Source organism: Wolffia australiana, chromosome 2 (assembly GCF_029677425.1).
Source record: "Wolffia australiana isolate 7733 chromosome 2, ASM2967742v1".
NCBI classification, from domain to species: Eukaryota; Viridiplantae; Streptophyta; class Magnoliopsida; order Alismatales; family Araceae; genus Wolffia; species Wolffia australiana.
The window spans coordinates 5,602,056-5,673,906 of NC_135836.1; the positions used below are offsets into that span (position 1 = coordinate 5,602,056).

The 71,851-nt window shown below is 43.5% G+C and overlaps 4 protein-coding genes and 1 non-coding gene across 5 annotated transcripts; 2 read left to right on the top strand and 3 right to left on the bottom strand.

Annotated features, from left to right (window-relative positions):
• Positions 1-23,309: 23,309 nt before the first annotated feature.
• Positions 23,310-35,617, bottom strand: EDA7 (embryo sac development arrest 7). The gene is made up of 16 exons (XM_078591805.1): positions 35,347-35,617; positions 35,086-35,184; positions 34,514-34,605; positions 33,644-33,744; positions 26,665-26,755; positions 26,475-26,533; positions 26,267-26,372; positions 26,126-26,194; positions 25,789-25,841; positions 25,605-25,713; positions 24,923-25,102; positions 24,676-24,831; positions 24,507-24,599; positions 24,255-24,440; positions 23,940-24,169; positions 23,310-23,859 (listed from the first exon to the last, which is right to left on the bottom strand). The coding sequence occupies exons 1-16, from the start codon at positions 35,474-35,476 to the stop codon at positions 23,544-23,546; spliced, it is 2,070 nt and encodes a 689-aa protein (XP_078447931.1). The 5' UTR covers positions 35,477-35,617; the 3' UTR covers positions 23,310-23,543.
• LOC144700341 (U6atac minor spliceosomal RNA) lies at positions 33,846-33,960 on the bottom strand. The gene has a single exon (XR_013580716.1). It is a non-coding gene; the product is annotated as a U6atac minor spliceosomal RNA (small nuclear RNA).
• A 24,413-nt stretch (positions 35,618-60,030) lies between the features above and the next one.
• Positions 60,031-64,672, top strand: LOC144716623 (homeobox-leucine zipper protein HDG1-like). The gene is made up of 7 exons (XM_078591806.1): positions 60,031-61,018; positions 61,092-61,357; positions 61,434-61,551; positions 61,678-62,358; positions 62,440-62,541; positions 63,114-63,866; positions 63,943-64,672. The coding sequence occupies exons 1-7, from the start codon at positions 60,848-60,850 to the stop codon at positions 64,378-64,380; spliced, it is 2,529 nt and encodes an 842-aa protein (XP_078447932.1). The 5' UTR covers positions 60,031-60,847; the 3' UTR covers positions 64,381-64,672.
• A 132-nt stretch (positions 64,673-64,804) lies between these two features.
• On the top strand, positions 64,805-66,309 carry RPD1 (Ubiquitin carboxyl-terminal hydrolase family protein). The gene has a single exon (XM_078591808.1). It carries the CDS (start codon positions 64,874-64,876, stop codon positions 66,017-66,019), a length of 1,146 nt encoding a protein of 381 aa, XP_078447934.1. The 5' UTR covers positions 64,805-64,873; the 3' UTR covers positions 66,020-66,309.
• Positions 66,310-66,894: 585 nt separating this feature from the next.
• On the bottom strand, positions 66,895-70,859 carry MAG1 (Calcineurin-like metallo-phosphoesterase superfamily protein). The gene is made up of 3 exons (XM_078591809.1): positions 70,505-70,859; positions 67,396-67,533; positions 66,895-67,256 (listed from the first exon to the last, which is right to left on the bottom strand). The coding sequence occupies exons 1-3, from the start codon at positions 70,634-70,636 to the stop codon at positions 66,960-66,962; spliced, it is 567 nt and encodes a 188-aa protein (XP_078447935.1). The 5' UTR covers positions 70,637-70,859; the 3' UTR covers positions 66,895-66,959.
• Between the last annotated feature and the right edge of the window lie 992 nt (positions 70,860-71,851).

Below are 71,851 nucleotides of genomic sequence, written 5' to 3' on the forward strand. Positions count from 1 at the left end.
TGGGTGGCATCCAGGGCACAGCTGGATTGGACGTACCCGGCACTGTGTTTTTGCCAATAAAAAAAATCAATGAAAAATCAAACTAATATTAAAGTATCCATCTCTCATTTTGGATTAATCAATTTACTTTTATAAATGTTATTGTAACTACTTACATACTAATATTTGTCCAATTCAGTCTAGATTAACCAAGTAGAGCATTTTAAAAGACAACCCTTTCTCTTTATGTATTCAAGTTTATAATTTATTTTTATCAACCACATGAATTTCACCCATCATATTATTCTATCTGCTTCAAAATCACTTCAAGCTCCATATATTCTTACGTTTCTCTATACCAATCCTTTGGAAACACTCCCCCGCATCAACATGACGGACAATCATAACTCATAATATTTGATTATTCAATGAAAAAATTGCATTATATTTGATGATCAAACAAAAAATTCTTATTCATCATGCTTGTTCTTGTATTTTCCCACACACCCTTGCTCCATTTTTCCCTCGCACTTTGGTACTACATTGGTTGCTTACACTTTATGACACTCACCCTCAAGCCATTAGATCCCTGTCTTTACATGGAGCTCACATGAAGCTATCTATCTCTTGCTGCCTCTTGTAGCCTTGTGTCTCTTGATAAACCTCGTTCTCTGATGCGCTACCTTGCACTTGCATGTGCTTACACTAACCCAGTCACCCACTTTCATGTCGCACTTTTTACTCTCACATCCGCAACCTTGTCCTCATGTCCATAAGCATGACCTTGAAACATTTTTTACACAACAAATCTTCCTCCCCAAGCTCTCTGTCACACACAACCTTGTTCCTTGCACTCTCCCATGTTTCCTTAAATTCAGTTTAGCCCTCACACCCTCTGTGTGTTGTCATCAAATGATAGTTCATCCCCTTATGTTTTAATGATGGAGCAAGCAAGCCTACATCAGAGATGTCTTCAGAGCCATCGTCATCATCATCGATGGCCCCGCCGATTCATATCCAGCCCGATCGGCATGCGAAGATGAAGGTGAAAACACCCATATTCAAATACCCCAAGTAAAGCATGTCGGCACTGATGTACCAAGACGCGCCAGGATCAAACGGCTCGTGTTACACCACAAGGAGAGGAGGGCTGATTGGTAGAGCAGCAGCACAGGGCGGCCGCGTAGGTAACAGTGACCGGGTGGGCATCGGACTTCAACGATGATGAATTAAGCAGTTGCTACGATGTTGTTGGTTGTGACTGACTAAATCTAACTATCAGCAGACAGAAGTAGGCATCGGCGGCAACGACGGCAGTGGTTCATCGTGCGGCAGCATGTACTTCACGGCGGTGATGTGGCGGCGACGGTTCGTTTGGCAATTGCCATCCTCGAAACTACTCTAGAGAACAGTAGGCACACGTGTGGCGCGTGTAGACATGACAACGGGCTCGAAGGCAAGCGTAGGAGCGAGGATGGTGGCAGCGCAGCTAGGTGCGGTGACAAGCTCAGAGGCGAGCGCAATAGCAAGGATGGCGGCACAACCAGACCCGTGATAGGCTCGTAGGCGAGCGCAATGACGAGAACGGCTGAGGTGCAGCTAGGTGCGGTGATGGGCTCTGAGATGAGCACGGTGGCACGGACGACGGTGGCACTGGTAGGCACAGCGATGGCTCAGAGGTGAGCGCGTTGAAGAGAACAGTGACACAACGAGACACGGTGATGGGCTTGGAGGCACGCGTAAGGACGAGGATGGTGGCGGCGCAGGAAGCCGCGGCGTCAACACGCCAACACAACGTGGTAGTAGATGTAGCCAGGCAGGCGGATGCGGCTGCTACATGGTTGTGCGGCTACGATTGTGGCTTGGTTGTGTGGCTACGTGGTTGCGCCTGCATGACTGCAGCTGCGCGGTGGCATGGCTGCGCGGCAGCGACTGTGGCTGCACAAATGTGAATGCAGCTGTGTGGCCGCTGCTCTGGCTATGGGGTTGTGACTGTAACACGGTTATGCGGCAGCACGATTGCCTGACTGTGCAGTTACACGGCTGTGGCTGCGTCGGCTACAACTGTAGCTGCACAGCAACAATTGTGGTTGCGCAGTTGCACGGCTTCATGGTTGTGCTGCTGCCCGGCTACGGCTGCGTGGCTGCATGGCCTTGTACGATGACTACAGCCGCTACGAGCGGCTACAGCCGCTGTAGGCAGCTACGGCTGTGGTGGCTGAGGTCGTTGCAGCGGTTGCGGTCGCTATGGAAGGCTACGGTTGTGGCCGCTACGGGCGGCTTCGGCGGCTACGGACACTACGGGCGTCTGCGACTGCTCTGGCGATTGTGGTTGCTGCAGGCAGCTTCGGCTGCTGCTCGCGACTGCGATTGCAAATGCGTGGTGGTGGCCACAGCTCGCGGTTGTGACCGTGGAGCGTGGCTACGGTTGCTGTCTGGTTTGGCAACAATGGCTGCGCCCACCTGCTAGTTGCTCGGGCATGTCTGATGGCGGCAAGGCAATCCCAAGGGCGGCGATGGCAGCACTGGCAATGTCGATAGTAGTGCTCTTGTGAAGGCTGTGATGAAGCCCTAACCCCTCTCTCTCTCGAAGGGGTATTTTAGTAATAAATAAAATTAAAAAACCAGAAAAGACAAAGGGGCTACATTGTTTCTTTCTTTTCTTCACTTTTTCTTCTCTTTCTTACGATGGGCATCCCCCCCTCTTATAAGGGAAATATGGGCCTTTTTGTCAGGCTGGTTACCACCATCGAGTGTCGTGCTCCGTCGCTTTGGCATCTTCGTTGGCCGCTTGTACCATTCATTGGTCACACTACATCACCGTTGACCAGCTGCGCACGACTCCACCCGGCCAAACACCAACCAGTCACTCACCCTGCCAAACACGTTCTAGTCAGTCAGTCAGTTCCCACGATGATGCTCAGACACCGTTAACACTACCTCATCGCCCTTGCTACGCGCCAGCCCCTTGTACTGCACTTTTGCCAGATGAGCGTGACACTACCCAGTCCTTCATGACACTGACATCCACCCCTGATTACGTCGCCTCAGCCATTCGTGTTGCCACCCAATCATGCACGTCACCCATTGGACGACTGCGATGATCTAACACCTGCGCACTACACCTACTTGCTAGTGCACCCACTCTACCACTTGCGTTACTGCGTGGTCTTAACTTCGCGGCCCACCCACTTGCATGGACTGTATGAGCGCCCTTGACGCTGCTTGATCGCCACTCTAGTTGCCTAGTTTCCTGCCGCGTCTACAAGATCCACACCGCATGCATCGAATCGTGCCGCTGGCATCGTGTCACATCATCACCGTGTCGTGCTGCCGTGAGCCCTTTCTCAACTTTCTCCTCCCCGTGTCATGACTCTTGTGCAGCTCTGCTGCCACCAGTTGAGCATTATCGTGCCCCTCTCCGGCATGTCTCCACCGCACCTATCCGCACTGGCAAATTGCACCAACGAGGTACGTCGTTTCCCTTGCTTGCCAGTTGAATTATCTACTTCAGTATACTTATCAGCTGCACTCCACCACACTCACGTTAGAATAGGTGGGAAACATGTCTAGAGTGATTTCTTTGGTACAGGTCAAACATGTCTGTTATGTGTGAGGGCCGACAGAGTTATTCCGCTCTACATTGTAGTCGTCATCAATCTGATGAGGATTAGAAGGTCACCATCACTGTCATCGGCCACCAGACAAAAGCTTGGAGCACGACAAAAACCCATGAGTTGGGGCCTGCACGTACATCCACCTAGGACCACTGCATCACATAGTTTCATAACCGTAAGAAATTACCCATCAGACGATGTCAATGATGACGTCAGGCATCAATTAATCTGTTGCTAATTGAATTAATCCAGTGAGTTCTGATTTTCAGATGTTAGTCAAAAAATATATAATAAAAACATAATTCATGACTTAGAAACTTTGTACATATTTAAAATACTTTTACTTATTATTACATTAGTTAATCATTTCAAAGTTTTTAAAATGCATACTATTAAAAGGCAGGTATCTCTTTTATTAGTGATGAAAACCAGCTCGCTTCACTAGAGACGTCTTTGAGCCCCCATCGTCCTCATCAACAGCCCTGTCGGTTTGCATTCAGCCCGACCAACACGCCAAGGCGCAAGTAAAGGCACTCAGGCTCAAATACCCAAGGTGAAAGCACGTTCGTATCTTCCTCGCATTTTGATTTCTATCTCCTTTGTCATTTTATCATGTTTGTGTTTTCATTTTTGTCGTGTCGCATATGTGTTCGTATCGTTGCATGTTGTGTCGTCCTTGATGGAAATATATGTCGCCGGCAAGTCAATCACACATTCCACATCTCGTTCCATGTTGACTAATACAACATATTCATTATAGTACACGTGTGATGCTTATAATGATGTCCATGAATACATAATTGGACTTAAATGAATTATGACGTGATCGTAATACAGAGATCACTAGTCTTAAAGCATGTGTTCTAAACATTCCTATTCGAAGGATACGTGAGAAGGACATCGAAGTATCTGGATAGAATAGCATTATCTAGTTTCACTCATATCATGAGTATGGCCAGTCCCGTAGCCATTAGTGTGGGGACACTAAGGACAGATAGTGGGTGCTCTTTAGTGGAAAGAGTTCACTGAATTGATCCGTATGAATCTCTGAATGGTATTATACCGAACTGTCAATTTGGTCAATTCACATCACTATTGTGTAAGTCGTCCTTAGACCTGAGACACCAAAGACGTCTCGTGGACGAACGGTTGTACTTTGGCTATGGCCAACGAGTCTCTAAACATGGGATTCAAACGCGAGTACATCAAGAAGTTCACGAAGACAATTGAGTGGTCAAGATGGGATTGTCCACCCTCGGTATAAGAGGTGACATCTCAAGGAAGATGATGCAATGAAGTCCTTGGCCATGGTAGTAAAATATAGGAGAAGAGTTCTCCAATGATTTCCAAATGCATCAGTACTAACTCGGATGACTTGATAGGGTTTGATAGTTGACCATACCCTACGTCATCCAAGGAGCGCCAAGTTGATAAGAGACTATACGTAAACGATAACTGATAATGAACATGTTCCATAAGTGAGTCGATACACAAGTCAATTGTGTTTTCTAGAGCACGAGGTGTACCCTAGCATCCCACGTGTTGGAGACTCAACATATCAATTGGGTTAAATCGGTTCGACATTAATTAATATATATAGATTAATTAATTAGTCTTATATAGATTAATTAATTAATCTATATTAGCTAATTAATTTGGAAGGCCAATAAAGGTTATTGGGCCACTAGAAGATATACTGGTACATGGGCCTAGAGGGCCACACACAAATGGTCTTTTGGACATTGGAAGATATACTTAAGTTTTGAGGTTTTTTTAAAAGTGGTAGATTTGATGTGACCACGTTCAATTGAATCAAAAAAGGAATTAGGAGGGGTACATCGATATATAGAAAAGAGAGAGAGAGAGAGGTGTGGGATGAAGCCCACTTACACAACCCAATATGGACCTTCTGTTCTCACATTCCCCCTCAAGCTAGAGCGTAGATGTCATATAGGCCCATTTTGCCAGAGAAGATGTTGTAGGACATCACACTTAGCCCTTTAGTGAATATATCTGCAAGTTGAGCTACAGAGGTCATAGAGGTGTGTAAATAAGTCCTGCGATGATACGATGATGAATCACATGGCAGTCGATTTTGATGTGCTTGGTACACATGGAAAAGGTTTGGTTGTCAGCAATGAACATGGTTGCTTGGTTGTCGCACCTCATAGGCATAGCTCCTTTAATTGGAAAGCCAAGTTCAAATAAGAAGTTACATACCCATAACATCTAGAAAGATGTCTCTATCATTGCTCGATATCCTACCTCAGCACTTCATACCGATGGGACAGATTACTTGTGACTTCACCAAATGATAAGATTACCACCTGCGTACACACAGTACTAGTCATAGATTTGTGGTCCTGACGATCGCCGATAAATCCTACATCAGAGTACCCGAAGTCCTATAGTTGACAATGACATCGGAAGATAAGTCCTCGTCTTAGGGCATATTTAAGATATGCAAGCAGAAGTAGAGTAGCCTCCAAATGAACTTCTCGAGGGGCATGCATAAACAGGCTCAGAACATTTACGGTGAAGGTGATGTCTGGTCGAGTCAGCGTAGCATAGATAAACTTCCCAACCAGGCGTTCCGCATAAAGTGGAGACATAGTACTCCAAAGCTGAGGCTTGCTATCTATCGGAGATGCGTAGGGCTTGCATCTAGAGAGACCAGCTTCTTGCAAAATATCAAGGATGTACTTGCCTTGGTTGAGGACAAGAACGCTTGGTCAAGATGCAAATTTGATGCCAAGGAAATACTTAGGTTCCCCTAAGTCGCGAATATCAAGATGCCGATGTAGAAAGGTCTTGACATGTCATCCACATAGAAGGCTAGAATGATACAACCAGCCGAAGTAGTCTTGCGGAATACAGTTGGCTCCACATCACAAGCCACTAGTCCACATGTCGGGATAAATTCACTTAACTTCTCAAACCATGCATGCGGATTCTATTTAAGGCCATAAATAGTGCGACGAAGAAGGCATACCTTATCGTTTTCCCCCTCAAACGAATAGCCAGGAAGTTGCTCCATATAAACACTCTAAGAGAGGTTGCCATATAGAAAGGCATTGGAAACATCAAGCTGGTGTAGTTGCCTAAGAACGTTGACTGCCATGGAAAGGAGTATGCGGATGGGGTAAAGCCGAACTACCAGAAAGAAGGTTTCCTCATAGTCAATGCCATGAACTTGTGAGAAACCCCGAGCGACCAACCGAGCTTTGTAGCGATGAATAGTGCCATCAAGATGATATTTGAGGGTGAACACCCAGCGACAACTGACGACATTAGTAGTAGCCAATCAACCAATGAGCTCCCATGTACCTCGACGAACTAGGGCATAATACCCTTCATCCATAGTGGATTTCCAATGAGGAATCAATAATGCAGCATCATGAGATTGAGGAATAGTCTCTGCAGCCAATGCCTCGGCGAATGCACGATAAGGAGCCGATAGTCTGGCTTACGAGATCACATTAGAGCGGGAATGAAAAGTGCAGGAGCATGTACCTTTCTGAAGCATGATTGGAAGATGAAGATCATCTGATGGGGGACTCGAGGAGGGTGCAGATTGGGCTTCAGTAGGGAGCTCGCAGGGAAGGGAAGGAAGAGGCAGAGCCGGCAAAGAGGTGGTAGTAGGTTCCGGGAGCTAGAGTAATGGTGGGAGAGGAACGGAAGGTAGTGGAAGATGCAAGTCGGGCACAAGAGAGGGAGTTGCCAGGTCCACCAGGGAAACAAAAGGAGGTGATCCCGAATGCTCCCAAGATAGGGAGAGCGTGGATAAGTAGGGCGTCGACTCATGATATGTAACATCCGCTGAGATGATGTATCGATGACCCTTGGGTAGGTAGATCTGTTAACCCTTTTGCGTGCGAGAGTAGCCCACAAACATTCATTTGGTCGCCCAAGGGGCAATTTTGGATTTGGTGGCCGAATGGTCGTGAGCAAAGGCCACACACCTAAATATATGGGGCGATAAGGGAAACAGCTCCCTATCTAGATGAAGCCGATGAAGAGGAACATCACCGCCAAGAGGTATGGAAGGAAGGCGATTGATGAGGAAGGTCCAGGTCATGATAGCATTAGCCCATAACTCATGTGGGGCATTCATCTCATATAAGATTGTCCAATTCGTGTCAAGAAAATGACGATGCTTTTGCTCAACCACTCCATTTTGCTGAGAGGTGTGAGAACACGACGTTTGATGAAGAATACCAGTCGCAACACGCAATTCTTGAAATTCTCGTTGGACAAGTTCCGTGGCACTGTCTGTACGTATGATCTTTGGAGTAGATGAATATTGAGCCGATACCTCTTGGAGAAACTAGTGGATCATTGGGAGAGCATATGTGAGGTTGGCTAAAAGATAGACCCATAACACGTGGGAGTAATCATCAATAAGAACCATGTAGTATCGAAAAGCAAGTTTTGACGAAATGCGTGATGGTCTCCGAATATCACAATGCACTAAATCAAAAGGTTTTGAACTAATAGATTCAGTACGTTGAAATGTAGCATGGTGATGTTTGCCCATTTGACATGACTCTCAAACAAAATCCTTAATTTGCACCCATGGGAGAGCTTGGTGAAGCCTGGTGATACCGTGATGACCAAGTCGACAATGCCACTCAAGAGGTAGAGGAATGGGAGAGGTGATAGGTAAGGCCCGTGGATGGAGTATTGGAGACGAGCTCATGAATGCCACCCCGAGTCTTACACCCCAAATCAATCTGTGCGCCGGTCTCCAAGTCCTGAAACACACAATAATAGGCAAAAAGGTCACTGAGCAAAGAAGGTCTTTAGTCAAAGTGCTAATGGAGATAAGATTGACTGGAAAGCTCGAAATATAGAGAACATCATGAAGCGGAAGCTGAGATGTAGGTGATGAGATGCCTTTTCCATTAACCAAACAAGAGCATCCGTCTACAACAAATACGGATTCAGGGTTGGTGAGTTTTAAAAAGCATGAAAGCATGGTGTCGTCACCCCTCACATGACGGGAGGCATGGAAGTCAATAATCCAAGACCCCAAAGAGAAAGATTGAGAGGTAGTACCTTGGTTAGATGAAGAGGTCTCACGCATAGCAATGGTAAGGGTGGCAAAGTTGGCCGAAAGCCTAGCAGGAGAAGTATTTGCCGCATAAGATAGGGTGACAAAAGAAGTAGAATTAATAAGTGCTGAGGAGTCTGATGAGGCGATAGAGGTGACAAAAGAAGGTCCCTTGATAGAAGTAAGGCTGTCCACGCGTTGAGACACATTAAAGACATCAGCCAAGGAGAGAAGAGTCGCGCCACTCAGAATAGAGTCACAGATCTGCGTGCTTATTGTTGTAGGAATAGAGTTAATGTATAGTGATACTTGTAACTCTTCTTGATAATGTTTTTGCTCTGACAGATCTGTAGTATACGACTGATACACTTGTAGTTGAGAATCACATCCATAAAGAGTGGCATAGACCGTCTCGAGGGGACCCTCAAAGCCTTGAAGTTTGAACATCTTCTCGAAGATGTCAATCGTAGAGGCTATATTACTCTTGGGACCATACATCCAAAAGAGCTCATCTCATATCTTCTTTGTAGGGAGATAAGTTGTAGTGAGTTAGCGAGATCAAAAGAAAGCATCTTGAGAAGCTAGGTAGTGGTCGTACGAGCACAAGTGATCTAGTGCACCTAATGACGATCATCGAGCGGAGGTGGATCTTTCATCAAAAGAAACTTGTGCTGATGTATTTGTAGAAATTGACAGAAACTTGCCGACCACGTGATGTAATTGGAGACGCGTCCAAAGAAAATTGAACACAGAGCCTGCAACTAGGAGATGAACAGATTGAACGGTCTGGTGTTAACTAGTGCACGCATATAGGTAGGCAAAGGAAAGTCCGTAGAAGGATCCATCTTGTAAGTGTTATGCTATCGGCCAAGAGAGAAAGCAAGGAGATTGCCTGCAATAGGAGGTCACCGAGAGATCAGTGGTAAAGAAGATAAACTCAATCAAGAGGAATATCACCTATCTCCTATTCAGGCAATGTAAGGAGATCGCCTTGAGTAGCTGGCGATAAAAAGAGAGGTGGCCGGGATTAGAAAATCGCCGACAGGATGACCAAGGCGTCGTCAGGAAGAGAAGACCGCTGTGAGAAAAAAGGAAAGAGGTTCAGAAGCAACTGACAAACTGTTTGTAAGAATAAAATGAGCCCGCGGATTAGACCTGAGCTCACACCAAAGACCTCTTGTGGATGGATGGTTGTACTTTGGCGATGGCCAATGAGTCTCTAATCATGGGATTCTAAATGGTCTTAGTTCGGGTACATCAAGAAGTTCACGAAGGCAATTGAGTGGTCAAGATGGGATTGTCCACCTTTGGTATAAGAGGTGACAGCTTAAGAAAGACGATGCAATGAAGTCCTTGGCCAAGGCAATGAAATATCAGAGAAGAGTTCTCTGATGATTTCTGAATGCCTCATTACTAACTCGAATGACCGATTAGGGTTTAACATTTGACCATACCCTAAGTTGTCCAAGGAGCATCAAGTGGAAGGGGGACTATACATACACGGTAACCGATGACGAATAGGTTCCATGAAGTGTGGCGATACACACTCCTTTGTATCTCTAGGACACGAGGTTTAGCTTGGCACCCCACGTGTTAGAGATTCGACCTATCGATTGGGATAAATCGATCTAACATTAATTTATCTATATGATGATATAGTTAATTAATTTGGAAGGCCAATAAAGGTTATTGGGCTGCTGGACTCATTAACTAGACTGATACATGGGCCTAGAGGGTCACACGCCAATGGTCTTTTGGACGTTGGAAGATATACTTAAGTGTTGGGGTATTTTATGAAAACTACAAACTAAGTATAAATAGGGGAAGGCCTTGAAGGAAATTCACCCAGGCCAGAATTATTCAGGGGCCTTTTTCCTTCTTCTCCCTTCTCCCTGCACCCTCTCAACCCGGAAGTGATCGGGATGACGCAACGACGAAGACGGAGAAAGAACGGCGCTTGTCAATGAGGAGGAGATTCAACATGTCGAGGATCGTGTGGATACGTCTAGAGGCTGCACACTTGAGCAGCTTGACTCGTCTCACTCTGGGATCTAAGAAATCACGGATGCAATCCATGGGAAGGTACTTTGTTTCATAGTTTTATAGATGTCGTTTGATTCTGTTAAAGTCTTCGGCTGCGGAATATTTTGATTTATTCATCCATATCAAGGCCTCTAGAACTGAACATGGAGAATGATGGAGCCCTAGAATTTCAGACCAGACTAACGTCGGAATTTTTTTGTTTAATCTGTGGTGTCAAGAGAGGAAGAAGAAAAGAGAGGAGGAGGAGATAGAAGGAGAAGAGAGGTAGGATGAGGGAGGTGGAGCAAGTGATAGGGTTGGCACCATCAGAATGCTGCCACCCTCGTGCCCTCAAGTTGACCAGCCGGCGCATTGGTTCTCGATCTTCACAATTGATACCTTGCAGCATTCTATGACCACCGCGACCCTAGTTCTCGTGACCCCGATGGACAAGTCGTGTGCCTCGCTCATCGCAAGCCATCAAGGCCTCTAGTCCACATTCGCGCTTACAGACCTATAGCAGTCTGCCCCCATGTGGTCACGTGTGCGTGCAACCTTTTGAGTCTGCAAAAATTATCAATGGACGCCCACAAGGTTTCCGCAGTCAGTCAACTGACCGGTGCACGACCGCGCGTGTAGTTGTTGCAAACTGCGACACCACCCTGGGGTGACGTTACAGTGTCATTGACACTCTACCCTCCGACCGCAAATGTTACAAACGCTACCCATGTTGACCCCGTGCCTGAGGTCCCACTGCTTGGGTTGCCACAACTGCGCTTGTCACATCTGCTGGCATTGTGATCGCCAAGCACCACCACCGGCTTTCCTGCAAGCTGCTCAGAATGCCTACATCTCTCAGCATTGTCACCGGCACTCTGCTACCACTGGTCCTGCCCTTGTGCCCCGCCTTGCGTGCAGCCATCGATGCAACTATGCCACAGTTTGCTGCATTGACTCGCGTAGTGTCTACGTGCCGCCTGTGCCACCGTGACCTCTAGGCCATTGTCTATGCCTGCGCGCAAGCCATGTTCCACTCGTGTCGACTCTGTCAAGGTCATGCTGCAAGACTCGGCCTCCGCTTATGCCACCATTGCGATACCTCCATCCACTTGTCTTCATCCTTTCCTCTATTATTCTGATACTGCTCATGTGCCGCATCACCGCCGCCAGTCGAGCAAAGCCATGCTCGTCACCGGCACGCCTCCACCGCACCTGCCCATACCAGTTCACGCTGACGACGCCAATGACTAGCAATGCCACCGATGAGGTACGTTGTTCCCTTTGCTCGTTAGTTATATTATGGTTTTCAGTATATTTTTGGCTGCACTCCACACGCTCGAGTTAGTTTATGTGAGAGATTATATCATGAAAACTACAAACTCGAGTGAATTCCCAAGGGTCGAGCCCGTTTGTTTTGTGTGAGCGTCAATGGAACTATTTCGTTCGACATCATAGTCGCCATTGTCGCTTTGACGAGGGTCAGAAGGTCATTGTCACCATCACCGATCGCCCACACTGCAGCTTGGTGAATGCCCACAAGTCAGGGCATATGCGTATGTTGGCCTAGGATTCATCGTATCATGTAGTTTCATCCCTTTAGGAAATTTTCCATTGGACAACGTCATTGACGACGTCCGACATCTCCTAGATATTGATAACTTGCAAATTAACATGATTAATTAATGAATTTTACATTATATTTATGTGTTTTAATGACTATATTTGCATGTTATCATATAAAAAGGAAGATAAATCACTTACACTTTGATTTTACTATTATTTCTGATTTTTTATCATTTTTTTATATGGAATTTAACCACATTTCAGTGAAGAAATATTTTTTACAGGGCCCTAATACTTGGCTAAAGGTTGGTAAGGGCTTTCCTAATTTTTCTGGAATTTTTCTATATTTTTATATAATTGTTTTACCATTATAGACAAGAAATGGTTTTTATATATTTAATAATATATTTATATATTTATCAAGGGGCATTCACGTCATTCGTCTGAAATTCGGGCGAATAAATGAACGTATTTTATTTAAATAAGAATAGAGAGAGGGAGAGAGAATGAGCATTATTGGCTCATTATGGCATCGCAAATCGCGATGCCATAACGAGCCAATCATTAGCTCATATATGGCGTGGAAGGCGACAAAAGAAAATAAAAGAAGACGAACGTCAGTGTCGGCAGGTATTTTTTTAATTACTTTGTTGGTTAGCCGCATGCATTAAATGCACGCGGCAACCGACACGCGTGTTCCATTTTTTTTGCACGTGAATCGGTTAGCCCCGTGCATTTAATGCACGCGGTAACCGACCTGCACGTGCAACTTTTTTAATTTTAGGTTGTTAGCGTGTGCATTTAATGCACACACTAACCGACACATGTGAATACGTGCATACGGCGTCGATTCGCCGCGTGCATTGAATGCACACAGAATCGACGACGCATGTGGGTCCAAAATTGCAGCTGAACAATAAAAATATATATATATATTTAAGCCTTTTGTCCTTTTATCTTTTTCTATTATTTCAGGGTGACGTGGAGCGTTTCTAGCCATTCGAACTTCGGAATCATTTGCCAATGATTGCGCACTGTGGACGCGCACAACGACGTGTCAGAGCGCGATCCGAGAAGGCAAAAAACGAGAAAAAAATATGCCGACCAATAGAAAAATGCCAATTCCTACCTTCTTGGAGGAGAGATAAATAAATCCAACGGCCTAGATTAATCCTCACTAAAACCTTGATATCTTGAGATCTAGACATCCGATTGGGCTGAAATTTTGAGGGTAGATTCGTCTTTTCTCCCTCTACAATCCAGATGGCTGGATCTTTAAATAGTCTGGAACAGGGCAAAAATTACTTTTTGAAACTCTCTCCAAGGATTTGGCCAGGAAGGACACAAGGGATGCTTTGTAAGTTGACAGTTCTTGATTCTGCACTCAAAGTTGTAAGTTTCTGAATTGTATTTAAATCTTCTTCTTGAACAATTCTAAAAAGCCAAGGCATGGGCGAAATGTACATGCCCTAGAAGTTGGTTTTGAATGAATTAGCACTGCATTTTGATTCTGATTCAAGATCTGATTTTTTATCTTTAATTCAACATCAATTTAGAACCTTTCTGCATTATTAGGTTTTTAATTTAGGGTCGGATTTCATCTTTTCCCCAAATTCTTCACTATCTTTCTCTAGGTTTCAATTTTTATTGTTTAGGAATTTAACATAATATATAAAAAACCTAAAAATAAAATTTGATTTAAAAATTCATCCATCTTGAAGTCCAATTTAAAAATCCTTTTCTTGATTATTTAATTCCCAATTTTAATTCATAAAAATTGTCTTGAAATTTTATAATAATTGGGAAATTAATAATCTGAATTAATCTGATCTTATAATTGAAATACTTCTATTTTGAGCTTTCCGAAAGAAATCTTTAAAATCAAAATTAAGTTTTACTTGATTTTGATTAATTAAAAACACTATTAAGCATAATTAAAATTTATTAAGTGCATAATTAATTCTTCTTTGAATTAATTCATTGAGATTTGATAAAAATTCTTACTTGATGCCTCCCTGTGGTTTGACCCCTTGCTTGCTCTATATTCTATATTTAGTAATTAAGGGTATTTATAAATTTTATTGTATAAGTCTAAACATCAAATCAACGACATATTTACACGCATTTTTAGGCTTATCAGGTATCAAAGCATCATCACGATACCGTCAAATGACATCCTCGACGATGTCTGACATCATCTTGGTATCAGAGCATTGTCTTGATACCCCACCGGATGACGTCTCGAACGATGTCCAACATCAATGAGTTTTACATATTTTTACAGAATTAAAACTAATGTCATAATAACCCAATAAGAAAAAATAATTCAATATAATTCTAAGATTATGAGACAATATTTTCCTATTTAACAAAGTTTCTTAAAATTTAATGGAATAATATTGGATTTTTTAAAATGTTTTATACTAATCAATACATATGAGTTCTAATTCAACACTTTACCCAGCCCTTTGGTAGCGTCGGGTGAAGATTGAGGATGGTGAGTTTGAATGGAGTGAAGTGGTTAAATAAAATATAATAAATAATTTCAACAGAGATAGTAGTAGATGCAAGTTTACGAGCATCAGAGAATGTGAGCGATACTGCCTTATTGACATAGAATGTGACAGAGACGATGACAGAACCAATGGAGGTGTACAAGATGGTAAAAACCTATGTTATCCTCAACAAGGATAACCAATGAAAAAGGACAAATATGTAAGGCTAAAAAAGTCAAAGATCTCACTAACCTTGTTGTCACATGCCCAACAGGGTGAGTCGTGCTTTCTATTCACAAATCCTGATCAGATTCCTGCTCCTTTTATCCTTTTCTCTTTACACTCAAGAATGTACCTAAAAAAGATATTGAATGAGAAAACCACCCTACTAATCATAATTCGGAATGAAACAACTGATTTTGTTTACAAAGATGGGGGGCTCTTAATAGATCCACTGCATGGATGGAGGAGGTAAATATATAACTACCAATAAAATTTCAGCCCATAACTTCTTCTGGCTTGTTAGTAGGGAAGGACATGGTCCGGTCTCGGTCCAGTTTTACCAAAAACCTAAACCTAGACCTGCAATTCGGTCCGGTCTCGGTCTCGGTCCGGGCTCAGTCAGGTCCGGCTGGTCATGTTGACTTGTCAATGCTAAGTTGACTTGGTCATCCCACTGAATATTGTCAACTCTGGTGCTGAAGCAGTGTTGAATAATGAAAGAGTGAGAGGGGGATAGTGAAAGAGTGTGAGAATGAGCGAGGGAGAGAGTACCATTGAGATACTGCAAAGGCTGAGAGAATACCATAGGAAGAGAGTGAGAGAGAGAGAGAGGGAGAGAGCGGGAGCAGGTAAGAAGGAGAGTACAAGAGAGAAAGAGGAAGAGAGTGAGAGATGGAGAGAGGGGGAACGAGAGGGGGAGAGCCTGAGAGGAAAGTGAGGGAGAGGGAGCAGGAGAGAGGGAGGGAGTTCAATAGAGAGAGAGAGGGTGTGAGAGAGAATGAGAGATGAAGAGCAAAAGAGAAGGCGTGCGAGAGAGAGGACTAGCGGGAGAGAGGCGGAGAGCAAGAGCAGGAGAGAGGAAGACAGAGAGAGGGAGAGAGAGGGGGTGACAGAGAGCGGGAGAGAGAACGAGAGGGAGAGAGGAGGAGAGGGAGAGCAGGGGAGGGTTTGAGAGAGAGGGGGATAGTGGGAGAGAGGGTGTGCGAGAGAGAGGGCCTTGAGAGAGAGGAGGAGAGGGAGAGAGGGCCTTGAGAGAGAGGGAGACAGGAGGAGAGGGTGAGAAGGGTGAGAGAGAGAGAAGAGAGAGAGAGGAGAGGGAGAGCGGGAGAGAGGGAGAGAGGGAGAGAGGGAGAGAATGAGATAGAGAGAGGGGGAGAGGGAGATCGGGAGAGAGTGTGAGAGATTGAGGGAAAGAAGAAGAAAGAGAGAGGTGGAGGGGGAGCGGGAGGGAGAGTAAGAGAGAGAGAGAGGGAGAGAACGAGATAGAGAGAGGAGGAGAGGGAGATCGGGAGAGAAGGTGAGAGAGAGGAGGAGAGAACGAGATAGAGAGAGGGATAGAGGGAAAGAAAATGAGTGGAAGAGAACGAGAACGGGAGCAATTGGAAAAGGGAGCGAGGGATGGAGAACGAACGAGCGAGAGAGTAAGACCGGAAGAGAGGGGTAGAGAGAGAGAGAGAGCGAGAGAGGAAGAATTGAAGAAAAGAGAAGAGAAGAGGAGAGAAGAAAGAAGAGGGCAAAAAGACACAAGTAGATCAAGATCGTTGTATTAATCCACAAAGATTATCGTAACATTGGCTGGAAATTTATACTGTATATAGTTAGCTAAAAAAAGTAACTAGTGTAACATATATATCCGTTGTAACAATGTACAACAAATATATAAATTCAAATTACTGTTTTTAATCTTGACCGTTATAACACCTTGGGTGCACCGATCACAACCGTTGTTCAGTGCCGTGTACCTTACATTGTAACGGATATATTTATTTAATCTCAACAGTTATAACACTTTGGGTGCACCAATCACAACAAATGATCGCTGGTGGGACCCATAATTTATAATGGATGTGTGAGATCTAATCCTGACCGTTATAACTCCATATTGTTTAATCCTAACCATCTATATTTGATCCTATTCCATATTTAATCCTATTCTATCTTTGAACTTATATTGAATCATATTTTATAGTCTCTTACGAGTACATATTATGTATTAGATTTTACTAACTAATCTTCATTAAAGTCCCTATCAGAAGGTCTCTGAGCTGACTGCTTGAGACGCCGAGGTCGCTGAGTTGACTCGGCGAACAGCGAGGCGAGTAAAACTCCTCAATAGAGTGGGTGAAAGAGTAAGGAAGAGAGGAAGGAGAACGGGAGAGAGGGCGAGAGAAAGAGAAGGAAAAAATGAGATAGGGAGATGGATAGAGGGAAATAAAATGAGAGGGATAGAGTGAGAATGGGACAAAGGGAAAACAGGAGGGAGAGCGACGAGAGGGAGAGTAAGACCAGAACAGAGGGATAAATTCAGTGGGAGAGACAATGAGAGACAGCAAGAGAACAAGAGAATGAGAGAGAGAGAGGGAGAGGGAACCCGCAGGCGACAGGTAAAGAGGACGACAGAGAGAGAGAGAACGATTGGGAGAGAGGACGAAAGAGAGAGAGGGAGAAATAACGGGAGAGAGAACAGAGGGAGAGAGGGGGAGAGGGAGCAGGTGAGAGGGAGAGTAACGCTCTTCGGTCCGGTTCGATGTGCGAACTGGACCCGGACAGGAAGGTTTGACCAACCCTAAAAATGCTGACCGACAGTCCGGTCCGGTCTGACCAAACTTCGGTCAGACCGTCTCCTTCCCTACTTGTTAGATACCTCAATTTGAAATTAGACCAATATAGGCTGTTGGTTTCGTCTCTTTCATCATCATACATTGTGAATGTGTACCATATCTCATATTTCTCAATAAATCTGCATCAAAAATTGTGTTAAAGTAGAAGCAATAATATTTCACTTTTCATTTAAAATTATATTCATTGAATATTATTTTCATAAAAAATTCACCATTGATTAGAATGAGAGATCATGCTTTTTATTATTTGTCCTCAAAAGCACCAAAAAAATGATAATGATTGCGCTCAAATATGTCCCTTAACTACCACATGAAATTGGATAATGCCACATGTACCTGTAAATCTGTTTTTTTCCTTTCATTAATCATGTTTTCTCACGTTAACTTTCTACAAAAACTTACAAGTGCATTTATAATTCGTAGGGGCATTTGCCACAGCCAATCAATTTTTCTCATTTCAAGCAATCGGATTGCAACACCAAGCTGAGCATTGTGAAATAAATCGAATCAAACAAATTTTCATTTTTAAATGATATAATTAATTGATTAATTAATTATCTTCTGACTCAAAATTGTATTTTCTATGAATTTTATGTTAAAAAATCCATAAAGATCATAATATCATAAAAAACACAATAAACCCCTAAAGTTATTTAATTAAATTTGGATATATGTTCTGAATTGGTAATTTTTTGTTTCCAAATTTAATGTCAAAATATTCTGTAAAAACACCATAAAGTTGGGAAAAATTCAAAGGTAGCAACATAATAAAGATACATCCTCACAAATCCAATGATAATTTGCATGGGGTGACTACATCAGCTTTGAAATTGACTTAAGGCGACTGAAATCATTGTATCTGCCTTTCTGGTTCACTGAAAAAACTCACTATGTTTCTCTTATGTGAACAATTTATCTTACAACTCGGCCTTCTGGATTTGAGTGTGGTGCTACTTACAATACTGATGCCCTAAAAGTCTAAATTAAATTAATATTTCATAGCACTCAGAAATTTGGAGAGCTGATGATACTCTGCAAACAGTTTCTGGAATTGATAATATAGAGCTTTAGCCAATTTTTGCTCTCACACATGAATTATATATTTTAAAACTTTATGTTAGTTGAATCTATGTTCAAATATAAGTCAAATTTTGATTTTATAATATGATACTTACATTGGGTTGATCCATTGTATGACATTGTTGAGGGCATGAATAATGAGCTTTCTAGAATCAGGGATAGGGTTTATTACTTGTGATCTATCAACTGATAAACTCAAAATTGGGGTAATTTTACGTCGTTGTAAAATTCAGTGTATTCAATTATATTTATAAACCTATACTCGTAAAATAATTTAGGTAGCTAGTGACGAGTAAGGGTCATCTCCACAGGGAAGAGGTATTAGGGAAGGAACTCTCTTGATTGTGTGAAGTAGAGAAGATGAGAAGAGAAATGTATAGTGAAGGGGTAAAGATAATGATTATGATAGAGGTAGGAGGAATTCGAGAAGAAGGATGAGAAGCGTGTTAGTACTAGTAGTGTATTGTAGAGTAAGACAAGAAGATAAAGGTTGATGGGAATGGTGGGGTGAGACAAGATGGGGATGAATTATTAATAAGAGGTGGCTAATTAGAGTTTTATAAGTTCGGGTGAATAATAGAATATGAGAATATGGAGAGAAGAGAAGGGACGATGAAGAGGATGTAAGGCGTACTGATATGGATAGTGATAATGAGATAAAATGATGATTAAGATGAAAAACATGATGATGTGTATTATCTTAAATGAAAGGGGAGAGATAGGTGATGAGATCATAATGGTTTAGGGGCCACATGAAATGAATGATAAATGAGGATGGATAGATAAGACGATGGGTGAGGATGAAGGTGGACGAGTGATAGTGATGGATGAAGATAGGCAACTACCTAAGAGTGTTAGAGAAGACTCAATCTAAGGCAAAAGGTTAACCTCAGATCCCTATATTCCACAGGGATCAAAGCATCTTCCTGATTCCAATCAACCGCCCCACTTCTCTGTTAAGCCTTCCCAAGCACTAGAGACACCAAGAAACACTTGATGGACCTTCCAAACTTTACTTTAGTTTAATTTGCCTCTCTGGGGGAAGTGAGTTTAAAGATGTTTTTTACATAGATTGGCCGCTCAATTTATAGATCCAGCCATTGGATGGATAGCGGACAAAAAGACGAAGCTACCCTTAAAATTTGAGCTCAAGCTGAATTCTGGATCATCGGATATTAATCCTAAAAATCGGACTATTCGTAGACGTTGATTTAATCCAAAGATTTTTCTCTCCTCATCCTCATCAGCTCCGTCACATCATTAGGTTAGGGTTTTCTCTCGCCCTAGCATTTAATGTGATCATTAGCTGAGATTCTTCCTCATCATCTGCGATCGACGCCTCTCATCGTGCCACGTGTTATCCTGGAGAAGAAGACAAAATGGAAGAGGAATAACATATTATTTAAATACATTGATTTATTATCTAGTTCGCAGCTGATGTGGTGGCGCACCGGCATTTGCCATGTCAGCCATTTTCCCTTTTATCAATGGAAGGAATGATACATGTGCGCCACGTACACACGTGGCGCCATGTGTTACGTGACACCTTGGCACTGGCTCCAATAGTTGATGAGACAGCTGAATTTAAAAAATCAAAAGCTATAAAAGTCGAGCCTCAGTCTCCATTTGCATTTATAACAAAAAAATGGCATCTTTTTTTTATTGGGTCATGTAGTGTTTGCCCGTCTCGATACCAGTACCAGATGACGGTATCGGGATGGATGCTGTATCGGATACCGGAAAGGGAATTTCCGGTATCCATTTTGTTTTGATATCCAGATATCGAATATTTGTATCGGATGTCGGTTGCTATAGTGCCGATATCCGATATCGATATCCGTCTCAATGTCGTCATATGCCTCCATCTCAGGGGGGAGGATGACGATATCGGCTATCGGTGTTGGATATCGGATTCCGATATCCAACTTAGAGGGGTTGTATAAAAATATATTTTAATCATTAGTAATGAGCGGTTAAACGAACCAACTTGCGGAAGAGGGTAGTTGGGAGCTTTTTAATTTATTTAGTGGCACGTTTAATATAGACAAGTCGAACTTTTTTTTTCTTCCATATGGGATAACAGCAGGATTCCGAGTTTAACAAACTCCAAATATTTTATCCCATATGGAAAAAAAATAGAAATTTAGGGCTGTATTTATTAGACGAAGTATTGATATATTCAATATATCACATATATAACCAGTTTAAAATATAATGAATATTTATTTAAAATATAATTAATATATACAGCGCACGATTTCGAATAACTTCCATATGGGATAACAGGATTCGAATTTAATGTGAACTGTGAATCCTGTTATCCCATATGGAAGAAAATAAAAATATTACACCGTATATATTAAACGAGTTTGATAACATATTAAAACGTAAGTCGGATTTAAATAAATCATTGAAATGAGATGAATAGCATAATTTTTTTCAGTCGATACCGGATATCGGTATCAGGATACCAGTTCCGATATCCGAAAATCGAAATCCAATATCTGGTATCCGATATCCGGATCGTCCTTACCCCTCTGATATCCGTCCTCGCTATCTGTCTACACCTAACGGACGGATATTGTCCGATATCTGATATCAGACACCATCCCGGTTTTTTCTGGATATCGGAATCAGTTGTCCAATACCGGATATCGGAGGGATATTGGTTGGACAAACACTAGGCCATGTAACCTGCGCTAGAAAAAAGGTAGAGGTCATTTGTTGGTCTTAAATGCCATCATGGCATCGCAATGCTATAACTGTTGAGTTAAATGATTGGTCGACGCCAATCATTAACTGGGCTTAAAGGTTGGTTGTTGCCAATCATTATCCCTAACTCTGATTTGTCACCCTTCGACAAATCGAACTATGACCTGTGACGTCGTGAATTAAAGGCACCAAAATACTATATAATTACTATTTAATAAAATAAGGGCGCAAAATATAAATATATGTATATCAACTTGGGAAAATCATATATTTACAAATTTAATGTCAAAAAATTCCAAAAAGTTTATATTCTGACTCAAAAAATCATATTCTTTCAGAATTTATTGTTAGAAAAATCCACCCCAAAAATACTTTAAAATGCAGAATTTTCAGAATATCATTTTAAAATAAATTTAATCGTTTTAAGTTTGATAACATGCATATAGAATTAATTTAATGCTAATAAAAATATAAATATGGTCAGTTTAAGCTACTAAAACCGCAGGTTATCACCAACCAAGGTGGATATCGCATCCAGAACATCATCGCCAATGGCGAAACATGATAAGTCCGAGTAGCCCATCAACAATTGGGACACCCCTTCTTCCGTCTCTTATTCATTTGATTGGTTGGTTAGCACAATATTTGATCTCATCCACTGTGACATATGGGGGCCATCTCCCGCAAATGATTTACCTGTCTCGAATGATTTTACCTGGATCTACTTAATGAAACATAAAAATGATGTCTCCATTATTGCCAGAGAATATGTAGTTATGATATACACAGTACTGCACTCAAATTGGGCAATTTAAAACTAATTGTAGAACAGAATTTCTGAACATTTAAATTACTGTTGTATTTAATGACCAAGCCATCATACATGAATCCTCTTATCCACACACTTCAGCGGATTAGAATTGCTAAACGAAAGTTATTTCTTAGTCTAGAGTAATTACATGCTTTAATTATCAACAAGAATACCCCAAATGCTTTCTGAAGAGAAGCCACCATGTCATCCTCTTACTTTAAAAGGGGATGTCCATTCCTTTCCTAACTGGTCAAACACCCCTGAAGTAGTCACTACCACCTATTCTAATTCTGAGACAAAAAGTGGTCGGAACTATGTATATTTGGATCCGAATTCTATTTAAATTTACGTCCTCATCAAACTAGTAAACAATATCCATAAGTTATTGTGTATTTTTGTTGGATTCTTTAAAACTCAAAAGATTTATAGGTGGACCAATTAATTCAAATTCTGTTTGGGGGTCTAATCTATTGTTTTAATATTAGTTGGCCGAACCAAAACCATGTTGACTTGGGTTGATCATAGCCATGCCAGCCTTGATGGATTTTTACTATTCATCCAAACGCTAACATATGCATTTTCAAGTGAATGTCTTGGCCTTCCATCTTCTGTCTCCCCCTGACGAGTTTTTCAAATCCACTATATCTTCTTACTACATCTATGATATCAGGTCATCTGTGGCTTAATACTCCTTGGTTTCAATTCCTTCCCACTTGTTTTCGTTCTATATTACACAACTTATATCTAAAAAAATTAACTTAAGTCCGATATGGGACAACCGGATTTTAAATTAATCTAACTGGACAGCTGATACAGCCGACCCAATGCTAAGTCACGTTGGGTGCATCTCAAACTCAAACCAGACTATAATACAATCCAACTTCATTCAAAATAAAGAAAAAAATACAATCCAACTAAACTGAAACGGGAGAAAGAATAGAAACCATTCATGAACCTGCCAGTGTACCGTCAAGTGTTAACTCAAGGAAAAATAAGAATGCCCATTGCTCAGTAGAAGATAACGGGAGAAGATACCCATCTCTACAATCTGCATCAAATTGACCATTGGACGACTAAAAAGGTACCCATCTCTACAAAGACAGGAAAAGATCACTGACTGCCTTCATGAGGACATCTTAAAATTCTGTCTTGGTAAGACATGTATTTCTATTAACACTAGAATCATAAATGTAGTAGCTAATTGAATGGTGAGTAAAATCATAAATAGTCTGTTACTTAAGGAGCTCAGCAACCACATGTCAAAGAGACCAAAGAGAGATCCTGATGCTCTGAGGGACAAGACGCACCTCCCCTTTGTTTTAATTATCCAAGAAATCGAAGCTCATCCAAAAGCCGGTATCAGTTTGATCATCGTCTTCGGCCACGGCCTCTCGCGGGGAGTTGCTTGAGGCGCAGGCTGTGGACACTCCTACGTTTACCCTCCCTCTCCATGCCATGATCGCCCCTCCCTTCAGCTCGACTGCCACCCCTCTTCTTAGAGAAGAAGGTGATCTCTCGAGAGCCGCCAGGGCCATGTTTCACCTCGGTGCCTCTGCCGCCAAATTCTGTTTGCCGGCGGCCTCCACGGAGAGCTCGTTCTCCCAGTGGAAGGCTGTCCTCTTCTGCCAGAGAGACTCTGTTCAGAAATGCTTCTGCATGACGCTCATCCTTCACCTCATATAGCCTGCCACCCCAAGAATTATTTGAAACGATAATTTTGAAAGAATAGATGAAAGGTTTAAAATATTTTTAATGTTTGTGAACCTTGGATTCTTGGCTCGGTTACAAAGGTCGCCATTGGGAGTCTCGGGAGCAGAAGAATCGGAATCGCTCCGATCACCTCTTCCGTCATCTTGGCCCTCGGATTCATCATCCTCAAGGACTGGGTCGAAGTGTTCTTCGATCAGAGATGGGACCGCCTTTTTCTTATCCCCTCTCAATGCATGGGCATGCCTTGACATGTACTCCTCCGACTTCTCGTCCACCTCGAAGTCCTGCCAAGTATTGAACTTCAATTAATTTCTTACTCAAGAAATTTAAGGCGTTTTCTCATGTCTGGATCAAGCCCCAACGATTTACCTTGTCCTCAAACAGTGCAGCGAACCGATCATCTTTGAGCAATTCATTGCGAACAATTTTCTTTCTGTTTGATGACTTCTTCGCAGCATCATCATCATCCTTGTTAATATCACCTTCATCGGCTTCTGAGTTCTGAAGAATACTCGCGGCGTATGATCTGTTCACTTTAGGCAGTTTCCGCTTAATCTAAGACGAAATCAGATGAATAGTTAGATTTCAGAGTATCAAACAAAAATAAAAGAAGAGACTAACCGTGATACGGGCAGCACGCTCAGCCTCGAGCTTATCTTCCTTCTTCTTCTCCACATATTCTTCGTACTCAAATGGGTTTGCCAAAGCCCGGGCCTTCAACAAAGTAATTGAGCGCAATTATACAACAAAGATAACAGCTCAAAAAAATAGAGATCCACAGAGGCCGTACCTTTCTATAGAGATGAAGTTTGACGATGTAACCATGCAAATATGGGGTTACCATGTTGGAGGACTTTAGAGATGCCAGATTCAATTTTTCGAGCTCCTCTTCAGTTACAAATTTTACATCCTCAAAGATCATAGTCTCCGCATTCTCCTCTTCATCCTATCATTAGAAATGATTCAGGCGCTGTAACTTTTTGCCCATAAGCCAAATATTATCTGAAAATCGAGAATAGGATGATTTGTCCTCTCACCACTATCCTATCGAGGTCTTTAATCCACTTGGGAGCAGGACCAAGAGCAGGTACAAAATAGGATGGGATCTGACTGTGATCAAGCGCAAAGAGCATCAATCCGCTTTGAGGAAAGGTGCAAAAATCGTTGATTTTCCCACTGCCACCTCCACTCGGTTGAATTGCTGTCAAATTATCGCCCTGGGAAATTGCAAAACGAATAAGCAATTGGAAAGAAGTATGATAAATTAATGATGTGGACAAGGATCAAGGCGAAAGTTTTTCCATACATCAGTAAGTTTCTGACACATTTCATACACCCTGTGACCTAATTTATGCTTCATTTATCCTTCATAATTTAGGGAAATGCATTGAAGACAAAAAAGAATGGAAATTTTCCAAACACTACGCAGGTGATTTCTGATGAAATATTGACTTGGGAAAAAGTCTGGTTGCTCTGATTTCTGGCGAAATATTCATTCTGTAGACTAAAGGAATAAAGAACCCATAAAACCCCAAGCCCGAAAACGGAAAAAAATTGTCCCAACTTTTAAATTGTTGTTTGCAAGAAACACACTGAGGAAACCGCCCTCTGTCTCATCAGAAAATGAAAAAAAACGAGAAAAAGTCTCATGTTTTAGTACCTAGTCTACAACGAAGAGAGAATAAAAGAGAGACCCAATGCATTATCGACCAACATTACCGTATCAGGATCCCAAATGTTGACAATATGACAATCGGCAGTGATCAATTTTGGCTTCACCGAATTGAGGGTCTGATGCCAATTTATGTTCACTATAGGGCTGTCGTTTCTAAATTACATAAAAAATAAAAATTAGTCATTTACAGAGCATGAGAAAGTACAATGGACTCTACGGACAACTTACTTATGGTCCTTCACTCTGATAGGATAAGAAGAACGCAAGTCATAGGTTAGCACCTGCACGCAAAGAACTTGACCAATGAGGTTTCGCAGATGAGGCCTTATAATTCTTACAGAATCCCCAAGTAAAATGCAAAATTCCTAAAAAGAAAATATCCACCGAGACTTTCATTTGTTTGTCCCTGTAAAAAGAGAACAAGGTATAACCCTTTTCCAGTTGAAAATAATAAATAGAAAATTACTTTTATAATAAAAACTAAACAAGGCGAATCGCATATATCTTCGGAAATATATGCATGTTTGCGAATGAAACATTACAGCGGAATAACAAGCTGCCTCACCTTTCCAGTACTGCTGCCAACAGCTAAGTAGAAGCCGCTGTCATCATTAAACCGCAAAGCAGTGACCTCCTGATGAACCATGAGTTAAATGGTGCCCAGAGTAAAACCCAAAAAATGAGAGTTTTAAACAACTTTCAATACCTCGCTCGGGCAAGCATCAATTTTCCCAACAGATGATTTGGCCCTCAAATCAAAACATTCCACAGAACCATCTTCTCCTCCGCAGGCAAGGAGCCCATGGACAGAACTGGACAAATAAAAAAAATGGGGGGATTATCAGAGGAAAGTCTGTTGAATGGGCAACAACAGAATGAAACAGACACCAAAAAAAACTTGACAGGTCTCAAACCTTCGCGTGACCTTATTTATAGCAGGCGCTTCGGTGTTGAGAGAGGAAAGAAAACGACCCTGACAATTGTCAAAAAAGATTGTACGAGATATGAAGAACAAAATCCCCCCCCCGTGTGAAACGTATGGTGAACTGAACCATTGAAAACAAACAACCGTCACCAGGAAATGTCGAATCAAAAATTAAATACCTGTTCCAAGTTGATTCTGTAAACTTCTGGAGAAGACGCAGAACAAAGTAAATCACAGGACCAGCAATCATAAGTAATATCTCTCCCCATTCTGTTGATTATCAAAAAGAATGGTGATGTCCCCCACATACTCGTTAATAATTTGAATTAGCAGACATAGATAACGTAATATTTTACTGATGAAGCAGAATATATTGAAAAGGTGCAAACATATCAACAACGACATCACAAATTTTAATGGTATAATGGTATATCTCCACAATGTGCAACGTTGGACAGAAGTAAGAAAACAATGGCACACTTTCATCTACGAAAAGGGATAACGTAAGGAAGAGAATGTTAGGAGACTGACCAAAATACACAAGAGGAAGACGGGACCAGATCAACTACTGCAGCCCAGAATGACCCTGCCCAATTGCAGACCCTGATATTGACCAAGCGGCTCCTCGATAGAGAGCGAGGGCGACATGGAAATTGATACGGTCCTGCCTCAGACATATCAGAGAAGCAAGCTTCGTCGGTCAACTAACAATTAGGACCAACATAGCTGACTATAAATAAATGCACATGGGAGAAAGGAGGCATTCGTGACTTCTCATCAGAAGTGCTATGAGCCTGGAGGGGGGGAGCTACCCGATCCAGAGGGAGGGGTGTCGAAGCGGACTCCCCTAGTTCTTTTCTTTTCTTTCTTCTTCCAGATTCTCTCGTTCTTGGATACTACTACATTTTTGTCTGTTTCTTGAATTCTGCTACTGGACGAGGCTATTCTTGGAAATCTCTCCTGAATCCCAGTTCACTCTACCGTTTGACTCTTCGACTCAGAGGGAGGGTGTAACACTGGTATCAGAGTGTGATCTTTCTCGATCTTGATTTTACCATTTTACCTTCTTGATGGATCAAGATCCAAGGTTGATCAAGGTACAACGACGCACTGCCAATGTATTAGAACATGCGATGGAGCAAATAGCTTCCATCAACCTGTGTCTGGAGGAATTCAAACAAACTGCATCTATAAGTGAAAGGGGAAATCATCATCAACACGCCAGCCACAACCCATAAATCCCAGGTCAGACCAGAATTTTCAGTTTAAACGTGGAAATTTGCCTCTTTTCCAAGGTGAAAATGCAGATAGATGGATTGCGTGTGCTGATCGTTTCTTTTACCTACATCCAATGGATGACAAGGATAAAATGCATTTGATCTCATTGCATCTAGATAATTCAGCTCAGAATTGGTTCATTTACACGGAGAAAGAAGTGGGGTTTCGTGACTGGGAACACTTGAATGGTTCTTAAGCAACTATAACTTGAGAACTCTGAAGATTTTATGGCAAGGAGTTGTTCACCAACTCAAGACAGACCAATATTTCTTATCTTCTTCAACACCACCATTTCCAAGTGCACAAGACATCATCAACAGTAAAAGGCAGTTTCAAGCACTCTATGCGGCATGTAATCCAAGACAACCCACGGTATTTACAATCTTAAAATCTTCGTATATTGATAATTACAGTCTTCTTCATCCATCTGTTTTCGAGTCTGTTTTAGAATTACCCCCCAAGAGAGACATAGATCATAGAGTGCATTTGAAGCCTGGGACAGCCCAAATTAATTGAGATCATATTGTTATTCGTGCCTCCACAAAAATGAGCTAGAGAAGCTTACTTAAGATATGATTTCTACCCAAATTATCCGGTCTTCTACCAGTCCTTACTCTAGTCCTGCTCTTTCATTTAGAAAGAAAGATGGGGGGTGGAGAATTTGCATTGATTATAGGGCTCTCAACAAAGTCACTATTCCAAACAGATACCCTATACCAATGGTAGATGAATTATTTGAGAAATTACAAGGAGCTACACTGTTTACTAAATTAGACCTCAAATCTGGATATTACCAAATCCGCATGCATGAAGAAGACATCCATAAGATGGCATTCAAAACACACCAGGGACAATTTGAATTTTTGGTTATGTCATTTGTTTTAAGTAATGCACCTACTACTTTCCAAGCCCTTATGAAATTTAAAATCAGACAACATCTCTGCAAGTTTGTGTTGGTATTTTTTAACGATATTTTGATATACAGCAGAACTGCTATCGATCATGAGACGGCATTCAAAACTCACCAGGGACACTTTGAATTTTTGGTTATGTCATTTGGGTAAAAGTAATGCACCTGCTACTTTCCAAGCCATTATGAAATCTATTTTCAGACAACATCTCCGCAAGTTTGTGTTGGTATGTTTTGACGATATTTTGATATACAGAAGAACTGCTATCGACCATGAGAAACATCTTCATCAGGTCTTTCAAACTTTGCAAGACAATTGCTTACAAGTCAACCCAAAGAAATGTCTATTTGCTCAAAATTTTAACGAGTTCCTTGGTCACCGAATTTCTACCCAAGGTTTGGAAATCGACCCAAGCAAAATTGACACCATTACATCATGGCCAACTCCAAAATCTTTAAAGCAACTCGGGTCCTTTCAAGGATCGACGGATTATTACAGGCGTTTTGTGGCTCACTATGCTTCCAAAGCTCAACCTTTGACATCTTTACTGAAGAAAAATGCTTTCACCGGGACAGATGTAGCCGATAAAGCATTCATTGACATGAAAAATGCACTTTCTACCACACCAATACTCAAGCTACCAGATTTTTGCAAGGCCTTTTACAGTTGAAACCGACGCCTCTGGGTTTGGGTTGGGAACTGTACTCATCCAGGACTCACACCCGATTGCATATTACAGTAAAACTCTCAACTACAATTCTAAACTCAAATCTACATATGAACGAGAATTGATGGCAGTGGTATTATCCGTCCATAAGTGGAAACACTACCTTTTATTTCAGAAATTCTTCACACATACAGATCAGTTCAGTTTAAAGTTTCTTACTGTTGGACTGGGACTCCTCAGATCCCTATTTTCCCCTTCTCCCTCTTCTCTAAGTCTGTTGTAAGTGGGCCACAGATCTATAAGTGGCCCACCCTTTTTCCCCCCTCTTTTCTCCCCTTTTCTTCTCCTTTTTTCCTTCTCTTTCCTTCTCGAACTTACTCTCCTTTTTCCCACGTGTGGCCCACTGTTTAAGGAGTCACACGTGGGACTCTAGTCGAGTAAGTGGTCCCACGTGGGAGGCCACTTAAGGACCTCCCCACGTGGGACAAATGTAATCGGGGGGCCTTTTAAGTGCCCAAACCCTAGCCGCTAATGTGAGTTTCTCCTGTTCATTCTTTCTGTTCCCTAAAGGCGCCGCCCCTGGGCTGGAGCTCCTGCAGCCTCCTTCTTCCTTTACTTTGGCCTCTTCTGCCCTCTCAGACACATCTCTGTGCTATACTCGACTCAGATCCACTTGCTGGGAACAGTTTGACACTTACTGAATAAAAGGAGGTACCGCAACATTATCCCAATTGGGTATCCAAATTATTGGGTTTCAATTTTGAGATCCGTTTCAAGGCAGGTAGACATAATGCGGTTGCAGATCCCTTATCTCGCTCAATGACAGATGATCAAGCTCAATGCCATAACATATCAATGACAAATTGGTTAGATAGACAGTTGCTGGACAAGGAGCTTAACCAGGACCCAAAACTCTCCAGTATCAAACAGGCACTACTCTCCCAGTCATCCACGACACAACACTACACTCTACATAATAATGCTTTACTATACAAAGGGAAACTGGTGCTACGTGCAAACTCGTCACTGATCCCTTTGGTTCTAAAAGTGTTTCATGGCGCCAAGATTGGTGGACATGGAGGAGTACTAAAAACTCACAAGCGAATTTCTCAGCAACTATACTGGCAAGGTATGAAAAATAAAATCAGAGCGTATGTGGCTGCCTGCCAGGTTTGTCAATGCCATAAGGCCTCAACACTCTCCCCGGCAGGATTGCTACAACCCCTCCCCATACCTAACCAAATATGGGAGGACATATCCACGGATTTTATCGAAGGGCTACCCAAGTCGGGAGGTTATAAGTCTATACTGGTAGTGGTTTGCAGACTAAGTAAATGCCGTCATTACATTGGAGTTAGACATCCATTCACCACTCCTGAAATTGCTAACCTCTTTGTTAAAGAGATAGTACGATTACACGGCATTCCTCTTTCAATTGTCTCTAATAAGGGCAGTACCTTCACTAGCCAATTTTGGAAAGAGTTACACAAATTACAAGGTATATCGCTGAAGTTCAGTTCATCATACCCTCCTGAAACGGAAGGTCAGACAGAAGTCATGAATAGAAGTTTGGAATGATACTTACGCTGTTTTGCTTCTGAAAATCCTAAAAAGTTGGCAAATTGGTTAGCTTGGGCGGAGTACAGTTACAACACTTCCTTTCACACATCTACAAAAATGACACCGTTCATAGCTGTTTATGGGCGAGACCCTCCTATCATCCGTTATGGTTCCCCACCTTGCCCTTTGGGCTCACTAGATTCCTTACTCACGGAAAGGGATCTCATCTTATCCAAGTTACAAAATCACCTAGTCAAGGTTCAAACCATTATGAAAAAGAAGGCAGATCAACATCGCCATGATATTGAACTCCAAGAAGGCGATAAAATGTTTGCAAAATTACGTCCGTATAGGATGAAAACCTTAGAAAAATGCTTATCTGAAAAATAAACTCCCAAGTACGTCGGTCCCTACACCATTGTCAAAAGAATTGGACCAGTGCCATATAAACTGGACCTCCCTGAAACAGCAACTATTCACCCAGTTTTCCATATATCGAATTTACGCAAAGCCGTGGGCGATGATATTAATATTTTACATGACCCTACTAATATCTCTGATGATTGGGAATGGCAGGTCTTTCCTGAAGTTGTGCTTAAGCGACGTTTCAACAGAACAGGAATGCAACTACTCATCAAATAGAAGGACTTACCCAACTTCGAGGCAACCTGGGAAGATGCTGAAGTCATCACTCGCCAATTTCCTGAATTCCAAATTGGGGACAATTTGGACTTGGGAGGGAGTAATGATATGGTCCTGCCTCAGACATATCAGAGAAGCAAGCATCATCGATCAACTAACAATTTGGGTCAACATAAATAAATGCACAAGGGAGAAAGGAGGCATTCGTGACTTCTCATCAGAAGTGCTATGAGCCTGGAGGGGGGGAGCTACCCGATCCAGAGGGAGGGGTGTCGAAGCAGACTCCCCTAGTTCTTCTCTTTTCTTTCTTCTTCCAGTTTCTTTCGTTCTCGGATACTACTACATTTTTGTCTGTTTCTTGAATTCTGTTACTGGACGAGGCTATTCTTGGAAATCTCTCCTGAATCCCAGTTCACTCTACCAAACTCGACTCTTCGACTCAGAGGGAGGCTGTAACAGAAATTCACTGGTTAAACTCTACCCTTACTTTCCCATTCTGCCTTACTCTAACCCTAACCCTTCCCTACCTACTCTTCACCAGCTCAGTGGTCATCAATTCTTCATCCCTGACGGTCTTCCTTTCCTGTGTCATTTCATCCATTTGAATTTCCCATTGGTTGGATACACAGAGGAAGACCTTTCATGCTTGTTGAAAAAGACTCCTGACCAGATATAGAAACCACCGGGTTAATCTGTTCTCTCTATTGTTTCTCTAATATTAAAAAAGGTATTGGTTTAATTTTTGCTCGTATTGTATGAAATTACTCACTCAAATGAGATATTACATGCCCTCCTATTCAACCGAAACATAAGCAGTATGACAAAGAATAGTATTTGATGAATCCCTTAGTGAATGCCGAAATGAGAAAGAGAGAGAGAGCAAAAGAAGAATGCAAGAGGACAGGAGGAATCCCACAGCCATGGGAGTCGGACATTCTTTTAATGATAAAACCAGAAATCTGGACTCAATTGGACAGGTGATTAGGAGTTGTACGAAAAAACCACTCATCTTCTATCTGTCCAAGAACTCCTACCCAATGCCTGGTAGAAAATCAGAGGTTTCAAGACCACATTAATCAACTTAACTTGTCTCACCATAAATGTTAATCATCTTACTTGAAAAAGATGCCAGAGACATTGAATCGCCTAAAACTGGAACGCAAAAATTTCTGACGTTCTGACAGAGGAATTTAATACAGTCCTTCACATTGAATACAAAAGGGGCGAAAGAAGGGACATCAACATGAGACACAGACCGAGGAGACAGGGATCAACATGGGGTCATAACAAGGGTCAACTAAGGGCTGAGCCTAAGCCAACAGCATAGAAAGGTACAGAAGATCATCACGTGAAGCAACACATGGCAACTCAGGAATAAAAGGGCTAAGACAGGCCTATTAAGAGCATAAAACAACCCCATTAAGGAATAAGACCCCCCGAAGGAGGATATGAGGAGGGGACAGGTGAAAGGACTGGGAAGCCTTCTTTAGGACGAGATTCAAGAATCAGGTGGTTTGTCATTTTTTTCTCTGAATGAGGCAGCATTTGGACAGGTCAACAGGAGGGCGATGGAGCTCAGGATTCCCGGATCTCCATCAGAAGGTGAGGTCATCAAGAGGATTGTATTTGTAACATCCATGGGGCAGCAGATTTCCACCAAGCGGTACAGGTGCATCCCATTTTCCTTTAATCATACCATTTTAGGGATCCTATCATATCAGAATTCAATTCCCAAGTAAACATTTCCTAATTGGGTACTACGACAGTAACAAATTTTAATAGTAAGAAGAGTGCAAATCAATCTATTTAGAACATTCAAATGGCTGCACCGTAATGAGATCATTTTCAATGGAGGACAGCTTTGACGGATGGCGTCATTCACCAAGTGGAGGTTCTTGTTACATACTAGTACGGAACTACATGAGGGGGAGGATGAGTTCAGTCGCGCTCGTAACACGTGTTCATATCTATAGAGTATTAGTTTGGTCGCCAATTCCAGGTGATCGTCACTTTCCCTTTTAAAATAAAATATTAAATAAACATTCAAATATTATAAATAATTCAAGAATATTAGAATGTTGAAAAAACTAGAGGGAAAACCTTGGGATGCGCAAGTTGTAATGGCTCCCATACTTTGCATGCAGGCAAACAGAACGATCAGCACAAAGAAAAGCCATCTTCGAATAATCCTCACTCAACACCTAGACAAGTAAAATATCGTATTTTCATCAAAGAGTCAAAAGAAATAACTATCTATCATCCTGGAAGAATTCTAGAAATAAAATATTTTCTTTTTTTTCTTAAAAACTTGGTGAGATCTACTGAAATGGTTCGCCTCAATGTGTCACAGGTGAGCTCGAAAGCTGTTCCCGTCCCTGTTGGGGGAGATGCCAACCATCTCTCCTTCTAACGAACACAAATAAAATATTTTCAGAAGGTTAAAAGGGGTAAATGATCCTACTTGAGGCGATGATATGAACAATATGGTTTGTAGTCAATTAGGATAAAATCTACCGCTTCCCTATTTCAACGGTTTCCTGTAAACTGTGTTTGTTAAATTTAAGATATCCTTGGGACTTTTATCATGGAAAGATATATCCTATTTCGTATACTAATGAGAAAATGATCGTCTTGACAACCTTGTTCAAAGATTTCAAAGACTACACGCATCCCAAAACAGCCACGATTCATGACTTCTATTTGAATGAAGGAATCACCGATGTATGAACACATGTTCCTCAAAACTTTCAGGAAAGTATATAGGAACTGAATATTGGCGATCAATTATATCACTTATGGAATATTTGTTTTGAACAAAGTTACTTATGGAATTATAAAGATCATCAATGCCTAATTAAAAGATTGAACTCACAAAATTAAGATATGAGGAATAGAGAAGAGAGTATATTCAAACTCTCGAGAATATTCATGCATATGTGAGGGTAAAATAAACAGCATAATAATTCATACTTGAAAATTTATAATCTCGGATGTAAGGTGCCTCTCGAACTTTTGAGCCATATCTTTCAACTCATAAACCTTCATCTGAGGGGGGTGAATTCCTGCGCAACCCAAAGGAAAACAGCTTCATAACTATCACACAGTTAAAGTATTTCAAAATTCATGATACGGATAACTATCACAACGGCAAGAACTGTAAGGAAGAAAAATAAAAACTTCGGTTTAAAAAACTAATTAACGAAAACACAAAAAACAACCACAAACCTCACAATTTAGGGATCATAGGAACGAAAACACCATATAGATAAGCAGGAAATTATCATGCGTGCAATGTGAGGCGCAAGTGAGCCACTCACAGGTATTATAAATTTTTTATGCGGCTGAGTTTCTAGTAAATGTTATGTCCATTCCATAAATCGTGGACAACGAAGCGAATTGAGAGCAAGAAGCTGACCGACTACTCGAGAGAAGCGCTCCGAAGGAGTATTGAAAACTTGCGCATAGGGCATATTAAATGGAAGCATATCTCGAAAAAAAAAGAAACTTTTGAGTCAGCTCCAATTTTAAGAACCATAAAATACCTGATGCAACGACATACTCGCCATCGGGAGTGACCTTGATTCGAGAAGTTGCAGTCTCAAATTTCAAGTCATGAATGACGTCTAGCCTTCTTCTGAATTCTAAAGGAAGTCCAGACCAAGGAAATTGAGTCAGTAACCACGCCAATAAAGGGTATCGTGAAAAAACTTCAGAACGTAAAGATGAAGCTGGTACAAAGGAAACTGAGAAACGGGTACAGAAGTTCGAAAAAGTAATTACAGTTTTGAAAGAAAAGGACGAACCTTCATCCTTCTTCAGAGATTTCAACTTGTTCGTCGGTATGGGAGTGGCGCCATACCGGTGGCCGGTAATACAGTACACCTTAACACCATTGTGAGACAAAACTTTCAGACCACCGCACTGGGTCGCCATTCAAAACGAAATCAACAGGCTTCAACGATCGAAAATCGCCATTCAGGACTCGAATTATTGCAGTAGAAATGCTGGAGATGCAACCTTATTCTTCCAATCTCCTCGACTAGATTCAGGGGTACTTGTCGCCCTTAAACCCTAGGCAGGGGTACTTGTCGACCTGCAAGTATAGTTCCGGATCGTCCCGGACGTGGGCCATGAACGGGACGGGACGAATTTTGTCCCGCCCGACATCCCTATTAAATTCAGGGACGAAGGACGGGACGTTTTTCCTCCAACGATAAAAAAACGTCCCGTCCAGTCATACATGGACGGTTTTCCTCCCAAAATTTGTCCGAGATGAAAAAAGTCATTTATATTTTTAATATATTAATATAGATTTTTTCAATTTTTTTAGGGAATTACTGAGGAGATAGAACGCAAAGGGGCATATGTACAATTATTTTTGAGTGGCGTCCATTTACACGCACGTAAAAATACAGGGACTTTGATGCAAATTGTCATTGCGAGGCCACATGGCAACATCTCAACCGTCGGATGTGAATCCGGTGGTTTTCCGTCCAGATTCATACGTCCATCGTCCGGGACCTCTTGCTGGACGGTTTTTTCATCCCACGGGATGAAAACCGTCCCGTCCGGGGGTCCCCGGGATGAATTTTCGTCCCAAAATTCGTCCATACCCTCGGACAGGACGATTTTTTTATCATGGGAAGAAAAAATCGTCCCGTCCGCATCCTTGCACTATACCTGAAAGACCCCTCTCCCCTTATTGGACCAAGTTCCCTTCTCATAATGGGCCAGATAGCCTTCTAATAATGGGCCAGATGGCCTTCTGAATGGAGCAGATGCCCTCTTCAACTATGTAAAAGGGTATTCAACTCCATAGATCAGTAGAAAAAGAAATATTCAGAAATCAGTTGACTGCACCAATAGAAAAGTCAGTTGACTGCTTCTATCATTTGTTGTGACTTTGGAGCAATAACAGAAACAAAAGTGATGGAGGACCATCGGGAAGAAGACACCACGGGATGCCAGCAACCACGTCGAGCGGCTCGAGTCGACGCGCGCCACCCGGGGTTTAAGTACCCCGCGTAAGTATTTTATTTTAGGGGTTATATCACGGTGTGGCCCAAACTTTTTCGAAAATTCGAGTTACAGCCCTTACTTTTTTTTTGCCGCGACACAGCCCGAAGTCCCATTTGGTCCGCAGCCTCTGACGTGGAGTCTACGTGGCTGCCAGGTGGAGTTCCGGCGGAGTCCACCTAGGCGGAATCCACGTGGCAGCCACGTGGATTCCACGTCACAGCGCGATTTGAAGAAAGAAAGATTTTAGCACGCCTAATGTGAGTCACCCGGGAGAGAGCTGAGAAAGGCGACGAAGGAGAAGGAGACGGTGGAGAAGGAGGAAGAAAGGGCGCGAGGGAAAAGGGGCTTCCGCGCTGATCAACGTCGTCGGCACCGAATCGCGAGCACGCCGCCCTCGCCCTCCTCGATCGGCTGAAGCGGCCGCCCTACTCTGTCGCGCTGACGGTCCTCACCTACAACACCATCATCAACGCCTGCTCTCGGGCCACGGAGGTGCCCTGGGATAAAGAGGAGATGGGCCAGCTAAATTCATGCTCTTCCATACCCATTCGTTCATTTGCGCTTGCTGTTATAGGGTTCATTGAAATTTGATCTTCAATTCTTCTTCCTCACCGATTCTTTTTTGCTTTGATCCACGAGTGATGGTAGATCATGGACTGATCTGGATCTCAAATTTCAATCTCTCTCTCAGAACTCTCGCATGAAGGAGAAGGGGAAGAAGAATTCCATGATCGGAGCATTGTCTTCAATTTGCCAAGAAATCAATTCTCCGACGCATTGCGAATTTGTTTTCATATGCTTTTTTGTCAAATTCTGTTGGAAATTTGGTTTCTCGTGATTTGAATCAAGATTTATTTTAAGCAGTACAGTTATCCGCGGATGGATCTGTTGATGAACAGATTCATCTTTGACTGTTTTGCTTCTTAGTTTGATTCGTCCTAGGTTTGACGCCTTCTTTCCGCGTCGCCTTTTCTCTTGGTAGATCTGTGCCTTTTCTCTTGCGGTCGTCATGGATTTAGCTGCTTCAGGATTCAATTTCTTGCTTCTTTAATTGGTGGGTCTCTTTGCAGAGCAGATTCTTGTGAGGATTGAATCGTTGACCCCCCGGTTCCCTCTTGGCCTATGCTGCAAGATTTAATGGAAAGAAAGAAGAACACGACGGATCTATTAGCATGGACGGAAGAAGGTTTTTCTTGCCCCAATTCCCTTTCATGTTGCTTTTTCATTGTTCCAAGCATCAGTTTCTTGCTCTTTACGGATATTTCATGCTATTTTTCTCATTTTTTATCCTCATTTATATTCAGTTGCAGCAATATAGGCAAAAGAAAGATCATAAATCTCCCATGGGTTGTCGAGCACCTTTGAAGATGTTGTTGCTAGAAATTACCTTGAGGAACGCCAAGCCCTCCAGAAGAAAGCAGAATCAATCAAAAAAGGAGAAACACCTCAGAATAACTTCTCCTGCCTTTCCCAGACGACTGATGATGTACATCTAATTGAGATTCTGAAATCTCATCTTTATTTGAGCAGTGTCACTAAGGATTTTCTCCAGTCGCAGATTTCTGAGCTGGTCGATGAACAATAACTTAGTTCTGCTATTGAAATTTTACAGCCCCAGGATCTGGCCAAGGCGCATTATAGTTGAACATTATTTTTCCTCCTACAGATGTGAACCTGCCTTTATTTTATTCTCTTTCATTTAATGCTTTTAGATATACACCTATGTCGTTTGAGAATTTATTGAAAAACATATTTCAAATTTCCTATCTGGGTTGATACCGAAATTTTCAGGCAAGAAAAGCAAGTGAGTTGGCTGGATTTTGTGTTCCCCACTGATAAAAACTCCAACGTAGGAGACTGAGTTCCCCACAGCCGGGCTGCATTCTGTGCCAGGTGAGACGAACAACTATATTGCACCATGCGTTTATTATTAATAAACAGCATTTCAATAAAGTTAAACATTATTCTTGATTGGCAATTTGAATTTAAAATATGTTCTTGCTGGGTGAGAGCAGGGGGGCGGTGAAGGAGGCATTGAAATGACGGGAGCATGCAGCTTATCAGCTTATCAGAGAGCTAATGACGGGAGCATGCAGCTCGACCATGCCCGAGGTTGACCCAGACGGACCGGAGGTGGCGAGGTGGACTGCTTGGCTCGACCCTGCCCGCCTTTTGATGTGCCGGCGCGTTCAATGAGGCCATATCAATTTTGCCGACATCTCGCAAGCATGATGGATCACTTGTATCGAATTGTGAATGAGGACGATTCATTTTCGCAGACTTGTGAATTATATTCTGTTCTGTGACTCAATTTTGAGGTCGCGAGGAACATAATGAAATATGTTTTATTGGAAGACAATTTCTTGGTTTATTGGAGAATACGTACTATAAGTAGGCATGACATCGGCGATTTAGTTCATAAGAACCTATTGTTTTACTATGAAAATATGGGCCACGACGAAGAAGAAGGGCGAACAGGAAGGACGAATAAGTACCGAAATGCATGGATTAATCAACGGCGATTCAGAACGGCGAACATGAACGAGAATTCTGTGGAATTGGATAACAAAGTTTGTATCATCAACCGAGAACTGAATCCTGTTCTACAAATGTTTGTTTAGGGCGAGCGATTAATAAGCTTGAGCGCGTTGTGTTTCGTAGCCGAATTGCAACTTCACCGGCGATGGTCTTCGACAATTGGCAGATATGTAGCTTCCTGAGATCCCTGCATGATTAGTGAAACAAGTTAATTGGTTAACGTTCGGAAAAAAACGATGACACATGTAAACAAAGTTAGACATAAAATTGAAATTGTACCTGGCCTCCAGCTTCCATTTTTGGTTGGGTACATGTCTTTCGATTATGCCCAACTTGGTGGCAGAGAGAGCACGTCATGTGCAGGCCTCTCCTCGACAATCTATGTACCGTGGGTTCTTTCTCAACGACGTCAATCCTCCTCTTCAGCTTGGGCCTTCCAGGTTGTCTCCTCACAAGAGGAGGGAATACATAGCTCCCATCAACTTCACTCCATAGGTTTTTGCCATTCATTGGCGGGATACCATAAGTGTAAGCTAGTTGGTATACGTCTTTCTTGAACCATTCACTAACAAAAATGACGGGGTCCTCCTTGACCCAATGAATGCAACATATAGCATGGGGGCATGGAATGCCCCTTAACTCCCAATATCCGCAACTACATGTTCTGTGAAGTACATCGACCACAAACCTGCTTCCCAAGTTTGTGACCTCGAATTGATACTTCCATGCATGCCTAAGAGTGCATCTCCTGGACTTCTTCTTGTTCTCTTCGACCACCTCCCTTATCCGAGGGCATAACGTATCAGTTCTATTTGAAAACAACTCCCTTTTTTTTGCTACCCTCTGCATTACTGCACCTCTGACTTCCTCCAGCATGTCGATGATTGGCTTAGACCTGGCCTGCATGATGTAGTTGTTGAAGCACTCGCAAATGTTGTTGTTGATCACCTCACACCTTCTGTCCTCATTAATGTACGCCCTGCAAAACTTCTTTATACCTATATCTTGGAAGTCTTGCGCGGCTTGTGGGTTCACACTGCTCATCTCCCTCATCAGCCATTGGAAATCTTCGTGCGTGGTGGCCTTCGCAGCTTTCCAGAATAAGTTCTTCAAAAATGTCGTGGAATGTCCTTTCTTCTTCCAATTCGCGTAGATATGCCGAGCACAATTCCTATGCTCCGCATTGGGCAATAAGGAGGACACTACGTTCTCCAGTCCCTGCACAATGTTAGACGGTACACATCTATTAATATACTACACGTGTTTGACAGTAAGCGATAATAGTCCAAAGAAATAAATTAAGTACCTTCTGATGATCGCTAATAATCGTCCAGCCATTTTCGTCCACCATTCCTAGATCATTCATCAGTAGCTGAATAAACCACGTCCACGAAGATTGATTTTCACCTTCAACTACCGCCCAGGCGATGGGGAACATTTGATTATTCCCATCCTTGCCGACAGCACTCAATAGTTGGCCTTTTAGTTCAGTCTTCAAAAAACATCTGTCCATTCCAATGACTCGTCTACAGCCTTCAAGGAACCCTCTTGCTATCGAATAGAAACATATGTAGAGCCTCTTAAACCTAACCAAGGAATCTGGGGTCGCTCTATCGAGAACCAGCTGAAAAGTACCACGCCTATTTACCCTCTTTAACTCGGCAACATATGCGGGAAGCATGTGGTAATGGTCGTCCAATGTTCCTAGAAGCTTCGTGCGCGCCTCGGCTCTGGCTCTATAACATGTTTGTTTTGAAACAGTGATTCCGAACAGATCATTTATTTCACGCATCATATGCAACCCAGTGATAATCAGCTTGGCTATTCCTCGGCGTCCTACTGCACATATGAGTATCATTAAGCATTTTCACAACAAACGCCTCTATCCTAGCATCCAAACTAGCATATATCCTCCACGGACAGTTTCCCTTGCAGACGACCTCCACTTTCCGGTCACCGGACCCCGGAAAAGTGATGTTGAATCCGTTCCAAATAGCGTGGTCCTTCACAGCTGCCCTAAATTGCGACGTCGATTCAAACTTCATGCCCACTTGAAATATAAAACTCTCAGTGGGGCATCTTGGATCATACGTATTGACCCTGTATCTGTACCTTCGATTTTCATCATCGTCATCGGTGCCATCGGGGGTTAACATATCATCCTCTGAATCGTCATACTCGCTATGATCTACCAATTCGTCATTCCATTCCTCACTGGAATATTCGTCTGGTGCACTTAAATACACGTCACTTTCCTCAACTTCCTTACAGATATCATATTCTGAGTCATCATCGCTATTATACTCAGAACCGAACACCTTGCACTCGTCATCGGCCCTGTTAAGTGACGGATTGTAAATAGTAATAGAATATGCGTTAACACCATAAATTTTCGTCATACAGATTTTATAAAAAGATTATACAACCCACAGACATATTTATAACTCTGCAGAGAGTTCAACGCCAAAAAAAGTACATTACCAATTTTAAAAATAATTTGAATCATCAACGCGAAGAGGGTTAGTATCGCGATGTACAAATATATCTCAAATAACATTGGAAATACTTAAAAATTAAAATTATAAGATGTGCAGGAAAAATAGAGATAATAAAATCTTACATTACTTGAATCCAAGCGTACACTGTCGAAGAAGAGAAAAACGCCTAAAAGCGCAAAAAAATAGATGACTATGATGAGAAGAGGACAACTCTTCATATTTTTCATAACAGAAAGCAAAACAAATTCAAAATAAATTAAATAGGGATCACACTTCTTGTTCTCACCAATAAGTATGATAAAGAAACACCATATCCTCCGTGATCAATAGAGAAACACCAACATCTTTGTCATGAAAATAATCTTATTCATCCAAGAGATATAAAGAGAGAGAGAGAGTAATGATACACATAATAAGAGAGAATTGCACGAGTGAACTCAAAACATTTATCCCAAGCGAGAGAAAGGAAATGCGGGAGAAATAACTTATACGAATGCAAGAGAGAGAACGACACAAATTTAAAAAATAAACATGGTAAGATGAAAAGAAGAGAGAGAAAGTTAACTTTTACATCGAGTCAAAAAACGCAGCTCACCGTAAACATCATTTATGGCAGAGAGGAACTGAAATTTTGAAATGCCATTGTATGAGATGTTTAAACTGATAGAGAAAGTTACATGAGTGGAGTGTGAAAGTTCTACATGAAGGCAAAAATAACAGTCATAAATAATCTTCGATGAAGAGAGAGAGACTAAAATTATCCAAATGTCATTGAAAAAGATGTCAAAACTGATAGAGAAATTTAAACCGATGTAGTCTGCAAGTTTTACACTGAGACAAAAAACAACAGCCCAAGCGATTCTTCATTTAAGAGAGAGACTGCAATTTCCCAATGTCTTGTTAATCAAAAGAGCAGCTCAAGGAAATTTTCCTTTAAGAGAGAAAGAGATAGTAAAATTTTCAACTGTCACTAAACAAGATGTGAAAAATGAGAGAAAGCTGCGAGAATGGAGTTTGAAAGTTTTACATAGAGACAACCAAACAGCCCAAGGTAGTCTTCATTAAAGGGAGAGAGACTGCACAATTTTCCAAATGTTATTGAACAGAATGCTAAAAATTAATAGCAGCCTTGAGTAATCTTTATTTACGAGAGGGACAGAGAGAAGAACTTTCAAAAGTCATTGAACAAGATCTTAAAATTGACAGAGAAAGTTACATATGGGCTTCAAGATAAAGATAGAAGATCATCGGTATTTTGAGAAGCAGTAATGTATGTCCATCTGGAGAGAGAGAGAGAAAGAAACCCACATGTAGCTAAAGAATGCGGTAAACCATGAAATCTAGAGGGAGACACAGAAAGTTACATGAATCGAAGAGAGAGCAATAAAATATGGGCTTCAAGATAAAGATAGAAGATCATCGGTATTTTGAGAAGCAGTAATGTATGTCCATCTAGAGAGAGAGAGAAAGCAACCCACACGTAGCTAAAAAAGCAGTAAACCATGAAATCTAGAGAGAGATAGAGAAAGTTACATGAATGGAACAGAGAAACCCTACCTCGTGGAACTCTCGTAGCCAGGAAGAAGCTCGCAACGATTCCCGTAGCCAAGAAGAAGCCCCTTCTCCCTCGCGCCCTTTCTTCCTCCTTCTCCACTGTCTCCTTCTCCTTCGTCGCCTTTCTCAGCTCTCTCCCGGGTGACTCACATTGGGCGGGCTAAAATCTTTCTTTCTTCAAATCACGCTGTGACGTGGAATCCACGTGGCTGCCACGTGGATTCCGCCTAGGTGGACTCCGCCGGAACTCCACCTGGCAGCCACGTAGACTCCACGTCACAGGCTGCGGACCAAATGGGACTTCGGGCTGTGTCGTGGCAAAAAAAAAGTAAGGGCTGTAACTCGAATTTTCGAAAAAGTTCGGGCCACACCGTGATATAACCCCTTTATTTTACTTGCGATTATTTCTTGCTTGTTTGTCTTTTCTGGATTTTATGGACTAGGCCAATGTTGGGCCCCGTCCTTCGTCTTTCCCTTTTTCACTTTATTTGTATTTCAAATTTGTAAGGAGAGGCCGAACCACGTCTCACGACAGTTCGTCCTCTCCCCACGTTCACTTGGCACCCATCCTCACCATATAAGGGGATGGCATGCCCAAGGAACCCTTTGGAGTAATTTGTTGAAGAGTTTTCACACTTTGTCTCCCCTATCGTAGAGCGTAGTGTAGGGGGTTTGGCTAACCTCACCCGCGTTGAGATTACTCTGTGGATTAGAGCCCACGTTCTCTCGTCGAGATCACTCCGAGAGAATGTGCTCAAGCGTGTCGTCGAGATCACTCCGGCACAGACAAAGAGTCAAGAACGCCGTCTGCGCTTGGTCAAGAAGGCTCCGTCGTTGAGATCACTCCGAAGGAGTCTGAAGGTCCAAGAACGCCGTCGATACCACCTTCCACGGGATCATCGAGGATCCCCCCCCTCCAGGCCGCCCAAGGTACCTTGGAACCCCATCTTCTTGAAGGGTTCTTGGGGTTGTTAGCGCCCAAGAACCCGTTCTTGGTGCTAATCTCCACCTCCATCCACCGTCTTCCCCCCCCCCACCACCTTCTTCGCCCTGCCACCCAAGCCCGCCCTCGTCTGCGACCTTGTTCCCTCCATCCCCCCCCCCCCCCAACCTCGCCTACGACCTCCTGCCCCGTCCTCCCAACCTCCCTCTCCCTTACCCCATCGCCCCCCCCTTCCTCCCCCCCCTTCTTGAACCATCACTACGCCCACACCCTTCTACACCCGCCTTCTTGCCCTGCCGACTACCCTCCTTCCCTTCTCCCTTCGTTCTTGGCTCTAACCCTCGCCCGCTACTTCTCCACCTTCGTTTCTTGATTCCACACCATCACCCTCACCCCTCATTCCCCTCCCTTGCTCCTCCTGCCACGTTCCTTTCCATCCTCCGCTACCCATCCTGCCGCCCGTCACCGCTGCGACCGGACCGCCGCCAGCGCCGGTCGTTTTTCCCCCTTCTCACGCGGCCATGAGCTGTCATCGCACCGTGAGTACGGCCTCCTTCCCGTCCCGTGCTCACGCCGGCCGCCCCGCGCGCGCCCGAAGACGCGAGTTGCGTCCGCGCGGATCGCGACAGAGCCGTTGCGGCCCCGCGCCCTCCAGTTTTCTCGGAGTTCACGCACGCGCGCGCGCTTGTCTCACGCGCGCGCGCTTGTCTCACGCGCGCACGCATGTGCCAGGGCGCCTGCCTGCCCCAGCGCCTGTCCGCATCCTCACCCTGCACGTGCGGGCGTTTGTCGCTAACACTGGCCTCCCCATCTGCTGAACTGCTCGTGTCGCCGGTCACCAGGCCGCATCGAGTCACCTCGGCTCTCCTACGCCCGGGCTCGCTTGGTGATACCATCACAGAATTCGTCTTCACCCGGACAGTCTCTTCCCAGTGACTTTATCTCGCCATCAACGACGAGAATAGCCCATCTCCGGTGGACAAGCGATATCCAGGTTTCATCTCGTCTCTCCTCCATTTTTACCAGTATTATTACGTCTTGCAATCCCGTCGCCCGCTATCGCATCCGCTACCGTGGTTTCTTAATACGTTTCACGGATAGGATTAGCCATTTGTCGAGTGTAGGAAATTCTTGCGGTTGAAGGAACTTCACCTGATTTTAGACACCGAACATTCGTGGGCCGTAAAACGCCCCTCACTAATTGGTCGTCTAGTAGATCTAGCGGGTCATTGGGAGTTTGATCTTAGGATCACTTTCCTTCACCGACCGGCACGGCTTGCATCCTTAATCGTTGACACCTAAACTGCTCATTCGTTATTCTTCATTCATTGTCTTGCATATCACGACATCGCATCATATTCTTGTGGCGTAATACGAGCCGACCGATCCCGGCAGGTCGTATTACATCAAAAAGCTTTTGTGCCTCTTGCTCCATCATCTAGAGTCACTAATTTGGTCTAAGTTATGACCATGTGCTCTGTCTTGCGTCGCAAATGGAAATGGAATAAACCTCTCATTCATTCTGTCCTATTTTTTTATTTCCATCCATCTGAAAGCCTTATTCTCAATTAGGGATGATCTAGATAACATTCAATAAAATGAGCATGTATGATTTGAATGTTTGAACCTTCCTTCACGCAGCCCCACCGAGCACTCGCCCAATTCATAACATGTGTTAGTTAATGCCAAATCATACTCAGAAGTTAAAAACTGAAGTCACCAATCCAGAGTTTACATTTTCTTTCCAATTTGTCATTCCAACCTTATTTATAAATGCTCATTTTTCCCATCAATGTTGTTCATGTTGGATTCTAGAGGCATTGATCTGGAGGAACACCTCAAAATAATACGCAGCGGAAGACTTTAACAAATCGTAACATCATCATAAAATCATGAAACGAATAACCTCGGCATGAATTGCATCATTGATTCCTTCGATCCTCAAAAGAGTCATGTGAGCTGCTCATGTGTGCAGCCTCTAGAATTATCCACGCAATCCTCGGCACGTCGACTCTCCTCCTTCGCATTGACAAGCGCCATTCAACATTTTTCATCGTTGTTATGCCTTCCCAATTACGTTGGGATTTGGAATGGAGGTGTGGGGAGAAGGGACAAGAAGGGGAAGGCCCCTAAACAAGTCTGACCTAGGAGAATTTCATTCAGGGCCTTCCCCTGAGCGCGTATTTTTTATAAAAACAACCCAAACTTAAGTATATTTTCCAACAGCCAAAGACCCTTTGCGCGTGATCCTCTAGACCCATATAACAGTCTAGTTAAAGACTCTAGTGGCCCAATAACCTTTATTGGCTTTCAAAGTTAATTAATTATATCATCATATAGAATAATTAATTTCGTATTGATTTAACCCAATTGATAGGTTGAGTATCCAACACATGGGGTGTCACACTACACCTCGAGCTCTAGAAGATATGGAGTGTGTATAGATTCACTCATGGAACTTGTTCCTCATCGGTTATTGTGTGTGTACAGTTTCTCTTCCACATGAAGCTCCAAGGATGACTTACGATATGGTCAACTATCAAACCTTAATTGGTCATCCGAGTTAGTACTAATGTGTTCAAATATCATTGGAGAACTCTTCTGTGATATTTCACTACCTTGGCCAAGGACTTCATTGCATCATCTTCCTTGAGTTTTCACCTCTTATATCGAGGATGGATGATCCCATCTAGACCACTCAATCATCTTGGTGAACCTCTTGATGTACCTGAATTAAGACTATTAAGAATCTCATGATCAGGGACATGCATGTCATAGTCAAAGTACAACCGTCCATCCTCAAGACGTCTTTGGTGTCTCAAGACTAATGACCACTTACACAATTGTGACTTGAATCAACATGATTGACAGTCTGGTATGATACCATTCAGGGATTCATATAGATCAATTCAATGAACTCTTTACACTAAAGAGCACCCAATATCTATCATTATTCTCACCACACTAATGGCAATGGGACCGACCATACTCATCGTATGAATGAGGCTAGAGAGTGTTATTCTATTTGGATACTTCGACTCATTCTCAAGTATCCTTTGGATACAAATATTTAGAACACATGCTTAAAGACTAATGATCTTCATATTATGATCTCATCATTATTCACTAAGTTTGTTCATGTATTCATGGACTTCATTATAAGCATCACATGTGCCGTGTAATGAATAAGTTATAATAATGAACATGGAACAAGATATGGAATGTGTGATTGGCTTGCTGGCCACATAAATTTCCATCAGTTTCATCCCTTCTACGTTGAAGCTTGATAAACTCAAAATTAGAGTTAAATCTATGTCATTGTTGCTTCCAAGGTTAACCAATGATTTTATAAAAAAATTGATAGTCTTGTAATTAATTCTATCTGGTGATAGGTTAGGGTTTATCACCACATGTATTTAATGTTGTCTAATTGGTGATCAAACAGAGATGAGGGGATATATGTATAAAGCAGTAGATATTGTGACATGAATAGAGAGAGAAAATGAGGGAGTAAGATGGATGAAGATGCGAGAAAGTAAGGATGGAGGGAAGAAGCAAATAAATGCGTAAATTAGGGTTCAATATTCAACTAGAGATGAGACGATGAAGTGAGAGACTATGATGATGGTAGAATGAATGTGATCATATCATCTACCATCATTCATTCCACCATCTCATTTTCTGGTGAAAATGATGATGGTAAGTTTTCTCGCCCTACATGTTCTTGTCTCTATCACATTTACTAGGTTAGATCTACATGTGATGGAGATACTAAAACCTAATAAATGTGATAGAGACAAGACAATGTCAGGCGAGAAAACTTACCTTAGGTCCTTATATTTTTTTAGGACCAATGTATGTTGCTAATGTCGACAAGTATATCCTCTTCTTTATTCCCCCCTCTAAGCATTCAAGACATCAAGGAATACTTAATGGATATTCAAAAACTCATTATCTTTCAATTAGCCTACAAAATTAGGAAACAAGTTTAGAGGAAATTTTCATAAAGATTGGTGGATCATTTTATAGATCCAAAGTATGGATGGATATAAGAGAGAAAGAGGAAGATATAATTACAATTTAAGCTCATTTGACCTTCTAGATTGTCAAATAACAAACCTGAAATTAGATGAATCATGGTAGTTTTTCTAAATTAAATATTTATCTCTCCTTATTTTTTTGCTGCCATCATGCCTAAGGTTTTGCATTATTAGTTTTTCTGAAGAATCCACGTAATCATTTCTTTGGCTTTTTTTATTTTTTCATAAATCAATACCATCGCTTCTGCCATGTGTCCTTGCTAAAAAAGACAAAAATGAATAAGATTTAGTTTCACACGTAGATGCACTTTAAAAATATCATGCGATGGGTGCAATAATAATGAACTTTTAAAAGTATAAAATAATTAGTTAAGTTATGCTCTCTCGGTCTCCATGAGCGCAGTTCTTGTGCTTAAATTCAACTCTTTGTGAATAAAAAAACAGTTTGCAGTACCCTATAATTAGTCATTATGGCATTAAAATTTGTGATGCCATAATGTCATCTTTTCATAATTATTAACCGTGCAAAGAATTGTGAAAGGTGGAGTTTGGTTGTCATTAAATAAATCAAATGACACATATATATATTTGTGTTAAGACCAAAAATTTTAATTAATTCCTTGAAAATAATAATAACATTAAAAAAAATTTAAAATATATACTTCCAGCTTATTAAAAAAATATCCTCGTGATTTTAATGTTGAATATTTCAATATATATATACCAGCTTAAAAGTTTATTTTATTTTAGAATATGAAGTCAATAAAACCCTAAAAATATATATAATTCAAAACATCATCCTACAAATAATTTTAATTAGTTAAGGCTTGATAACAAATGTATACAATAATGTTAATGCAACTAAATATATAAATATAGTAATAATAACTTAATAGTTAGCGTGCTATCAGACCCCACCCCTCTCCTCCAATTTAAATTATCACTAGTCCCTAAGTAATATCCTATAGCTTCCCTTGGATTGTCCATTCACTTGGTGAATGTAAGAAACATGAGTATGAAGGGTTAAATATATCAAATACGCCTCTAAGTAGGAATATACTCCTGTAATATAGGGGCTCACATGATAAACCTCCTTATGATTTCAAAATTTTCTGGTGGTCATGAGGATGGAAGCGTACTTCTCTCTTGGTATGATATTATAATCCAAGAGACGCTCTCTCAATTCTTACTATCTAAGTCAATCACTCGTATGTGATGACTACTTAGCACTTAGGGTTTTAACTAACTTTTCTTCTACCTAAAAGTAAAAGATGGTCATTCTTCTCCTCTTCATCAAGCGCAAAATATCAATTGTGTTTCAATGAAACATGTGAGGTGAGGCTCCTATCTACCAATGTGTAAAAAGGAATGGAAGGGTGGATGCCCCAAAAAAAAGGTTATGTAGGGATAACTGGTGGACAAACATTTCTCAGATAGCTTACTCGCCATTATAGATGGAGAAGCAAAATACACTACAAGAGTCTACAAAAATCAAGATAAAATACTTTTGAAATAAATGGGGGATAATATGGAATGGTTTCACCTATGCATGAGACAATAAAAAACATAGCATAATTCCAAAACAAGAAAACCCCATAAATATTTGTGGTCCACAAAGTTTACTCAATGTTAAGGACTTCCTTTCTCTCTTTTTTGCAATAGGGTGAGAGAAATGGAATTTGTATAAGACAATGAATATTTGATCAAACAAATACTCATCATAAAATACATTCCATGCCAGTACATGAAAGATAAAACATGATGACAATATGTAGATGAAAACAAAGGGAGGGATAAAAGGAAAAGATACCATGAAATAACGATATCACATGAGAAAACTATTGGGAGCAATTATATCATGATTATTTCGGGCTAACGGGAAATAGGTGGGTACCCGTAGGAATAAGTGTCACAAGACATAACAGTGAAAAGCAGGCTAGGAAATTGGGTGAAAGGGACTCACACAAGGGTTTCAAATATAACTTTATATAACTAAAATATAAGTGATTACGTGTTTAAGGCTTGAGGAAATATTCACTCCTACTCTTGGTGAGATTCCACTTAATGGATACCCAAAACACCAACTAAGATCACCAAATGGAAGGTGGTATAATGAGTGGCTCACTCCATATTAAATCTAGGAAAACAATAATTTAACATTTTGATTTTTTATGTATGCTCCTCACCCTACCATACAGCCTAGACACTCTTGAGAGGACCACATGAGTCTAGATCGTGGCTCATACCATCCAAAGATGTACTCAATCCATCACACAAGTGATAAGTCCAAATTTAGGGGTTTTATGTCGTTGTTTTGATTTAGACTTAACTAACAATTTTTATAAAAAATTTCCACTTAAATACTCTATACTTAATATAGGGCAAGTAATGGGTCAATCCACGGAGAGTCATAAATTTAATTTCAGAATTTTTCTCAAGCGTGGAATGAAGGAAGTGAGGTTAAAAGTGAGATAAATAATTTCTAAGATTTTTATGGATATTTAGTCAATTTATATAAATCCTGTCATCTAAATTAAATCTGAATTACAAATAATAACACTGAAAATACTTTAGAGTAATTTTTAAATTTTTAATTAACATTACAAATGGGAAATAAATTTTTTTTGAATTTTTTTGAATTTAATGAACAATAAAAATACTAGAAATATTAAAAATCAGAGTTAAATATTTCTTTGAAATTTTTTTATATGTTAAAAAATACTGAATATTGATTATATTAATTTTAGGGATTTTTTCTGATTTTTTTTTGGAATTTTTAGATATAGAAAATAAGAAAAATGCCTTTTCCGGCTATCGCCGATGGCGGCGGCAGCGGACCGAATGAGCCGGTGGTCCTTGTGTGGCCCGTGTAGGGCTGGCCTTAGTGGGTAAGCCCACTAAGGTTCAGCCCACTTCGGCTCATTCAAGACTTAGCCAAATGGGCTACGTCCTAATGGGCTTGACCCAATATGGTTGGGACTTAGTCAATTTGACTAAGTCCTCCACTCTCCACTTTTTTCGCCCTAAATGATGGAATTCAAACACGATTTTTTTTTTGAAATGTGAAAGGAAGAGAGAAGAATGATCTAGTGTTAGGCCTAACTGGGTGGCATTCCCTGCCCAAAGGCTTGCGTGCTTATTGGGAGGGTGTGATCGCGTTGAGACTCACAATATTTAACGATTGAGTCATCTATGGGTAGCAATGCCCAAACCTGATTTTTCAGGCCATCGGCCCTATTTATAGATTTTTCAGGCCATCGGCCCTATTTATAGATTTTTCAGGCCACCAGCCACATGCTAGAGCACGTCCAGAATGAGAGGAAATGAGGGAGAAAAAAGTATTTATAGATTAGAAGAATTATTAAAATACCCCTTTGGGTATTTTATATTTTCTTTTCTTGCCATTTTTGCCTCTTTTTCTCCATGGATTGAGAGTTTCCCCTTGTAATCTTCAACTTCTTTCTTTGGAAAACTTTTGAGAGCCCAATGGACAGGTCAGGTAGTGGCCATCTTCCTCTGATTTCTCATTTGAAGGCCCTAAACACACTTTTTCTCCTTTCAAGTCCCCTTTTGAGAATCACTAAACTCTTAAAAATCCTCCAACTCTTGAAGAATTGTATCTTGTTATTCCCGTGAATTTCTGCACATGTGAAACTATAGAATACTCATCAGTACTAAAACTGCTTGACTTCAAACTAGAAAAATGAAACTAAATAAATGGCAGTATGAAGTCCTTTGTGTGCATTCTGCTTGTGGTAAGACAGTGATTTAACCTTTACTCCTTGTACAATCTTAACAAATTCCTTCCTTCTTATAGCCCTGCCAAAATAAAATCCCTAGAAAGAGATGTGAGAGGATCATATAAGCAATACACATAGTAGCCATTTTATTTTGCTAAAAATAAAAAAATAAAAGAATTTTACAAAGCAAATTTTTAAAATAAATTTTAAAAAGAAAACTTAATAGCTAGAGTATATTCAACAATGCAAGATTAATTTTCATGATCATCATCATGGTCCACCACAATTTACCATAGGTTGAGGTTCTATCCCTGGGTATGGTTTCAATCTCTGTGCATTTGGTGTTAGCCTATCTTCAGATAAGAAATAAAAACAGCTCCATAGTCAAATGGTTTTACAATAATGAATGAACTATCCCATCAGATCATAAGCTTCCCTGGGAAAAAATAAAACACAAGTTAGAAAGCTAAACTTGTGATTCTCACAAAACTTTATCCTACTTAGTTTCCTATCACAAAAGTCTTCACCTTAACTTTATTGTTGGGTTCTATAGGCCTTGAGATGAATGAACAGAACAAAACGATGCGCAGCGGAAGACTCTTTGTGAATCGAACGACATCGACAAAAATATTAAACAGCGTACCTTTACACGAATCTGATTCGTGATTTCTTCGATCCCAGAGCGAGACGAGTCGAGCTGCTCAAGTGTGCAGCCTCTAGACGTATCCATGCGATCCTTGGCACGTTGGATCTCCTCCTTCTCGTAGACGAGCCCCATTCGATCTCCGTCGGCGTCGTTACGTCGTCCCGATCACATCAGGGGTGGAGAGGGGGTGTGGGGGGAGTGGAAAAGAAGGGGAAGGCCCCTGAACAATTCTGGCCTGGGTGAATTACGTTCAGGGCCTTCCCCTATTTGTACTAAGTGGGTATTTTTCATAAAAACCCCCAAAACTTAAGTATATCTTCCAACGTCCAAAAGACCATTTGCGTGTGACCCTCTAGGCCCATGTATCAGTCTAGTTAACGACTCTAGTGGCCCAATAACCTTTATTGGCCTTCCAAATTAATTAACTATATCATCATATAGATTAATTAATGTCAGATCGATTTAACCTAATCGATAGGTTGAGACTCCGACACGTGGGGTGCCAAGCTACACCTCGTGTCCTAGAAGATACAAAGGAGTGTGTATCGACTCACTCATGGAACCTGTTCATTATCGGTTACCGTGTATGTATAATCCCTCATCCACTTGACGCTCCTTGGACGACTTAGGGTATGGTCAACTGTCAAACCCTAATCGGTCATCAGAGTTAGTACTGATGCATTCGAAAATCATCGGAGAACTCTTCTCCGACATTTCACTGCCTTGGCCAAGGACTTCATTGCATCGTCTTCCTTGAGCTGGCACCTCTTATACCGAGGGTGGACGATCCCATCTTGACCACTCAATCACCTTCATGTACTTCTTGATGCACCCGAACTAAGACCGTTTAGAATCCCATGATTAGAGACTCGTTGGCCATAGCCAAAGTACAACCGTCCGTCCACAAGACGTCTTTGGTGTCTCAGGTCTAAGGACCACTTACACAACTGTGATGTGAATCAACCTGATTGACAGTTCGGTATAATACAATTCAGGGATTCGTACGGATCAATTCAGTGAACTATTTCCACTAAAGAGCACCCACTATCTATCCTTAGTGTCGGCACACTAATGGCTACGGGACCGGCCATACTCATCATATGAGTGAGGCTAGATAGTGCTATTCTATCCGGATACTTTGATGTCCTTCTCACGTATCCTTTGAATAGGAATGTTTAGAACACATGCTTAAAGACTAGTGATCTCCGTATTACGATCTCATCGTAATTCACTAAGTTCGATCATGTATTCATGGACTTCATTATACGCATCACACGTGCACTATGATGAATATGTTCCATTAATGAATATGGAACGAGATGTGGAATGTGTGATTGGCTTGCCGGCCACATATATTTCCATCATTTATAAATCACCGAGCTTTTGTATGCTCCATACCTCAACTCCTAAAGTTCATACAACTACAACATGAGATTTTTACCTGCATATTCTAAAGAGAGATTCTATTTCCTAATTCCCCAACTGATGTGGTGCATAAGCCCATTTTTTGATGCCCATTAGCAAGTGGCAACCTGAGATGGAGATTCTTCTAGAATCTAGCACTATATGTTGAAAATGGCCTAATAGACTTTTCTCTGACAAAATCCTCCAAAACACTCTTCTTATGCCATTATATACACAATACATATGATACACCTTTTAGAGGCGCAGATCTTCTGTTTTAACTTATCAAAATCTCCTCCATCCACACAACATCTTATTACAGATTAGACAAGCCCGAAATCAATAATATTTGTTCTCAAGCCTGTTAGGCCTAACAGGATTTTGGTATCATATTATATATTTTCAAAGTTTTTTCCCTAATGTTTAAGGTTGTCTTTTCAAGGTTAATGTCATTATGGATTGCCTTGAACATTTAGAGGCCTAAATAAGCCCCAGTTTAGCCTAGAATGAATGATATTGAAGTATTTTATTTTTTTCGAAACATGTTTCTCCCTTTTGAGTGTTATCCTTGTTAGAGTACTCTAGTTTTAATGGGTTCCAGGGTTAGAGAGACTTGTTCTACGGATTCAATACTTCATGTAGAGTAATGGTTGTGGATTCAATTTGTGTTCCTACGCTATTAATGCTTTAAGTCTGTGTCACCAAAAAGCCCGAGGCTTGAAATATACTACGCGATGACATGATTTTACAAATATTAACCTATAAAGCCCACTATGCATTTGGTAATTCTTCACTTCAATCCTTACTATAAGTTTGTATGATATTCTTAATTTTCTTATTGCTAACTTCAATCTGGCAACAATGAATGAGGATGAGAAAATTGAAGCAATATTTTCCAAGTTTTGGAATGATCACAACAGAATTCTCATCGGCATCAGCAACTAGTGCAACTTCAGAGAAATTCTTCTCCAATTGTCATGTCATCACAATTAAAAATTCATTAGGTTGATGATAAAGGAGTTCAAACTATTAACCAACGGATCCTGGAAAGAGAAGAATATTTAGAGGATTTTTGGGTTTCTAGGTGATTTCTTGCATATATGTCCAGGCCCCACTTATTATCCATCTTGGGGCACCACCTGCCAATGGCCATCGGCAAATGGATTTCTAGGCTACATCACAAAGCCATTGCAGAGATCAAAGAAGCAAACAAGATGTTTGGGCATTTGCAAGGGAACATGAATTCAACCCTATTTAATTGATCTTTGCCATTTACACTGATAAGTTCAAAAATACGTGTTTATATGTCGTTATTTTAAGGGTTTTCTGAACTTAATCAATACAATTTATTTATCCCTTAGTGTTTAAGGGGTCGAACCCTAGGGAGGCAGCGGCGATGTTAAATTTTTTATCGGATTAGGGTCTAGACATCCAAATGTAAATGAGAGGAATATTACTTATGTTATAGAAAGTATTTGCACTTTTCATTTGAATCTATAATTTTTCTTTCTTATATATTCAAAGTATGAAAGTTAATTCTATGGTATTTATCAACAACGAGTTAAAATGCCTCAATTTCTGTATTCTTGGTAATCAATGAGAATTAAATTTATGTCTACTTAGCATGTGCCAATTTGATTTTAGAAATTTATTTAGAAATTTGAATACATTCTAGTGGATTTATAAACATTTTTTTTGATAACACATGCTCAATATTTCTCACGGACTAAAAGCCATAAGATAATGTTTATAATATATATATATAATTTTTTTAATTTTTATCTGAGTTTTATCATGAAATTGAGGAAATACCTTAAATTAGCAAATCGTGATCACGATTTGCTAATTGAGAATGTTGGGAGTTAATGTGCTTGATTAACGGCTTTAATTCAATCCAAAATGTTTCAATCCTAAGCCAAAGAGAATTAATCGATTCAAACCAATAAAATCAAAATTGAGGAAAATGGCAAACGGTAATGAACTATGGAATTGGGAAAAATTGAACGCGCAATTAATTGTAGAATGAATTCAAAGGGTGCCTAGGAATACCAGGAGGAGATTAGGACTTCATTTGAGGAGAATCCGCACAAGGAACAACACCGATTATCCTCAGATTTGAAGATTGAGTTTGGGGAAGAATGGTGGCCGGATCGACAAATTCGAGCTCATTCCTTGCTCAAATCACTCCATGGCGGTTTTGAGTCTTCAATGAGGCTAGGTGATCGTTCCTTGAGCTTAAAAATCAAAATCGAAACTCAAATTTTTGTTTTCCCCCATTTTATAGTCACGGAATCGGAAGAACAGCTTCTTATGATTCCGTTATGTTCTTTTTCTTTTTCGCGTTGTACGCATAGCGTACAATGCAGCGCCATTGGGCGTTTCGGCCTCTGCGTGGCTCCATTCCATGCGCGACACACACAGAATCGCGTACATGCGTGTCTCGCACTAAGGGCGTGGACTCTTCTCCTGATTTGCTTATGCGGCGCTGCGTGCAGAGCGCTTTGTTTGTGCGCCTTGTGCCACTTGCAGATAGGTGAGTGCTATAACTGGCCCAATAAGGGCCAGTTTTTTTTAAAAACCTTTTTTAAATGGAAAAACACCTAAAACAAATCCTAAAAATATGTATTAATACCTAAAAAATGATTTTATTATTTTCTAAAGTTCGTTTTATTTACTTCTTTTCTTTTTATTTATAGAAATAGGTCAATTAATCATTTAACTTCATTTAAAATTAATTTTAAAAACATTTAAAGTGTAAAAATTGACCTAAATATTGATTAAAAGTGTTATTTATCTTGAAATTCGAGGAATTTATTATTTTAACCTAAATCATGATAACATGCGTTAAAAATTAACGATTTTATGCATTAAAAGCCCAAAGATATGATGAAATTAACAGTTTATCAGCTCTTATTTGCATGTTATCAGACAATTTTCGATCCCATGTGAAGATGCATTTAATTGACACAGGCTACCAGACCAATGCCGTGTTTTATATGTACACAATGCTGTATGGTTTCGGGGCATCGTAGATGACATCGATGTTGGCAGATATTCTTTTAGAGTTATATGTCCATATTGCACAAGCTCTTGCCATTCTCACTGTATTGATTGCCTATGACCAAGCAAACCTTGTCATTGATCCCGACTACAAGGTAGATGCCTACAAGTCTCCTATAAAATGGCATGGAACTGTTGCACTTGAGGATGAAACTATGTGAAATCTATTTTCCAGGATTAGAGAGGGTCATTAAGGAAATCCTATTGGTGTCAGCAACTAGTGCACCATCGGAGAAGTTATTCTCTGCTGGTTTTGGCATCATAACCGATGAGGCTACCAAGAAAAAGAGTGTGGATGATGGGGGCGACCTAATGGTTGATTAGTTTTTGCTTATGCAAATTTTTTTTTCGACCCTACCCTACAGTTAACTTTGTAACATTCAGATTCAGATTCATCTTGACTCCGGTCTTAAAGTCGCCCCTCAGTCCTGATTAAAATCAGTAATTATCTGCTGCACGCATTGTGCACTGATCACCAAGTGATAGGAGACATTTCCGAAGGCGCCTTTTGTTGGTCATTTTTCAATCAGACTTTATTTCTAAACCATGGCATTTATTCATTTATTTATTTTATAGCTGACAAAACAAGTAAAATTGAAAAAAAAATACTCGAGATATTGCCCTGCCCTTTTATGTTGGGGCGTGTAAGATATCTCATCAGGATGCTCAAACACCCAAAATCTGAGCAAGTCCCTAAAATACTTGGAATGGGTTTTGTTCCAGATGCCTTTTTTTATTCCAACTAAAGCCGCTTGACATCATTACAGACTTTGGACGAATTCTGCCTTCTATATCCTGCAAATTTTGGTTTTTCTAAAGACAGCTCTATTAAATTTGAAGTCGCTCACTAGGATATGACGCATATAATAAGTTGAACGAAAATTAATAACAGGAATTTCAGCGAATTCGCCCATCTGATGCGAATTTCAGCATGGTTGTTCTCATGTCTCAGAATACTCACGGCCAGTTAAAAGACACGATATGGAGAAGATAAACCGATAAACCCCAGCGAGAAAATCTGAAGAAATATCGCCTCTCCGCGTTTCCCACGCCAACTTGCCCGGGTTACGTCAGGCGATCTCCCCCAACCCCGGCGGTCCACACCTAGAGAGAGAAAGGGCGATAGAGAGAGACAGCGACGTGGGGTTCAGGATAAGGCCGCGAACGGATGAAGAGAGGCCGCGAGAAGAGCTAGAGTAAACCTCATTTTCTACTTATAATCGCGTGGTTGACTTTTTTTTGGATTCGACCTCTTTCTCTCTCTATCGCGGGAAGAGATAGATCTCTCTCTTTCTCTCTCTATCGCGGGAAGAGACAGATCTCTCTCTTTCTCTCTCTATCGCGGGAGAGATAGATCTCTCTCGTTCTCTCTCTATCGCGGGAGAGATAGATCTCTCTCATTCTCTCTCTATCGCGGGAGAGATAGATCTCTCTCATTCTCTCTCTATCGCGGGAGAGATAGATCTCTCTCATTCTCTCTCTATCGCGGGAAGAGATATCTCTCTCTCTTTCTCTCTTCCTCTCTGTCTTGATGAAGGCGGGACGGTTAGATCTAGTTCGCTGAGTTGGAGCGAGCCCACTTGACTTGAGAGCGGTGAAGGAAACCCAGCGACCCCGATGTAGATTTAATGAAATCTGAAGAGATGTGGGTTTATATCTCTCTAGACTATCTATGAATCTCACTATGTACGCGTGTTTATCCTTCCCTGTATACCATATTTGCCTCTCACTATGTACGTGAGCTTATCCTTCTATGTAATTACTATCACGACTCTCAACCGTGTATGAGGATTATATTAATCCTTCCCTTTTATTCTTCTATGAAGCTACCATCCGTGACTCTCAACTATGTGTGGGCTTATCATTTTCTGTATACTATTCACTCAAAGTACGGGGGATTATCCTTTCTATGTCTACTTTCCATGACGCTACCTCCGTTGGGTTATCCATTATCTATGCATGATATCCATGAATCTCACCGTCTATGTATGTGGGTTTTTCCTTGTCCGTAAGCTATCTATTTACAGTCTATGATTCGCACCATCTTTGTGGGATAATCCTCCAATGTATACAGTCCATGGCTCTCAACTACGTATGTGGGCTTATCAAATATCAAGACAAGGGGAAACTGCTCATGGATGGAGGAATTCCGGGGGAAGCACTGATGGGTTCGGTTGAGGGGGGTAAAAGGGAAGTCAACGAGCGAGATGTGCCACGTGGGGGCCTGAAGGGTGGCCACGTGTCGTGTTTTGCGTTGACTCCGGAAGTGGAGGCCTTGGAAGGGAAAGAAGAACCGGCGGGGACCGGTCAGATGGGGGGCCGCCGGGCTGGCTACGGAAGCGGGAATTGAATGCCGGCGGTCATTTTCCGGCGAGGAGAGTAGCGTCGGCGCCGCGGCGGTGGCGGGCCGGGGGACCGCGCGGGGCGGCATTTATGGGCGAGCCCGTGCGGCGCCGCCCCGGCTCACGGCGGCGCGGCGAAGGCCAGCTCGTCGCCATAATTACGTACGCCACCCGGCGGAGAAAGCCTGCCCCACCTCATCGTCTTGCCCCCACTCCCCAGCGAGAAACAACCGGATTTATCGGGAAACTTTCTTTTTTTCTCAGCGAGAGAAAGACAGAGAAAGAGAGAGCTGTAGATAGATGAGGAGGGGAAGTTAATGCCGCTCCATCTCTGTCCTTATCTCGATGCCCACCCCCGCCTCGCCTCTACGACACTCGGCCTCCCTCTCTATCTCTCTCTCTCTCTATCCATCTAACTTGGCCCATCTCTCTCTCGCTATCCCGTAGGCGTAGAGAGTCTAGCGACCTTTCTCGCCCCGCCGTGGGGCGTGTTCTTAGATACCGTCTCTGGAGATAACCTCGACCATCTTCTATACAAAGCTTTACCGATTAAATCTGATTTTTCCAAAGTTTGAGAGAGATAGAGAGACGGGTTGTTTTGACTTCGGGGGGGGGGGGGTTGGTGATAAATACTACTGCCACCATGGTTAGTCAGACGCGAGGTTCTCCAGCCGAACGAACCCAAAGGTCTGAACTTTCGTCAGTCGCAGGTGGCTCGGATTTCTTCTGTGTCTGCGTCTCGTTAGGCAAGCCGGCTGTAAAAGAGAGGAGACCAGAGAGAGAGAGAGAGGGAGGGGGAAAAAAAACCTGGGTTTTGCCCCGGCCCACGATTTCATCTCGCTCCTCTCGGATCCTCACGACGGCGATGGCCGCAGTCAAATGGGGCCTTCTCTCTGGACCTCCGCTTATTAAATAATCGGCGTTATATATCTAACTTCCCCCTCATTGCTCCTCTGAGGACCGCTAGACCGACAAGCGGCTCTGGCTCTTTCCCCACCTTTTGCTCGTCTTCCTTCCCCAGAGCTCTTCTCCTTCGTCTTCGTCCTTCTTCTTTGTTTCACCGCCGGGGGAAGCTGAGTGCCGAGAGAGAAGAAGCTTCTGCGAGCTAGAGAAAGAGCAGCAGAAAGGGTTTTCTTCCTTTTTCTTTTCACTTTTTCCTCAGCCTTGGGGTTTGGAGGGGAAAGGGCTTTGCTCCCGCATCGTTCTCTTCCCTTCTTCCGTAGCTCTGCCAGAGAGGGAGGAAAGGTCGTTTGGGGGCATCTGCTGGCAGCACCCGACCGCCCTCTGCCGCGGGGTTTAATGCTATTGCCTTCTCTGGCCTTGTTTTTCTTCCTTTTTAGACCGGCCGTTTCTTCTCCGCCTTCCCTCCTCTCCGTTTTATTCTTCTTCTTCTCCCCCTTCTTTCATTCTTCACGGTGAATCGTCGTCTCCAGCTGGTGAAAGACGCGGGGGGAAGGGCGGAGGAGAGCGGGAGAGGAAAAATAGGTGAGGATAGCCCAACGAGGGAGGCGGGGAAATTAATGAGTTTTGGGGGGCTTCTGAACGGCAACAGCTCAGGTGCAACGGCGGCGGTGGACTCCTTCGGCGGCGCCACCGCCGGCATGCCCGCCGGGGTCATGTCGCAATCGCGCCTCCTCCCGCCGTCTCTCTCCGGACCCATGTTCTCCTCTCCAAGCCTCTCCCTCGCCCTCGTAAGCCCCGCCATCTCTCTCTCTCCCTTGCCCGTTTTTTTTCCTCGCTGACGTCGTCTTCGAATTTCTTCAGCAAACGAACCTCGAGAGCGGCGGCGTAAGCCTAGGAGCCGAGGAGATGTTCAGGCAGATGGCCGACGCGGGCGATTTTGATCCTTCTGGCGGCAGCGAGTTCATCTCCGGCCATGGCTTCGCCAGCAAGAGGGACGACGAGAACGAGAGCAGATCGGGAAGTGATAACGTTGAAGGCGGATCCGGCGACGATATCGACCCGGAAAACCCTCCCAAGAAGAAGAGATACCACCGCCACACTCCATGGCAAATCCAGGAGCTCGAATCGTGCGCTCCCTTTCTCTCTATTCTACCTTCTTCTTCTTCTTCGTCTCTCTGTAGTTCTCTCATCTCCTTATCACAGGCTGTTCAAGGAATGCCCTCACCCCGACGAGAAACAGAGGCAAGAGCTTAGCAAGAAGCTATCTTTGGACAGCCGTCAGGTCAAGTTCTGGTTCCAAAATCGCCGCACGCAGATGAAGGTGACTACTGCCCCCCTCTTCTTCCTCTTCTTCTCCTCTTCTTCTTCTTCTTCTTCCTCTTCTTCTTCTTCGTCTTCCTCGCGTTTTTTGTTTTGTTAATACATGGTCGATGGATGTGAGGTGCAGACACAGCTAGAGCGGCACGAGAACGCTTTGCTGAAGCAGGAGAACGAGAAGCTGAAGATGGATAACATGCACATCCGGGAGTCGATGAGGAACCCCATGTGTCAAAACTGCGGGGGGACGGCGGCGCTGGGCCAAGTATCCATCGAGCAGCAGCAGCTACGGCTGGAGAACGCGCGGCTAAGGGACGAACTCGACCGCGTCACCGCCCTCGCCGGCCGCTTCATCGGCCGCCCCGTCGGCGGTCTGGTCGGCCATCTCCCCCACCACCTGCGCGACTCGTCGCTCGAGCTCGCCGTCGGCGGCAATGGCTTCGCCGGCCTCTGCCCCATCCCCCCTGTACCGGACTACGCCGCTTCCATCTCCAGCGCCATGGCCCTGGCCGTGGCGCCGCCGGTCCGGGCCGCGGCCGCGCCGGGGGACATGGACCGGTCCCTCGAGCGGCACATGCTGGTCGAGCTCGCCTTGACCGCCATGGACGAGCTGGTCAAGATGGCTCAGATGGACGAGCCACTCTGGGTCCGCGACGCCGGCGGCCGCCCGGCCCTCAACAAGGACGAGTACGCCCGCGTCTCTTCCCACTGCCTCGGCGCCAGCCCCGTCGGCTTCGTCTCCGAGGCCACCCGCGAGACCGCCATCGTCATCATCAACAGCTCCGCCCTCGTCGAGACCCTCATGGACTCGGTAAGTGAAACCCCTCTCCCTCTCTCTCTCTAGATTTATCCATCTCTTCTCTGCTGAACGGGGTTGTCGTTGCTGTGGCAGAACCGCTGGCCGGACATGTTTCCGTCCATGATCGCGAAGACGTCGACGACGGACGTGATCTATGTGGGCATGGGGGGAACGAGGAACGGGACGCTGCAGCTGGTAAGCCTCCGTTCTCTCTCATCCGTTCGTTCTCGGACCAGGTTGATCGCCGCTAGACATGGTCGATCTGTTCTTTTGGTGCGAATTTGTGCGAATTGTTCGTTCTGTTCGGATTTCCGAACAGAACAAAAACGAATTCGAACAGAACATCGAACAGACCCGTGTTCTCTTCTTTTGTTCGCTTTGTGCGAATTCGAACAAAATTCTATCTCTATCTCTATCTCTATCTCTATCTCTATCTCTATCTCTATTTCAAACAGAACAGAACAGAACGACCATGTCTAATCGCCGCTACCGTTCTGTTCTTTTTGTACGAATTTGTGGGAATTATTTGCTCTGAACGGTTGACCTAATATAACAAAAACAAATTTGAACATAACATCTCACAGACCCATGTGCAGTTCTTTTGTACTAGTTTTGTGCGAATGTACGAATTTTGTTCCTTTTTTTTTTTAAACAGAACAAAGAACAAGGCCCTGTGCTGTTCTTTTGTGTAAATTTTTTGTTCTTTTAAAATGAACAGAACAGATTAACCATGTCTATTTCGCCTACTGACGGCGAGCGCTTGGCAGATGCGCGCGGAGCTGCAGGTGCTGTCGCCGCTGGTGCCGATCCGGGAAGTCCATTTCCTGCGGTTCTGCAAGGAGCACGCACCCGGGGTTTGGGCCGTGGTGGATGTCTCCGTGGAGGGGATGAAGGCCGGCGGCTCGTCGGCGAGCTGCCGCCGCCTGCCGTCGGGGTGCCTGGTCCAGGACATGCCCAACGGCTACTCCAAGGTGACGTGGGTGGAGCACGCCGAGTACGACGAGTCGGGGGTGCACTTGCTGTACCGGCCGCTGCTGCGATCCGGCATGGCGCTCGGTGCTCAGCGGTGGGTGGCGACGCTGCAGCGGCAGTGCGAGTGCCTCGCCGTTCTCATGTCCTCCGTCCTCTCCAACCGCGAGCTGCCGATGACGGGGATCACGGCGGTGGGACGCCGGAGCATGCTCAAGCTGGCCCAGCGGATGACGGCCAACTTCTGCGCCGGTGTCTGCGCGTCGTCTGTGCACAGCTGGTCCAAGCTCAGCATGGGCGCCGTCGGGGAGGACGTCCGAGTCATGACTCGGAAGAGCGAGAACGATCCCGGCGAGCCGCCCGGCGTCGTGCTCAGCGCCGCCACCTCCGTCTGGCTCCCCTGCCCGCCCCACCGCGTCTTCGACTTCCTCCGCAACGAGTCCTTCCGCAGCGAGTGGGACATTCTCTCCAACGGCGGCCCCATGCAGGAGATGGCTCACATCGCCAAGGGCCAAGACCAGGGCAACGCCGTCTCTCTCCTCCGCGCCAGCGTAACTTTCTATCTCTCTCTCTCTCTACCTATCACTCTATCTCCTTTGAACGGGGTGCTCATCTCCGTTCCGTCAGGCTGGGGGGGCGAACCAGAGCAGCATGCTGATACTGCAGGAGACGTGCACGGACGCGGCGGGGTCGCTGGTGGTGTACGCGCCGGTGGACATCCCGGCCATGCACTTGGTGATGAACGGCGGGGATTCGTCGTGCGTGGCGCTGCTGCCGTCGGGGTTCGCTATTTCCCCCGACGGCCCGGACTTCCGGGGAGCTCCGCGGCTGGACGGCAGCGGCAGCCCGCCGCAGCCGTCGGGCGGCGGCGGTGGCGGTTGTCTGCTGACGGTGGCCTTCCAGATCCTAGTCAACAGCCTCCCCACCGCCACGCTCACTGTGGAGTCCGTCGAAACGGTCAACAACCTCATCTCCTGCACCGTCCAGAAGATCAAGGCCGCCCTCCCCTGCGACGCCGTCCCTCCTAAGCTCAACAAACCCGGCTTCACTTCCTCGGCCAGGTGACGGAGAGAGCGCGACCGAGAGAATCTCGTCGAATCGCCGGACGCCGAGTCAAGAACGAACCGCCCTTAGCGCGGTGGTTCGGCATTGACTCTCTCCGCGGTCGCCGTCCGCGGTCTACCCCGTCAACTCTCTCTCCTTCTCTTTTTCCTTCCTTGCTTTGTTGTTTTCGACTCCGCGAAAGAACCCACGAGTCGAATACCGGAAGAAAACAAGCGCGCGCGCGCGCCCGCCCGCTTGCTTTCTTTCTGTAATCGCCTCTCAAAAAATAATATCGTCTTCTTCCGTCGTCCAACCGTGGGCCAGCCTGACTCATCCTTTTTCCTGCACCGTATTTAATGCACTGTCGCTGGCCCAGCCGAGGCATTTATGAACCCCGTCGCCTTCTCCGCTTACCGATAATGGGCCGAGGCCCATCAGAGATAACTTCGAGGAGAATTGGGCATCAAGAGTTCTTTCTAGGTTGCGGCCGCTGGGGGCGTGGCGTCAAGAGGCGATGCAGGGACTCCGGCGGGGGTACGCGAAGCAGGCGATAAGCATCCCGAAGAAGCTGCTGCGCGTGCGCGACCACGGGTTCGACGGGTACATGGAGGTGCAGAAGAAGGTCCGGCGCGCGCTCAAGCTGGAGGAGCTCATCCTCGGCCACGACGGCGCCACCGTGCCGGTCGCCCGGCTCGACGCGCTGTCCCGCCGCTACGCCGGGCTGGGCCCGCACGAGACGGGCCTGTTCCTCCTCAAGCACCCGCACGTCTTCCACGTGTACGAGCACCCCGTGCAGAGAGTGCTCTGGGTCCGGCTCACCCCCCGCGCCGCCCGCCAGGCCGAGGAGGAGGCCGCCGCCGTCCGCGCCGCCCTCCCCGACGCCGCCCTCCGCCTGCGCCAGCTCCTCCTCCTCGCCCGCGGCCGCCGCCTCCGCCTCGAGCACGTCCGCGTCGCCCGCCGCGACCTCGCCTTCCCTGACGACTTCGAGCACTCCCTCGTCCTCGCCAACCCCCATCTCTTCCGCCTCTCCTCCGCCGGCGCCGCCGCCCCCCGCGACAAGTTCATCGAGCTCGCCGAGCCCGGCTCGGACCCCCGCCCCGTCTGCGCCGTGGAGCGCGCCCGCGAGCGCGAGTACCGCCGGCGCGGCGACGACGCGGCGGACATGCGGTTCGCCTTCCCGGTCCGGTTCCCGCCGGGGTTCAAGATCGGCAAGTACTTGCGCATCGCCATGTGGAAGTGGCAGCGCGTGCCCTACTGGTCGCCCTACGAGGACGTGTCGGAGTACGATCTCCGGTCGCTGGAGGCGCGCCGGCGGATGGAGAAGCGCGCGGTGGCCGTGATCCACGAGCTGCTGTCGCTCACGGCGGAGAAGAAGACGACGCTGGAGAAGATCGCGCACTTCCGGCAGGCCATGGACTTGCCTTTGAAGCTCAAGGAGTTTCTGCTGCGCCACCAGGGCGTCTTCTACGTCTCCACGCGGGGCAATCAGGGCAAGCTCCACACCGTCTTCCTCCGCGAGGCCTACGCCCGCGGCGAGCTCGTCGAACCCAACCCCGTCCACCTCGCCCGCAGACGCCTCGCCGACCTGCTCTTGGCCGGTTCCAAGGACGTCAACCTCGACCGCATGCTCACCAGTCTCGGCCGGGCCAGAGAAGGTTAACGGATGACGGTTGACGCCTAGGACGGACAGATGACATATGACGAACTAGATGGACGTAAGGCGGATGACGTCGGACGAATGGCCGACGCGGATGACGTCGGACGCCTGGACGGGACGGATGATGACGGACGACTTTGGCGGGACGGATGACACACCCTCTTGTAAATTGGTTTCATTACTTTCATGGCGGGTCGGAGGCGGTGTTTTTTCTTCTTTTGTTTCGTTTTACAGGTGAAAACCATATGGATGATGACCATTTGTTCTGGAGGATATTATTATTTTAAAGAAAACGTGGAGATAGAGGCGTCTACGTACATCTACATCGGATGAGGACGTCGGGACATTTGCTGTACCCGATGGTATATATGGGAAAATCTAATATGAAACGTAGAAGTCTTCCATCAGTATTCTTCTAATGTTAGTCCTTGTCGAGTTATTCGATCAATATTCAATTAGGTTTGAGGAATAACTAAATTCATGTGGGTTAGCACTGTAGAATAGTTGACTTCCAAGGCACAACTGTTTTGCATCACACATCTGTTTGTACCTATTTATATTGTTTTATTGATTCATTTTCTAGTGTATGCGATGAGTGCTTAGAAAAGTAAACTGTTATACAGATCTCAGATATCGATATGCGGATACCGATTCTTCAGAATGGATTTTGATAACTAATATGTGGATACGGGATTCTGGTATCCGGTGCCGGCATCCATCATGTCCTGATATCCAATATTGGGCGGATATTTGATATCTAGTATCCAAAATCGTGTCACCTTTATCTAGATATCGGTTGTCCAACTGCGGATATCAGACATATATCGGACGGCAAACACTAGCTCCATCCTTCATGGCACGCTAGCTAGCCATAGAAGGGAAGACAAAATCCTGGGTCTGATCTATTTGCTAAAGTTTGACTAAGTCAAAGGTTCATATCCTGCTATTGGGAAGGGGTGGCCGTTTTCTTGAAGTCAATCTTGTCAACCTTGACCTCCCCGTCAATGAGCTCATAGACGTAGACGACAACGCGGAGGCCGTCCATGTCCATGAGGACGAAGCTGGGGTTGACGTCAGGGGTGATGCTGGAGTAGGCGCCGGTGGCCGAGCCGGGGTTGATGACCACCCCGCCTTCGTGTTTGTAGGCCTTGAACTGATGCGTGTGTCCCGTGATAAGAATGTCCACGTCCAGCTGTCTCTGAAGCATCGCCAGTGAATCCAAGTCCCCCCATGGGATCACCTTCATCCAACATGATCATATGACTCATTATCAATGGTGTGTTTCTTCTGGGAATAAAAAAAATGTTTTTTTTTCTTTGAGAAAAATGAACTCACAAAGTGGTTGTGCGAAAGTGCATTTTAATAAACGGAAGACAAACCTGGTGACCATGACAGATTCCCAACTTGAATTGTCCAATGGTAAGGGTTTTACTTTCAGGATATCTCCTCTCCTCATCATAATCACCCTGGCTAACATGCAAATCAGGGCAGAGACTCTTCAAGTAATCATGAACTTCCTGCACATGAGAATGAAAAACTTCATAAAGAAGCTCTATATTTGTAAATTAAAGACGATTGATTTACAATAGTCATCGCTACTCTATTTACAATATGAAAACAATTCATCTACATCAGAAACTGATATACTACGTTCCTTCTCCAAGCATTATGAGAAGACCCATGTTGACTGAGCACGTGCAAGAATGGTATAAATAAAGTAAAATCGGGAAAGAGGAGGACAGATTTTTTTCAGGAATTCAGTTGCTGAGAGCAGACTGCGGGCTGGGGAGCAGGATTGGGCCTGCAAACCAGAAGGGAAGAGCTCGCGGGAGATCTCCATTCGTTTCTATCCACATTCATTTTTTTGTTTGATTCTTCTTATCCACCACATTCTCCTTTTGATTTGCGGATGAACCTATTGTCAATATCAGTAGCATGACACGGCAGGATCTCACATTTGATTGAATATATATTCAATCTTGTTCATACAAGTTTTCTATCAGATCGATATCAGAAACCTAACCATTTGGCTTGATCGCCAATTTTGGGTGATCTTCCATTTTTCTTTCCAAAAAAAAAACATTTCTATTAATCGAGATTATAATTCCATTTTTCATCAAAAAATAAATAGGAGGGAATTGGTTGACACTAGATTCCAATTTTCTTTTAAAAATATTAAACTGTTACCACTTTGCAACAGCTCCAGAGTGCAGCCCCAAAGACTAGAGCTGTCAGCTGAAGACCTTCCTCAACCTATTTCTGTTCTATTTTGCAATGCTGTAATGCTCCCGTTATTTCATCTCTTTTATTCCGTTACTGGGCTCAATAAGTTTAGGGCCTAGATTGTAACCCCATAAGTAAGGAGCAAAGTATCCAGTAAGAAGTGGATTCGGTCTGTTCTTCCACTTTATTGTCTCAATGTCGAAAGATCCATTGCCAGGCACACCAACACTTTTAGAAGAAGGTTCATCACATGGGCCAATTAAGATATCATAAATTCAGATAGTTGACTACAGTAACTGCAGCTGTTTCTCATGTCGGACGAAAATTGCCTTAATATTATACAACAAAATAAATTGATACATGATACATATCCTCTCAAAACTGAAATTGAGTGAATTCTTTAATCGAAAGAAACAACCAAATGTTGGGGGTGAATTTATCTCTTGATTGAGGAATTAAGGAAGCCAGTTGTAAAGAATCAGTGATCAGTGACCTGGGAAACCGAATGACACGAAGAAGTAAGAATGAGCAGGTAGGGCCATGCTCGCGTGCATAAATGGTTCGGGCACAGCTTTTGCCACTTGCGGCTCATTTTATAGCTCCGGCAGCAGGATTGAAACTGGGGAAATCCTCCTGGTCCAGAGGAGCAGCTGAGCACCCCTATCCATCGTCTCTCATGATTCTTCCTCCACACTTATTGATGCACTGCACCAATTTGATACGGGCCTGGATCTAGGCTCGTATTGGAGGGACGGTAGAGGGCGAGGCGAGGAAGAAGTTCACTGGGAAGAAAGGTGAAACGGGAAGGATCGGAGAGGAGGCTGAGCAGAGGGGGGTAGGGATCGGCCGAGGACGAGCCTCCTGAAGACACGGTGAAGTAGAGAGGATCACGAAGGACGGGGATCGTAGAGGGATAGAGAGAAACCAGGCCTAGACGAGGAGAGGGGAGACAAGAAGACCTTACTTCAATCTACTTCCTCTTGGCTGCCCTCAGGGAGGGCATCCCTATTTAAAGGAAATACATATTTGCCAAGTGACTGAAATGCCCCTATGGGCTACATGACGAAACTACCCCTAAATAGGTTGAGGATCCTCTCAAGGATCCTATCATTACCTCTCTTTGTATTTGATTCCACTTCCTGAATCTTCATTCCTCTCAATACTTCAACTAAGTCGTATCATATTACCATCAATGGGGACAATAATTCAGCAATATCCCCCCATTGGGCGCAAATTTATCTTATTATGTTTTCAAAAAAAAATCTATATCCATTGCTCATAATCCTGTTCAACATGAGTAAGCCAACCATATAAAGATAGTTGCCGCGATGCGACTGCATCATGAAGCCACAAAGAGAAATCAGAGTTCTTTGGCCAAGTCGTTATGACAGATTGGGTAGAGATAGGTGGGGTGGGAAGAAAAAAAGGAATAAACTTTCGCGGAAGGTGAGGTCGAGGAGGAAGAAGGGAATGAATAGGAAGATCAATTACTTGTGGAATGCAGCAAGTGTGACCTCCCGCCAAGACTACTTCTTGAGAGACTGTATTATATAGCTTTTCGCTCTCGTCCATTACCAATTGCAGAGATAATGGTCTTGAAGATCATGGATCACGATCATCCCTTTCTTTTTAATCATGAACATTTCAACTCATTGCTTGTGATCAGATGAAGCACATAAATTGCTTAATCATGGATCGCAAGATAAAATACGTCATGATATAGTGCATAAATCTTGATCCCTGAACCTTGATGTTACTGTAGTTTCCACCTCTGCATGAACAACTTAATCGATTCCCTCCTGGATGAGAGAATCGAATGACTTTATGAATGACTCTGAGGCGATTCCGGCTCTCTGAGATCTTCCTGTGGATTCTCGCATAGGTTTTTTCGCTCGAATGTGCTCTCAAAACGAATTATTTAGGAACGTCCTCTTCTGTACAACCCCATCAACGCCCCTAACCTAGGATCCGAAACTTTGAAATCATCACCAATTCGCTACTCATTCTAATACGATCTGTTCACAAAAAAAAGTGCCACCATCCGGCACTGCAGAATGTATCGATCAGAAGCATGGCAAAATTATTGCACGAAAAGTTTATAACAAATCTCAGATTTCTACCCAGGTCAGCCGCAAGTATATGGGACCTAAATCTTTTAGAAAGATTCCAAGTCCTGAGGGTGGTGCAAGATAATGACGACTGGAAAACACGAGAATTCGGACGAGAAAGCGTTTGATTCATAGAAGGCAATGAGTCGAACAGTACCTTGATGCAAAGGTTCCCCGTACAAATGATGTGCTGAATTTTCCCCGGGACAAGCATAGATTTGAACTTGGAAGGAAGATCAGAGGCACGGTGGGGGATGTGAAGATCCCCCAAAGCCAACACCAAGACCATCCTTCGCAGTCGACAACCAGGACCTTCGAAGCCAAAAAATAAAAGGAAGAAAGAAAATTGAAATTGCGAAAATACAGCAAGATCTTCCTACAACAGGAGACGGCGGATTCGACGAACGATCCGAAGATATAGAAGTCGTTTCGATCGAAGATCAGTGGTCTGGATCTGGGCAGCCGTTTGATCTTGAATCGTCGATCAGTACAAGAACGATACGACCCATTCAAGCGTTATAATCAGCAGTAAGAGAAGTATAGTGCGCGATCGTCCGAGACGGGGACGAAGGACGGGACGTAACGAAGATCCTCCCGTCCCAAATCCGAATCCCCCAATTTTTTGAGGTTCGTCCGAACCGGTCCGTCCAGTCCCGAATAGTGTCGTCCACGTCCCGTCCTCTCCTAACCGGAAACCGTCCCGCCTGAGACATTCTCGCCCTGTCTGAAGTCTGGGATGTATAAATAGGTCATCTTTCTTAAGAATGGCTCTTGGAACCCTTGCTGTGCGGCTCCCGCTTTGGCTCTCGGCTCCCGCTCCACTCTGAGCTTGGCTCTCGCTTGGCTCCTCTGCACTCGACTCTCTCTTGGCCTCCATACTCGGCTCGTGCATGGCGCCCCCTTTGCATCTGCACTTGACTCCCACTTGGCCTTCACACTCGGATCCCTCTTGGCATCCACACTCGACTATTGCTTGGTTCCCTGATGGCGCGACGCAGTCCGAGCCCCCAGAAACGTCTTCGGAGACGTCACCATCGTCATCGACAACACCGCCGGTCCGCGTTCAGGCCGCCCGGTAAGCCAAGGCGACCGGGCTTGGTACATTCTCGGTTTTCCTCTTGGCATCCACACTCTTATCTTTTTCAGCGCATTCTCGGTTTGCCTCCACCGCGCTCGGGTTAAATGTAGGTGGAGGGACAGGACGAGTGAAAACGCGCGAATTACGAGTGTCTTACCCGTTTGGTACGAGTCGGGCTTGCCCGTCCCATGTGAGCAAAACCCGGCGGGGGAAAAAACCCGTTTGGCGCTGTACCATCCTTGACCCCTTCGGACGAGGTTCGGGAGGCCGTACCCTAGTGTTAGTCGGGACTTGCACATACCAAAAGTAGGCGCATTCTCGCATTTCATCTTAGTTCCTATTGGTAAGATTCATTGTCCGTCGACGACCTCCATCGTAGTCCGACACCATCTTCTTCGACATCGAGCCGATACACTCGGTGACAAT

Excerpts from the sequence above, each read along its gene's own strand:
- EDA7 (XM_078591805.1), bottom strand. The coding sequence starts at position 35,476 with ATGGCGACCCAGTGCGGTGGTCTGAAAGTTTTGTCTCACAATGGTGTT. Across the intron at positions 26,373-26,474 it reads ATAAATAAGGTCACGCGAAG|TTCTGTCCATGGGCTCCTTG; the intron begins GTTTGAGACCTG and ends TTATTTGTCCAG. Across the intron at positions 25,103-25,604 it reads ACATTTGGGATCCTGATACG|GGCGATAATTTGACAGCAAT; the intron begins GTAATGTTGGTC and ends GCAATTTCCCAG.
- MAG1 (XM_078591809.1), bottom strand. The coding sequence starts at position 70,636 with ATGGTCTTGGTGTTGGCTTTGGGGGATCTTCACATCCCCCACCGTGCC. Across the intron at positions 67,534-70,504 it reads CGGGGAACCTTTGCATCAAG|GAAGTTCATGATTACTTGAA; the intron begins GTACTGTTCGAC and ends TCTCATGTGCAG. Across the intron at positions 67,257-67,395 it reads GAATCTGTCATGGTCACCAG|GTGATCCCATGGGGGGACTT; the intron begins GTTTGTCTTCCG and ends TGTTGGATGAAG.
- RPD1 (XM_078591808.1), top strand. The coding sequence starts at position 64,874 with ATGCAGGGACTCCGGCGGGGGTACGCGAAGCAGGCGATAAGCATCCCG.
- LOC144716623 (XM_078591806.1), top strand. The coding sequence starts at position 60,848 with ATGAGTTTTGGGGGGCTTCTGAACGGCAACAGCTCAGGTGCAACGGCG. Across the intron at positions 62,359-62,439 it reads TCGAGACCCTCATGGACTCG|AACCGCTGGCCGGACATGTT; the intron begins GTAAGTGAAACC and ends TTGCTGTGGCAG. Across the intron at positions 63,867-63,942 it reads TCTCTCTCCTCCGCGCCAGC|GCTGGGGGGGCGAACCAGAG; the intron begins GTAACTTTCTAT and ends CCGTTCCGTCAG.